The sequence below is a fragment of the Cherax quadricarinatus genome, chromosome 3, assembly GCF_038502225.1.
Source record: "Cherax quadricarinatus isolate ZL_2023a chromosome 3, ASM3850222v1, whole genome shotgun sequence".
NCBI lineage: Eukaryota > Metazoa > Arthropoda > Malacostraca > Decapoda > Parastacidae > Cherax > Cherax quadricarinatus.
In genome coordinates, this window is record NC_091294.1 from 71714624 (window position 1) to 71786712 (window position 72089).

Genomic DNA, 72089 nt, shown 5'->3' on the forward strand with positions numbered 1-72089 from the left:
AAGGTAAGAGCTGTTATCTAACCTCAGTTCGTGTAGAAGGTAAGATCTGTTATCCAAGCTCAGTTCGTTTAGAAGCTAAGAGCTGTTATCTAAGCTCGCCTCGTTTAGCAGGTAAGAGCTGTTATCTAAGCTCGCCTCGTTCAGCAGGTAAGAGCTGTTATCTAAGCTCGCCTCGTTCAACAGGTAAGAGCTGTTATCTAAGCTCGCCTCGTTTAGCAGGTAAGAGCTATTATCTAAGCTCGCCTCGTTTAGCAGGTAAGAGCTGTTATCTAAGCTCGCCTCGTTCAGCAGGTAAGAGCTGTTATCTAAGCTCGCCTCGTTCAGCAGGTAAGAGCTGTTATCTAAGCTCGCCTCGTTCAGCAGGTAAGAGCTGTTATCTAAGCTCGCCTCGTTCAGCAGGTAAGAGCTGTTATCTAAGCTCGCCTCGTTCAGCAGGTAAGAGCTGTTATCTTAGCTCAACTCGTTTAGAAGCTAAGAGCTGTTCAGCTCATTCACAGGCTAATATCTATTGTTTTATTTCATATACCGGTTAAGTTTTCTTTCAGGCTAACAGATGTTATCTTATTTCAGCTCATTTGCAGGTTAGAAAATGTAATCTTTTCTCAGCTCAAAAAAAATAAGAATAAGACCTGTTTTTTCACCTCAGGTCATTTTAGTCAATGCCCGTCCCCAGGGTATCCTACCATACCCTCTCCAGGACGTCACCCACAACAACTGACTAACTCTCGTGACCCAATTTACTGCGAGATGAACATGGATAACAAGTATACACAAATAACCCGCACATAAAAGAGAGAAGCTTACGACGACGTGTGACTTTGTCAATGGTCCAAGTCGGACCGAAACGTCGTCGTAAGCTTCTTTTTTTTATGTGCGGGTTATTTGTGTATCGTTCCAGTCACGGTATTGTGCCTGTTTTGTTATTTATGGATAACAAGTGTAAGGAGATATGCGTTGACGTGTCACCACGGCCAGGATGATGCCCAAATATGTGGTGAGCATTGACAGGAGGTGTAAGGAGACAAGCCCAGGATTCCATCTATAACAAGGACTTATTTACTGTATACCAGTACAAAGACACTTATAACTGAGTAAATTTTATTTAGACTACGTTGCTCTTACAACTGAGTGACACTGATTTAGTGTGCGAGGTGAAGCACTTAACACGAGTGCCATGTGTACGGAGACTTATATGTCTCGCCTGACCAAATTTCTGAGCACTTTCTTCTGTAGCATGAATATCTTTTAAGCAAAGAATCAAGCATATATCCATTTGGTACGATGGCATGGTTTAAGAACAGGAAAAATGACACACAGCTCAAAGAAACGAATCAAATTCTGACAGCAGAAAACTAAAATGACTATTGTAATATGATTTCACCATTCTCTCTCTGTCTCTCTTCTCAGGAAGCATTACACACCTGGATGACATCAACTAAGCGCTGGAACAAGACACCTTATGCACCGGGCTCTTTGCTTACCTTAATGTCATTAGAGCCCAACTCTTAACGGTAATTCCTCCCCCAGCTATATCTTCGATCCCCTGTGCCGAAGTGTTGATCTGTTTACCTTCATTCCTCAGTACCCTGATGACTCCAGCGTGATAGTTTTGATTGTTAGGTAATTATGATGAGTTTTGGTTCTCATTCCGGGGAGAGGACGGTTGTTAGGTTTCTTGTTAGTGTAAACTTGTTTTCATGTGTTTGCATTCGTTTTCCCTCTCATATTGGGCAGATATGATTGAGAGAGTAATACAGTACCTCACTTCAAGTGAACAATCTCTTCAGTAACAAGTTATCTCCTACTACCTCATTCTTTGTTCATCACTCTTACTCTCTCTCTCTCTCTCTCTCTCTCTCCCTTCCTCTTCCCTCCCCCCTTATTCTCTAAATCTCTCCCTCACTTCTCACAGATAAAAGCCGGGGCAGCCTGGTCTTCCCTGTAGTCAAGTAGGTAGCGTCTATTGTAGACCTCGTCAACGGGGACGACCATTGTGTAGCGGTTGTCTGTCGTCTTCTCTGGTCTGCTGGGAGTCCACCTGAAGCGCCCGTACAGCAGACGACAGATGAATTAATGTGTTACATTGATATATTTAGGTTAATTTAGTTTCAATTGATGCTTTGATGTTGATGTTCTAAAGTGATGCATTGATGTCTAGTTGTTCTATACAATGAAAAAATTCTGATAATCTTTCGATTTCATTATTATTTGTTTTGTTACTTTTGTTACGTTATTATTATTATAATTATTGTTCCTGTTATTATTATTATTATTATTATTATTATTATTATTATTATTATTATTATTATTATTATTATTATTATTATTATTATTGTGATTAATGTTATTATTACAGTATTTTTATTATAGTTAATCATAATAATAATAATAATAATAATAATAGTAATAATAATAACAATAATAATATTAATATTATTATTATAATTATTATTATTATTATTATTATTATTATTATTGTGATTATTGTTATTCCTATAGTATTTTTATTATAGTTAATAATAATAATAATAATAATAATAATAATAATAATAATAATATTATTATTATTATTATTATTATTATTATTATTATCATTATTATTATTATTATTATTATTATTACTAGTAGTAGTAGTAGTAGTAGTAGTAGTATTTTTATTATCATCATCATTATCTTCAGTGTCACTATCCTCAACTCCAGACTCTGATACTTACACGTGAGACTTGAGGCTGACCGGCCTACCGTTGGTCCACGTCCAGGGACCTGAGCCGATGCGTTGACCACCCGCCCAGAAGATGAACTTGCTGGCCCAGGCTGCCGGCGCAAGGAAGAATCAGATAGCAAACAACACTTACTGATTAATGTTAATACTCTCGAGAGAATATTCTAATTAGTGAAATTTTGTTATTGTATGTTGTTCCTGCGTGTCTGTCAGGATTGTTTATAAGACTAATAATTTCTGTATGTGTTAAACTTCTCTACTAGGTGGTACCAGTTACTAGGTGGATCTTTCTACTAGGTGGTACCAGTTACTAGGTGGATCTTTCTACTAGGTGGTACCAGTTACTAGGTGGATCTTTCTACTAGGTGGTACCAGTTACTAGGTGGATCTTTCTAGGTGGCACCAGTTACTGGGTGGATCTTTCTACTAGGTGGTACCAGTTACTAGGTGGATCTTTCTACTAGGTGGTACCAGTTACTAGGTGGATCTTTCTAGGTGGTACCAGTTACTGGGTGGATCTTTCTAGGTGGTACCAGTTACTGGGTGGATCTTTCTACTAGATGGTACCAGTCGCTGGGTGGATCTTTCTACTAGGTGGCACCAGTCACTGGATGCACCACTCTACAAGGTGGTATCAGTCAATGGATGGATCACTTTACTAGGTGGTACCAGTCAATGGATGGATCACTCTACTAGGTGGTACCAGTCACTGGATGGACCACTCTACTAGGTGGTACCAGTCACTGGAAGGATCACTTTACTAGGTGGTACCAGTCACTGGAAGGATCACTTTACTAGGTCGTACCAGTCACTGGATGGATCACTTTACTAGGTGGTACCAGTCACTGGAAGGATCACTTTACTAGGTCGTACCAGTCACTGGATGGATCACTTTACTAGGTGGTACCAGTCACTGGATGGATCACTCTACTAGGTGGTACCAGTCACTGGAAGGATCACTTTACTAGGTGGTACCAGTCACTGGATGGATCACTCTACTAGGTGGTACCAGTCACTGGATGGATCATTCTACTAGGTGGTACCAGTCACTGGATGGATCACTCTACTAGGTGGTACCAGTCACTGGGTGAATCACTCTACTAGGTGGTACAAGTCACTAGATGGATCACTCTACTAGGTGGTACGAGTCACTGGATGGATCATTCTACTAGGTGGTACCAGTCACTGGAAGGATCACTCTACTAGGTGGTACCAGTCACTGGGTGAATCACTCTACTAGGTGGTACCAGTCACTAGATGGATCACTCTACTAGGTGGTACCAGTCACAGGGTGGATCACTCTACTAGGTGGTACGAGTCACTGGATGGATCATTCTACTAGGTGGTACCAGTCACTGGAAGGATCACTCTACTAGGTGGTACCAGTCACGGGGTGGATCACTCTACTAGGTGGTACCAGTCACTGGAAGGATCACTCTACTAGGTGGTACCAGTCACTGGATGGATCACTTTACTAGGTGGTACCAGTCACTGGATGGATCACTCTACTAGGTGGTACCAGTCACTGGATGGATCACTCTACTAGGTGGTACCAGCCACTGGATGGATCACTCTACTAGGTGGTACCAGTCACTGGATGGATCACTCTGCTAAGTGGTACCAGTCAATGGAAGGATCACTCTACTAGGTGGTACCAGTCACGGGGTGGATCACTCTACTAGGTGGTACCAGTCACTGGGTGAATCACTCTACTAGGTGGTACCAGTCACTGGATGGATCACTCAACTAGGTGGTACCAGTCACTGGAAGTATCACTTTACTAGGTGGTACCAGTCACTGGATGGATCACTCTACTAGGTGGTACGAGTCACTGGATGGATCACTTTACTAGGTGGTACCAGTCAATGGATGGATCACTCTACTAGGTGGTACCAGTCACTGGATGGATCACTCTACTAGGTGGTACCAGTCACTGGATGGATCACTCTACTAGGTGGTACCAGTCACTAGATGGATCACTCTACTAGGTGGTACCAGTCACTGGATGGATCACTCTACTAGGTGGTACCAGCCACTGGATGGATCACTCTACTAGGTGGTACCAGTCACTGGATGGATCACTCTACTAGGTGGTACCAGTCACTGGATGGATCACTCTACTAGGTGGTACCAGTCACTGGATGGATCACTCTACTAGGTGGTACCAGGCACTAGATGGATCACTCTACTAGGTGGTACCAGTCACTGGATGGATCACTCTACTAGGTGGTAACAGTCACTGGATGAAACAGAGATCAGCTGTATAGTAGCAATAAGAATGTCTTCTGACAGAGCTACAGGCACTAAGAATGTCTTCTGCCAGAGCAACAGGCACTAAGAATGTCTTCTGCCAGAGCAACAGGCACTAAGAATGTCTTCTGGCAAAGGTTACAGGCAGTAAGAATGTCTTCTGACAGAGCTACAGGTACTAAGAATGTCTTCTGGCAGAGCAACAGGCACTAAGAATGTCTTCTGGCAAAGTTACAGGCACTAAGAATGTCTTCTGACAGAGCTACAGGCACTAAGAATGTCTTCTGGCAGAGCAACGGGCACTAAGAATGTCTTCTGGCAGAGCAACGGGCACTATGAATGTCTTCTGGCAGAGCAATAGGCACTAAGAATGTCTTCTGGCAGAGCAACAGGCACTACGAATGTCTTCTGGGAGAGCTACAGGCACTAAGAATGTCTTCTGGCAGCTACAGGCACTAAGAATTTCTTCTGGCAGAGCTACAGGCACTAAAAATGTCTTCTGGCAGAGCTACAGGCACTAAGAATGTCTTCTGGCAGAGCTACAGGCACTAAGTATTTCTTCTGGCAGAGCTACAGGCACTAAGAATGCCTTCTGGCAGAGCTACAGGCACTAAGAATGTCTTCTGGCAAAGTTACAGACACTAAGAATGTCTTCAGACAGAGCTACAAGCACTAAGAATGTCTTTTGGCAGAGCAACAGGCACTAATAATGTCTTCTGGCAGAGCAACAGGCACTAAGAATGTCTTCTGGCAGAGCAACAGGCACTAAGAATGCCTTCTGGCAGAGCTACAGGCACTAAGAATGTCTTCTGGCAGAGCTACAGGCACTAAGAATTTCTTCTGGCAGAGCTAGAGGCACTAAGAATGTCTTCTGACAGAGCAACTGGCACTAAGAATGTCTTCTGGCAAAGTTACAGGCGCTAAGAATTTCTTCTGGCAGAGCTACAGGCACTAAGAATTTCTTCTGGCAGAGCTACAGGCACTAAGAATGTCTTCTGGCAGAGAAACAGGCACTAAGAATGTCTTCTGGCAAAGTTACAGACACTAAGAATGTCTTCTGACAGAGCTACAGGCACTAAGAATGTCTTCTGTCAAAGTTACAGGCACTAAGAATGTCTTCTGACAGAGCAACAGGCACTAAGAATGTCTTCTGGCAGAGCAACAGGCACTAAGAATGTCTTCTGACAGAGCTACAGGCACTAAGAATGTCTTCTGGCAGAGCTACAGGCACTAAGAATGTCTTCTGGTAGAGAAACAGGCACTAAGAATGTCTTCTGGCAAAGTTACAGGCACTAAGAATGTCTTCTGACAGAGCTACAGGCACTAAGAATGTCTTCTGGCAAAGTTACAGGCACTAAGAATGTCTTCTGACAGAGCTACAGGCACTAAGAATGTCTTCTGGCAGAGCAACAGGCACTAAGAATGTCTTCTGACAGAGCAACAGGCACGAAGAATGTCTTCTGACAGAGCAACAGGCACTAAGAATGTCTTCTGGCAGAGTTACAGGCACTAAGAACGTCTTTCCTGTATAGGAAAGAATTGGTTTGGAAATAGAGTAGTTGACGAGTGGAACAGTCTTCCTAGTAAGGTGTTTGAAGCTAAAACCTTTGGCAGCTTCTAATTTAGGTTAGATAAATACGTAACTGAGAGGGATTGGACTTGAGTGGGACTTGCACGTGAGTTGAGAGGGTTATCAAATATTATTGCCTGGGTAACATTGGAAATGGGTTGGGCATATATTTTTATTAGTGGGTTTGGGTTTGAGACAGACTTGCCAAGTGTGGGCCAGTAGGCCTGTCGCAGTGTTCCTCCTTTTTTATGTTCTTATGTTTAATTGTACATCAAGAGTTCAGTCTCAGACTTTTAATCAATATGTGACAGATTTTAATCAATATTGCCAGACTTTTAATCAGTATATGCCAGACTTTTAATCAGTATATGCCAGACTTTTAATCAGTATGTGTCAGACTTTTAATCAATATGTGCCAGACTTTTAATCAGTATGTGTCAGACTTTTAATCAATATGTGCCAGACTTTTAATCAGTATGTGTCAGACTTTTAATCAATATGTGCCAGACTTTTAATCAGTATGTGTCAGACTTTTAATCAATATGTGCCAGACTTTTAATCAGTATGTGTCAGACTTTTAATCAATATGTGCCAGACTTTTAATCAGTATGTGTCAGACTTTTAATCAGTATGTGTCAGACTTTTAATCAGTATGTGTCAGACTTTTAATCAGTATGTGTCAGACTTTTAATCAGTATGTGTCAGACTTTTAATCAGTATGTGTCAGACTTTTAATCAGTATGTGTCAGACTTTTAATCAATATGTGCCAGACTTTTAATCAGTATGTGTCAGACTTTTAATCAATATGTGTCAGACTTTTAATCAATATGTGCCAGACTTTAATCAATATTGCCAGACTTTTAATCAGTATGTGTCAGACTTTTAATCAATATGTGCCAGACTTTTAATCAGTATGTGTCAGACTCTTAATCAGTATGTGTCAGACTTTTAATCAATATGTGCCAAGCTTTTAATCAATATGTGTCAGACTTTTAATCAAATGTGTCAGACTTTTAATCAGTATGTGTCAGACTTTTAATCAGTATGTGTCAGACTTTTAATCAATATGTGCCAGACTTTAATCAATATTGCCAGACTTTTAATCAGTATGTGTCAGACTTTTAATCAATATGTGCCAGACTTTTAATCAGTATGTGTCAGACTTTTAATCAGTATGTGTCAGACTTTTAATCAATATGTGCCAAGCTTTTAATCAATATGTGTCAGACTTTTAATCAAATGTGTCAGACTTTTAATCAATATATGTCAGACTTTTAATCAATATGTGTCAGACTTTTAAACAATATGTACCAAGCTTTTAATCAATATGTGTCAGACTTTTAGTCAATATGTGTCAGACTTTTAATCAATATTTGTCAGACTTTTAACTGCTACGACAAACATATATTTATAAATGTTTGGAGATTACTAATAATTCTATACTACTGAGGCAAAATTGTTCCCAGACAAACTGTGTCATTGTTTTCAACAAATTTAACCAAAAAATAAATAATACCAAGAAAAGAAACAATGAAAGAAGCATATATTACGAGAGGAAGGCTGTATAAGGTCACAACGAATAAAAGAGAGAATAAAGAGAGGCGGTGCGATAGGTGAGAACTGGAAACTGAGAAGATACAATAGGTTCACAGGGAAGTTAGGAAGTATATCTTTAGTGTCAGGGTGATACAGAAGTGGAGTGAGTTCATGAGAAGGTAGTATACCTGGAGTATACCTGGAGAGGGTATAGGGGGTCAACGCCTCTGCGGCCCGGTCTGTGACCAGGCCTCTGAAGAATTCCTGTATCCACAGCGAGCATGTATGATAAAACGCAGGAGGTTAAAATCATATAGATGTAGGCAGGGGTCAGGAGCTGTGTCTCGACCTCGGCAAGCAGATCTTGTCGAGTTAAACATGTTCAAGTTTGACTCACGGGTGAGGCTTGAACTGAAGGCGAGTGAGTCTTATAACTCACAGGTACAGTGGTTAACGCACTGGCCTGCGAGTTTTAGGGACTTGTCGTGGGTTCAACTCCCATTCGTTCCATGGTTTTTATGCACACATTTCCCTACTTGGTTCTTGCACATGTTGTGTCAGTAACTGTTCTCCCTTCCCTATAACCCTTATTCTCCTACATACCTTCACTAGCAACCTACACTCCCTTCCCTAACAACCTACACTCCCTTCCCTAACAGCTTACACTCCCTTCCCTAACAGCTTACACCCCCTTCCCTAACAACCTACACCCCTTTCCTAGACAGCTTACACTCCTTTCCCTAACAGCATACACTCCCTTCCCTAACAACCGAAACTCCTTTCCCTAGGAGCATACACTCCCTTCCCTAACAGCTTACACCCATTTCCCTAATAGCTTACACCCCCTTCCGTAACAGCTTACACTTCCTTAACATCCTACATCCCCATTCCCTAACAGCCTACTCCACCTTCCCTCGACCCACACCACATCCCATTCCGACTCACACTCCCCGTACCTCACTAACACAACCCCCACCACCACCACCACCACTACCACCACTACCACCACCACCACCACCACCACCATCAACCACTCCCTCTCTCCACCACCACCCACTCCCACACTCCACTACCACCCACACCTCACCAAAACTCACCAGGCAGTGACTTGTCAATATAGTAGGAGATGGCTTGAAGCTTCTCAGTGCGACCCACCACTGCCAAGTCTCCGCCCAGCTTGACGCACTCCGCCCTCGCCTCCGCCCACTTCAGCGGCAGCCCACTTCCCTCAGGCGGGGCGGTCACCTTCACATGTATACAAAACTCGTCCTGGAGACGCTCGAACGGCGGCTGACATTCTGGAGGATGAAGGAAGGGTGAGGTTGATGATCTAGGACCAGACCCTCGCTAGGACCTGGTCTATGACCCAACTGCAATAGAAATATGTATAGAAATATGTTCAGACATACAAAAATATATATAGACATATACAAAAATACATATCAATATTTACAATGATCTAAACAGACATGTATAACCAGACCTCAGCCACTGACTGACTCACAGACTGCCATGGTGACTGCACAGACTTTTGCTAATAGCTAATAGCTTAGTGTACACAAATAACCCGCACATAAAAGAGAGAAGCTTACGACGACGTTATTTGTGTATCGTTCCAGTCACGGTATTGTGCCTTTTGGTTATTTAGCTTAGTGTACATCTATGTGACGCCCAGTACCTGCATACACATGTTAGGTACGGAACAAGTGCCTGTAACTACATCATACAACGACGCGTGTATTTTATTGGAGACAAACCAATTCGATCTTTCCTTATATCTTGACACGATTCCGATAGTCACTTGTAACTCAGAACCAGCACGACTAGAAAGATTTGCTTGTTTTCGGCTCCACCTGTGTGCACTTGTCTTCTTGACCTCCGTGTGCACGTGTTCACCATCACCCCCGTGTGCACGTGTTCACCATCATCCCCGTGTGCACGTGTTCACCATCACCCCCGTGTGCACGTGTTCACCATCGCCCCCGTGTGCACGTGTTCACCATCACCCCCGTGTGCACGTGTTCACCATCCTCCCGTGTGCACGTGTTCACCATCACCCCCGTGTGCACGTGTTCACCATCACCCACGTGTGCACGTATTCACCATCACCCCGTGTGCACGTGTTCACCATCACCCCGTGTGCACGTGTTCACCATCACCCCCGTGTGCACGTATTCACCATCACCCCCGTGTGCACGTATTCACCATCACCCCCGTGTGCACGTGTTCACCATCACCCCCGTGTGCACGTGTTCACCATCACCCCCGTGTGCACGTGTTCACCATCACCCCCGTGTGCACGTGTTCACCATCACCCCCGTGTGCACGTGTTCACCATCACCCCCGTGTGCACGTGTTCACCATCACCCCCGTGTGCACGTGTTCACCATCACCCCCGTGTGCACGTGTTCACCATCACCCCCGTGTGCACGTGTTCACCATCACCCCCGTGTGCACGTGTTCATCACCCCCGTGTGCACGTGTTCACCATCACCCCCGTGTGCACGTGTTCACCATCACCCCCGTGTGCACGTGTTCACCATCACCCCCGTGTGCACGTATTCACCATCACCCCCGTGTGCACGTATTCACCATCACCCCGTGTGCACCTGTTCACCATCACCCCCGTGTGCACGTGTTCACCATCACCCCCGTGTGCACGTGTTCACCATCACCCCCGTGTGCACGTGTTCACCATCACCCCCCGTGTTTTCATCAGCCAATCTCGGATTTTTTTTGGGGGGGACAAATAACTAGCCAACAAAATGGAACTTTTAATCCAGTTCACAAACCAAATTGGTTGATTTAAGGTAACTGATGAGCTGGTCAAGAATCTAACCTTGGTTAGTCTCTAGGACGCAATTTTGAAATGTTATTATACAATAATTTGGTTACTGGAGGTTGAGGAATTATTATTATTATTATTATTATTATCAAGGGGGAAGCGCTAAACCCGGAGGATTATACAGCAGGTTGAGGAACCACATGATACACGTTACCTACACAATCAAAGATATTATATTATACAGAGAGATTAAATGTGGTTCATGCAACGACAGAAGCTAATCTCCTTTAAATTTATCAGGTGTACAGTCGTACTGGCCAGGTTGTGGCAGCCACCACCAAAATTCTTTCCACCCCCTCAAGGAAGGTTCCTTGATGTTGTTGAGGGGCTCTTGATTTAGGGAATTGATATCTGTGCTCCAGTTCCCCGAATTAAGCCTGAATGCCTTCCACATCCCCCCCCCAGGCGCTGTATAATCCTCCGGGTTTAGCGCTTCCCCCTTGATTATAATAATAATTTAAATTTATCATATATATGGTACAACACTGAGTTTAGATGTAATTCGAGCGTCCCAAAACTACATAGAAACACTTGTTGTTAAACCACGACTGCAACCATTGTTGGCCAGCGTCATTAATCTAATATTTGTCCCTCTGCAAGTACTGAGACCCACACTTATTGTTGCAATGGCAGTTTTAAATATAAATAAATTTAAAAGATAAGTAAAAATGATCACATGGCGATGGTGCAAGATAATGAGTTTGATGAATAAAAACTCTGGAAGCACCAGCGTGTGGAGGTCACCTTCACTCCGGTTCCTGAATACACACAGCAGGACTGACTGGTGTTAGTTACCTCCCATGTTAACATCACCGCTGCAAGTAAATAATGTTTTTTTTTTAAGTTGTTAGGGAATGGAACTTAAAATCGTTACATTGTGAACTTTGTGAAGTTGTAAGCTACTGCTGGTGAGTGATGTAGAGAACGTAGTGAGGACAGACGGCATGGCGGTGATAATATAGGGAGGTACTAGACGTGGTGGTGATAATATAGGGAGGTACTAGACGTGGTGGTGATAATATAGGGAGGTACTAGACGTGGTGGTGATAATATAGGGAGGTACTAGACGTGGCGGTGATAATATAGGGAGGTACTAGACGTGGTGGTGATAATATAGGGAGGTACTAGACGTGGTGGTGATAATATAGGGAGGTACTAGACGTGGTGGTGATAATATAGGGAGGTACTAGACGTGGCGGTGATAATATAGGGAGGTACTAGACGTGGTGGTGATAATATAGGGAGGTACTAGACGTGGTGGTGATAATATAGGGAGGTACTAGACGTGGTGGTGATAATATAGGGAGGTACTAGACGTGGTGGTGATAATATAGGGAGGTACTAGACGTGGTGGTGATAATATAGGGAGGTACTAGACGTGGTGGTGATAATATAGGGAGGTACTAGACGTGGTGGTGATAATATAGGGAGGTACTAGACGTAGCGGTGATAATATAGGGAGGTACTAGACGTGGCGGTGATAATATAGGGAGGTACTAGACGTGGTGGTGATAATATAGGGAGGTACTAGACGTGGTGGTGATAATATAGGGAGGTACTAGACGTGGTGGTGATAATATAGGGAGGTACTAGACGTGGCGGTGATAATATAGGGAGGTACTAGACGTGGTGGTGATAATATAGGGAGGTACTAGACGTGGTGGTGATAATATAGGGAGGTACTAGACGTGGTGGTGATAATATAGGGAGGTACTAGACGTGGTGGTGATAATATAGGGAGGTACTAGACGTAGCGGTGATAATATAGGGAGGTACTAGACGTGGCGGTGATAATATAGGGAGGTACTAGACGTGGTGGTGATAATATAGGGAGGTACTAGACGTGGTGGTGATAATATAGGGAGGTACTAGACGTGGTGGTGATAATATAGGGAGGTACTAGACGTGGCGGTGATAATATAGGGAGGTACTAGACGTGGTGGTGATAATATAGGGAGGTACTAGACGTGGTGGTGATAATATAGGGAGGTACTAGACGTGGTGGTGATAATATAGGGAGGTACTAGACGTGGTGGTGATAATATAGGGAGGTACTAGACGTAGCGGTGATAATATAGGGAGGTACTAGACGTGGCGGTGATAATATAGGGAGGTACTAGACGTGGTGGTGATAATATAGGGAGGTACTAGACGTGGTGGTGATAATATAGGGAGGTACTAGACGTGGTGGTGATAATATAGGGAGGTACTAGACGTGGCGGTGATAATATAGGGAGGTACTAGACGTGGTGGTGATAATATAGGGAGGTACTAGACGTGGTGGTGATAATATAGGGAGGTACTAGACGTGGTGGTGATAATATAGGGAGGTACTAGACGTGGTGGTGATAATATAGGGAGGTACTAGACGTGGTGGTGATAATATAGGGAGGTACTAGACGTGGTGGTGATAATATAGGGAGGTACTAGACGTGGTGGTGATAATATAGGGAGGTACTAGACGTAGCGGTGATAATATAGGGAGGTACTAGACGTGGCGGTGATAATATAGGGAGGTACTAGACGTGGTGGTGATAATATAGGGAGGTACTAGACGTGGTGGTGATAATGTAGTGAGGTAATGAACGTGGTGGTGATAATGCAGGAGGTAGAGGATGAGCTGAGGTGTACAAGCAAGGAGAGAAATACAAGTCAATCAATTTCTCTTACTGCTGGATGCCCAGGCAGGGGATGTCAATACCCCGAAGAGCAGCAGCAGATGCTGTGGTACCATCTTCACTAGTAGAGCCGAGATAAGTAGCAGCAGCAGTAGCAACAACACCAGCAGCAACAACAACAGCAGAAGCAGCAGCAGCAGCAGGAGCAGCAGACAGATCACCTTCTCACCGTCTAAGACTCTCTGGTAGAACGAGATCCGTCTCACGAGTTATATAGTCCAGCACCCTCGTTGTTGTCAGAGATTTGGGGGACATCGGGAGTGAATAAGAAGTAGAAACGGAGGAGGTGGGGACTGAGCAAGAAGTGGGGATAGAGGAGGGAGGGGACTGAGGGGTGAAAGTGGGGGGCAGGTGAGGTGATGGTGGTTTAGGAAAGAAGAACAAGATTGTTGTGCAACCTTTGGGACTCTTGCACATTGCTTCTCTGTACCGGACTGAAGAAGCTGTTGGCTGGAGACGTAATTAAGATTCTCAAATATTGCACTTGTCGCTTTATTAAATCATTTATATCAAAGATGTAAGAATGAAGGTGTAGTGATGGAAAAGAAGTGGAAATGGAGGAGCTGTGGGGATGGTAATTATGTGGCGCTGAAGGAGGTGTAGGGATGGAAGAGGCGTCGGGGGGATGGAGTTGAGAGGGAGTAGGAATGGAGGTCATCCCCCAACATAAACATCTCTCTGTAAGATGACATCAACACAACACAACACAACACAACACTGGTTGATGTCAACACCACCTTGACGCCACCTACAGGGGAAACAGCTCTCAATAAGGTGACATCAACACAACACTGGTTGATGTCAACACCACCTTGACGCCACCTACAGGGGAAACAGCTCTCAATAAGGTGACATCAACACAACACTGGTTGATGTCAACACCACCTTGACGCCACCTACAGGGGAAACAGCTCTCAATAAGGTGACATCAACACAACACTGGTTGATGTCAGCACCACCTTGACGCCACCTACAGGGGAAACAGCTCTCAATAAGGTGACATCAACACAACACTGGTTGATGTCAACACCACCTTGACGCCACCTACAGGGGAAACAGCTCTCAATAAGGTGACATCAACACAACACTGGTTGATGTCAACACCACCTTGACGCCACCTACAGGGGAAACAGCTCTCAATAAGGTGACATCAACACAACACTGGTTGATGTCAACACCACCTTGACGCCACCTACAGGGGAAACAGCTCTCAATAAGGTGACATCAACACAACACTGGTTGATGTCAACACCACCTTGACGTCACGTTCAGGGGAAACAGTTGATGCAAAAACTAGGAGGACCAGATGTTATATTTTCCTAAAGTGTAAGTCCAAGCACCCCCCCCGTGACCTCGCTGGTCACGCTAGGTCACACAAGGTCACAGGCACTAGTTCAGGTCACGCTAGGTACAGGCACTAGCTCAGGTCACACAAGGTCACAGACACCAGCTCAAGACACACAAGATCACAGACATCAGCTCAGGTCACACAAGGTCACAGGCACTAGTTCAGGTCACGCTAGGTACAGGCACTAGCTCAGGTCACACAAGGTCACAGACACCAGCTCAAGACACACAAGATCACAGACATCAGCTCAGGTCACACAAGGTCACAGGCACTAGTTCAGGTCACGCTAGGTACAGGCACTAGCTCAGGTCACACAAGGTCACAGACACCAGCTCAAGACACACAAGATCACAGACATCAGCTCAGGTCACACAAGGTCACAGGCACTAGTTCAGGTCACGCTAGGTACAGGCACTAGCTCAGGTCACACAAGGTCACAGACACCAGCTCAAGACACACAAGATCACAGACATCAGCTCAGGTCACACAAGGTCACAGGCACTAGTTCAGGTCACGCTAGGTACAGGCACTAGCTCAGGTCACACAAGGTCACAGACACCAGCTCAAGACACACAAGATCACAGACATCAGCTCAGGTCACACAAGGTCACAGGCACTAGTTCAGGTCACACTAGGTACAGGCACTAGCTCAGGTCACACAAGGTCACAGACACCAGCTCAAGACACACAAGATCACAGACATCAGCTCAGGTCACACAAGGTCACAGGCACTAGTTCAGGTCACGCTAGGTACAGGCACTAGCTCAGGTCACACAAGGTCACAGACACCAGCTCAAGACACACAAGATCACAGACATCAGCTCAGGTCACACAAGGTCACAGGCACTAGTTCAGGTCACGCTAGGTACAGGCACTAGCTCAGGTCACACAAGGTCACAGACACCAGCTCAAGACACACAAGATCACAGACATCAGCTCAGGTCATACAAGGTCACAGGCACTAGTTCAGGTCACGCTAGGTACAGGCACTAGCTCAGGTCACACAAGGTCACAGACACCAGCTCAAGACACACAAGATCACAGACATCAGCTCAGGTCATACAAGGTCACAGGCACTAGTTCAGGTCACGCTAGGTACAGGCACTAGCTCAGGTCACACAAGGTCACAGACACCAGCTCAAGACACACAAGATCACAGACATCAGCTCAGGTCACACAAGGTCAATTGCACCAGCTCACACACAAGGTCACAGGTACTAGCTTAGGTCACACAAGGTCACAAGCACCAGCTCAGGTCACACAAGGTTACAAGCACCGGTTCAAGTTACACTAGTCCACAAGCACTAACTCAGGTCAAACTAGGTCACAGACACTAACTCAAGTCACACTAGGTCACGGGCACAAGCTCAAGTCACACTAGGTCACAAACACCAGCTCAAGTCACACTAGGTCACAGACACCTGCTCAAGTTACACTAGGTCACAGACACTAACTCAAGTCACACTAGGTCACAGGAACCAGCTCAAGTCACACTAGGTCACAGGCACCAGCTCAAGTCAAACTCGGTCACAGACACTAACTCAAGTCACACTAGGTCACGGGCACACGCTCAAGTCACACTAAGTCACAAGCACCAGCTCAAGTCCCACTAGGTCACAAACACCAGCTCAAGTCACACTAGGTCACAGACACCTGCTCAAGTTACACTAGGTCACAAACACCAGCTCAAGTGACACTAGGTCACAAACACCAGCTCAAGTCACACTAGGTCACAGACACTAACTCAAGTCACACTAGGTCACAAGCACCAGCTCAAGTTACACTAGGTCACAGGAAACAGCTTAAGTCACGAAAGATCACAGACACCAGCTCAAGTCACACTAGGTCACAAGCACCAGCTCAGGTCATGAGCCCTAGCTGAGATCACATAAGCTCAAAGACTTCAGCTCAGGTCACACTAGGTCACAGGCACCAGCTCAAGTCACACAAGTCCACAAACACCAGCTAAAGGCGTACAAGGTCACATACACCAGCTCAGGTCACACAAGGTCACAGATACCAGTTCAGGTCACACAAGGCCACAGACACAAGTTCAGGTCACACAAGATCAGATACACCAGCTCATGTCGAACAAGGTCACAAGCATTAACTCGTCACAAAAAGTCACAAGCACCAGCTCAGGTCACACTAAGTCACAGACACTAGCTCAGGTCTTACAAAGTCACAGGCATAAATTCAAGTCACACAGGTCAAAGGCACTAGCTCAGGTCACACAAGGTCACAGACACCAACTCAGGTCACACAAGGTCAAAGGCACCAGCTCAGGTCACACAAGGTCACATGGGGTGCTAGATTACTATTTTTATATCAAATTGCTCAGTTAACCCGTACGGTTCATGACAGCGCCTGGGGAATGGAAGGTGACCAGATTTGATTCGAGATAGAGTATTTAGATCCACTTCCTCGCATCAGAAGCCTCTCAGCAGCTTCTACACATCCCCCACCATGAGTCTCTCAGAGGAAGGGAGGCGGGGGAGGTGCAGACCGGTTCCTGTCAACTAATGTATGAGAATTATCAGAGTTTAAGGCAATAACGGGATTCTCGTTACTTAAGAGGGGATACCAAGTCATCCCACGTGATAACAGGCGTCACAAGAACATAATAACATGAACAAGGACCCTTTGGGCCCCCTGAAATATATCTGTCACCTGTGGGATGTCTGGGATGTTCAAAGCACAGGTTGACGCTCTGGAATGTTCACTGAACCAAAGGTGGGGGAGGAGACAAAGGAAGTGAGAGAGAGAGAGAGAGAGAGAGAAAAAAAAAGAGCATCTTGATGAAGTGGGAGAAGGGCAGTATAAAAGTCAGTGTTGGGGATCCTGTGTCTCACACCAGTGTTAAGACTTGGTCACTGTTGTGTCTGTCTCAACCTCCCGTGGGCGGTTCTACAACGTCTACCTGCTGTGGGCGTGGTTAAAGCCACCATCTGTGGACGTGTGTTTGGAGTGGGTTGAGCTGCATTCTGCGGGCGTGGTTTAGAGCTGGTTTAGTTGGTGTGTGTGGCAGTGGTGGAGCTCAAGATGAACCTGCTGTGTGTGTCCCTGCTGGTGCTGGTGGCAGTGATAACTGGTACCCTTGGTGAGTACATTCTGCAATACTCCAGCACCAACAGCCTCATTGGTCACAGACCAGGCTGCCGTCAGCAGACTGAGGATCGAGTCCTCACCACTCAAGATGCGTAATGGCTCACACGGGTTTATCTCTTCACAAAAATAAAAGATTATTTATAAACAGAGACCAGAGGTCCTTATGGTTTTCTGGAGTAAAATCTTGTAGGGCATTTTTGTAAACAATTCCTGTAGATAAGCAGGAGTCAGTCACTCGGCGGCCCGGTTCCAGAACAAGAATTCTAATTAACAGCCTGATCAATCAGGTTGTTGGTGCCAGCAGCAAGCAGCCTAACGTAGGCACCACAGCATGGCTGATCAGGAACTATCGATGAAAACTTTACAGGTTCCCTTTCCGAGTCAGCTAGGGGTCTTTAAAAGTAGGGGTCTTGAAGACGGATACAAATCTTTAAAAAACTAAGGGTCTTAAAAATAGCTAGGGGGTCTTAAAGACAGCTTGGGGTTCTAAAAGAGAGTTTTAAAACACTCTGGGGTTTGAAGACAGCTAGAGTCTTTAGAAAACTAGGGGTTTTGAAGAAAGCTAGGGGGGGGGGTCTTCAAGAAAGTTAGAGGTCGGATCGTAATTTCCTTATGCAGGAAGGGAAGATGTTTAAGAGTTTTGGTTCCTGTACACTTACTGGGTTACCTCTTAGTGTACTAACTGCAACGCTGCTTTTCGTAGGGAGTGACTTCTATAAGTAAATTTGGGACTAAGCTCTCCCAGGTGTAAATTATGATATATCTTTCACAAATACGTTCCTTAAAGTACATTACAAGGGACTCAAATTTAGGTGTTTAACTTAATTATTATGTTGAGAGAAGTTTCCTGTATATTCTCCAGGTACAATACCTGAGTTTTTAGAATGTATTTCATATAAATTTTAAACAATATCCCCACAGTTTCCCTCATATATATTTCGTATTTCTGGTATTTTATAGCAAAAATATGCAAAAGAACCAGTTGTGGTTGGACATTGTTATTGTTGTAGAAATGAACGTCTCCAGCGACTTTTGACGACATTGTTGACGTTGGAGATACGAACGCCTCCAGCGGCCTTCAAAAACAGTGTCCTAATTGGAGATACAAACGTTTCCAGCGACCTCTTATGACTTGACAGTGGAGACACGAATACTTCCATAGATTTTTGACGACTTTGTTAATAATGGAGACATGAACACCAACGACCTTCTGGTGACATTATTAACAGAGGAGCCATGAGCGTCTCCAGCGATCTTCGATAACAAGACTGATACTGAGACATAAACACGTTTAATTACATTTGACGAGAATGTAGACACGAACGTCGTAAGTGATTAAATTGAATCTATCTTTTACCCGTCTCAGGCTGCCCTAGCGACTTCCTGGGGATAAGCAGTTCGTGTGTGAAGGTGGTGATAGCTGCCGGTATTGGTGAGAGACCAGTGTCATGGAAGGTGGCCAGGGAAGGATGCAAGGCACTCGGGGCAGATCTGGCAGTCATGAACGTATCCAGCAAAGTTGAGCATATCTCTGCACACATTGACAAGGTGTTTCCTAGTAAGTAGTGTTCCAGTTATTATTATTATTATTATTATTATTATTATTATTATTATTATTATTATTATTATTATTATTATTATTATTATTATTATTATTATTGTTATTATTATTATTATTAATTTTTACGTAAGTGGTAAACCGGGAGTTTTAGAGTATCTGGGGATTGGGATGTAAACAGGAAGGGAGAAGAGTCAGATGGGTTTACTTTGGCACCATTAAGAACAACTCTTGCCAGTGAAAAGCTCTATATCTTAGAAATATAGAGCCCTTCATCTGCTCTGGCCTCATTACTTCCCATCCCCCAGATGAGGCATAACTTCCTAGAGATTTAAGTACACACACAATATAAATATATATATATATATATATATATATATATATATATATATATATATATATATATATATATATATATATATATATATATATATATAGGTAGGTAGGTAAAACTAGTCAATTAGCAAGAATATTTAAAATTAAGGCCTTTAAGATTTTCTTTCATACGTTTATAGAAATGTTTTATTGGTGTTAATGTAGAAATTAATAATTTTGTACCAAAAGAACCTTAGAAAACTTACCTAACCTTATTATAACAAGCGCAATTTAATTTAGCCTAATCCAACTCTATATATTTTACAATAATTTAATAGTACACAAACACAATCAAATATTTTTTTTTTCGTTAAGTTCAGAATGATTTCTGCGAAATTATTGCATACACAAATTTTCGGTTGCCTTATTCGGCAAGCATAGCGTTGTTATTTGAGCCAAAATCTCAAGTTTACCTTCTCGGCACGATATATATATATATATATATATATATATATATATATATATATATATATATATATATATATATATATATATATATATATATATATATATATATATATATATATATATATATATATATATATATATATATATATATATATATATATATATATATATATACATACATATATATATATATATATATATATATATATATATATATATATATATATATATATATATATATATATATACATACATATATATATATATATATATATATATATATATATATATATATATATATATATATATATATATATATATATATACATACATATATATATATATATATATATATATATATATATATATATATATATATATGTATATATATATATATATATATATATATATACATACATATATATATATATATATATATATATATATATATATATATACATACATATATATATATATATATATATATATATATATATATATATATATATATATATATATATGTATATATATATATATATATATATATATATATATATATATATATATATATATATACATACATATATATATATATATATATATATATATATATATATATATATATATATATATATATATATATATATATATATCCAGCCACATTGAGGATACAGTGAACTAGCTCTAGGCCTTTCGCACTGCAAGCAGTGCGTCGTCAGGAGCTATACAATGTTACAATACGTAAGTAGAGTGATAATGACCGAGTGAGAGAATGACGGACAGGATAGACACGTTCATCTTCACTCAGAGAGATGGACCAGCGCCACCACCCACCTCCACCACCACCTTCTTACCCCTGTGTGTTACCTGGAGGGAGAGACGGAAGAGGGAGTAGTGCAAGTCGTAAGAACTACTAAACATACTGTAAGAACAAGGAATATTGAAGTTACTCCACTTCCATAATATTGATGAACAGTAAATCTAGTGCTCAGGTCCTAAGTGATCAATTACAGTCTCAGACAATCTTGTTCCATTGACACTTACACATTTAAATACGACATAAAATATGCCTAAACTCTTAAGTACAATTATTACAACCCAGGAGTCCCAAAGGCCTGTTATCCTGGGTGAAAAGGGAGCAAAATAAACACAGCAGAAAAACTTTTGACTTGCATTATCCTTCACCAATTTAGAACAGAAGTATGTACACTATATACACTATGTACAACAATAGGTATTAGTGCACTCCACGGTAAGCAAGGCAGAATAGAAGCCACTAGAGAGCAGACCGTGCTTCAACCAGCTCTAGAATGGGAATGACAAGGGCAGACAGGTGAGTGGTACCCACAAACCCACAACACCTCTCAGATTGCCAAAACCATCTTCTCATTGGCTGGAACCTGGGTACTGGTTGAACGACGGGGCCCCATCATCAACCCTTAGTACCTGGTTCGCTGGATGGAGGGAGATAGCCTTTCAATGAGGGTGTGTACATGCGTCGAATAAAGGTTACGTACTGTTTGCATGCCACAACAATAAATCCCAGAAAGTTTTACGGACAGCATTCAACCTCACGGAGATGGAACGTAATCCCCCTCGCACCAGTATTTAAACTACGAAAAACTGAATTAATCCTCATTTCAATAGTTGTAGTGTAGCTATAAGCTGTAGTTGTATAAATCTATATATATCCTATTGCAATATTGCATAGTTCCTGACGAGGCAATGACTGCAATGCAAAACGCTTAAAGCTAGTCCATTTCATATATGCATATATATATATATATATATATATATATATATATATATATATATATATATATATCTATATATATATATATATATATATAGTAGTAGGTTGGTAGACAGCAACCACCCAGGGAAGTACTACCGTCCTGCCAGATGACTGTGAAACAAAAACCTGTAACTGTTTTGCATGATGGTAGGATTGCTGGTTTCTTTTTCTGTCTCATAAACACGCTAAGATAACAGGGATATCTTGCTACTCCTACTTACACTTTGGTCACACTTCACAGACACGCACATGCATATATATATATACATACATCTAGGTTTTTCTCCTTTTTCTAAATAGCTCTTGTTCTTTTTTATTTCTTCTATTGTCCATGGGGAAGTGGAAAAGAATCTTTCCTCCGTAAGCCATGCGTGTCGTATGAGGCGACTAAAATGCCGGGAGCAATGGGCTAGTAACCCCTTCTCCTGTATACAATTACTAAAAAAGAGAAGAAGAAAAACTTTATAAAACTGGGTTGCTTAAATGTGCGTGGATGTAGTGCGGATGACAAGAAACAGATGATTGCTGATGTTATGAATGAAAAGAAGTTGGATGTCCTGGCCCTAAGCGAAACAAAGCTGAAGGGGGTAGGAGAGTTTCAGTGGGGGGAAATAAATGGGATTAAATCTGGAGTATCTGAGAGAGTTAGAGCAAAGGAAGGGGTAGCAGTAATGTTAAATGATCAGTTATGGAAGGAGAAAAGAGAATATGAATGTGTAAATTCAAGAATTATGTGGATTAAAGTAAAGGTTGGATGCGAGAAGTGGGTCATAATAAGCGTGTATGCACCTGGAGAAGAGAGGAATGCAGAGGAGAGAGAGAGATTTTGGGAGATGTTAAGTGAATGTATAGGAGCCTTTGAACCAAGTGAGAGAGTAATTGTGGTAGGGGACTTGAATGCTAAAGTAGGAGAAACTTTTAGAGAGGGTGTGGTAGGTAAGTTTGGGGTGCCAGGTGTAAATGATAATGGGAGCCCTTTGATTGAACTTTGTATAGAAAGGGGTTTAGTTATAGGTAATACATATTTTAAGAAAAAGATGATAAATAAGTATACACGATATGATGTAGGGAGAAATGACAGTAGTTTGTTGGATTATGTATTGGTAGATAAAAGACTGTTGAGTAGACTTCAGGATGTACATGTTTATAGAGGGGCCACAGATATATCAGATCACTTTCTAGTTGTAGCTACACTGAGAGTAAAAGGTAGATGGGATACAAGGAGAATAGAAGCATCAGGGAAGAGAGAGGTGAAGGTTTATAAACTAAAAGAGGAGGCAGTTAGGGTAAGATATAAACAGCTATTGGAGGATAGATGGGCTAATGAGAGCATAGGCAATGGGGTCGAAGAGGTATGGGGTAGGTTTAAAAATGTAGTGTTAGAGTGTTCAGCAGAAGTTTGTGGTTACAGGAAAGTGGGTGCAGGAGGGAAGAGGAGCGATTGGTGGAATGATGATGTAAAGAGAGTAGTAAGGGAGAAAAAGTTAGCATATGAGAAGTTTTTACAAAGTAGAAGTGATGCAAGGAGGGAAGAGTATATGGAGAAAAAGAGAGAAGTTAAGAGAGTGGTGAAGCAATGTAAAAAGAGAGCAAATGAGAGAGTGGGTGAGATGTTATCAACAAATTTTGTTGAAAATAAGAAAAAGTTTTGGAGTGAGATTAACAAGTTAAGAAAGCCTAGAGAACAAATGGATTTGTCAGTTAAAAATAGGAGAGGAGCGTTATTAAATGGAGAGTTAGAGGTATTGGGAAGATGGAAGGAATATTTTGAGGAATTGTTAAATGTTGATGAAGATAGGGAAGCTGTGATTTCGTGTATAGGGCAAGGAGGAATAACATCTTGTAGGAGTGAGGAAGAGCCAGTTGTGAGTGTGGGGGAAGTTCGTGAGGCAGTAGGTAAAATGAAAGGGGGTAAGGCAGCCGGGATTGATGGGATAAAGATAGAAATGTTAAAAGCAGGTGGGGATATAGTTTTGGAGTGGTTGGTGCAATTATTTAATAAATGTATGGAAGAGGGTAAGGTACCTAGGGATTGGCAGAGAGCATGCATAGTTCCTTTGTATAAAGGCAAAGGGGATAAAAGAGAGTGCAAAAATTATAGGGGGATAAGTCTGTTGAGTGTACCTGGTAAAGTGTATGGTAGAGTTATAATTGAAAGAATTAAGAGTAAGACGGAGAATAGGATAGCAGATGAACAAGGAGGCTTTAGGAAAGGTAGGGGGTGTGTGGACCAGGTGTTTACAGTGAAACATATAAGTGAACAGTATTTAGATAAGGCTAAAGAGGTCTTTGTGGCATTTATGGATTTGGAAAAGGCGTATGACAGGGTGGATAGGGGGGCAATGTGGCAGATGTTGCAAGTGTATGGTGTAGGAGGTAGGTTACTGAAAGCAGTGAAGAGTTTTTACGAGGATAGTGAGGCTCAAGTTAGAGTATGTAGGAAAGAGGGAAATTTTTTCCCAGTAAAAGTAGGCCTTAGACAAGGATGTGTGATGTCACCGTGGTTGTTTAATATATTTATAGATGGGGTTGTAAGAGAAGTAAATGCGAGGGTCTTGGCAAGAGGCGTGGAGTTAAAAGATAAAGAATCACACACAAAGTGGGAGTTGTCACAGCTGCTCTTTGCTGATGACACTGTGCTCTTGGGAGATTCTGAAGAGAAGTTGCAGAGATTGGTGGATGAATTTGGTAGGGTGTGCAAAAGAAGAAAATTAAAGGTGAATACAGGAAAGAGTAAGGTTATGAGGATAACAAAAAGATTAGGTGATGAAAGATTGAATATCAGATTGGAGGGAGAGAGTATGGAGGAGGTGAACGTATTCAGATATTTGGGAGTGGACGTGTCAGCGGATGGGTCTATGAAAGATGAGGTGAATCATAGAATTGATGAGGGAAAAAGAGTGAGTGGTGCACTTAGGAGTCTGTGGAGACAAAGAACTTTGTCCTTGGAGGCAAAGAGGGGAATGTATGAGAGTATAGTTTTACCAACGCTCTTATATGGGTGTGAAGCGTGGGTGATGAATGTTGCAGCGAGGAGAAGGCTGGAGGCAGTGGAGATGTCATGTCTGAGGGCAATGTGTGGTGTGAATATAATGCAGAGAATTCGTAGTTTGGAAGTTAGGAGGAGGTGCGGGATTACCAAAACTGTTGTCCAGAGGGCTGAGGAAGGGTTGTTGAGGTGGTTCGGACATGTAGAGAGAATGGAGCGAAACAGAATGACTTCAAGAGTGTATCAGTCTGTAGTGGAAGGAAGGCGGGGTAGGGGTCGGCCTAGGAAGGGTTGGAGGGAGGGGGTAAAGGAGGTTTTGTGTGCGAGGGGCTTGGACTTCCAGCAGGCATGCGTGAGCGTGTTTGATAGGAGTGAATGGAGACAAATGGTTTTTAATACTTGACGTGCTGTTGGAGTGTGAGCAAAGTAACATTTATGAAGGGATTCAGGGAAACCGGCAGGCCGGACTTGAGTCCTGGAGATGGGAAGTACAGTGCCTGCACTCTGAAGGAGGGGTGTTAATGTTGCAGTTTAAAAACTGTAGTGTAAAGCACCCTTCTGGCAAGACAGTGATGGAGTGAATGATGGTGAAAGTTTTTCTTTTTCGGGCCACCCTGCCTTGGTGGGAATCGGCCGGTGTGATAATAAAAAAAAAATAAAATATATATATAATTATTGAAAATAATTATTGCTATTTTCTAGCATTTCGTTGTATTTGGATACTTTTCAGATGAAGCTTCGTACACGTTTTGGGTTGGAGGACACAAGGTCAACGGTCAGTGGAAGTGGGTAACTGACCAGACTATCAACCTCAAGTCAAACCTGTAAGTTTAATATCTCAGGTCACTCGTTTAAGACCTCATAACGCGCGTTTTAGACCTCAGATAACACAATTAAACCTCAGATAACACATTTAAACCTCAGATAGCACATTTAACCTCAGATAACATATTTAAACCTCAGAAAACACATTCAAACCTCAGATCAAACATCCAAGACCTCTGAGGATAAGAGAGCATATATAACGTGTAAGACCTGTCTCAGGGCTGGAAGGAAGACAGGTAAACAGGTCAGCAAAAAACAAAAGGAATCACGTCAACATTTTGGTTAGATTGACCCAGTTGAAGGTAAACTTGGTTGGATGTGGTTAAGCTTGGTTACTAAAAGTTAGGTTAGGTTTGGAAAGCTTAGTTTAAGTTAGGTTTGGAAAGCTTAGTTTAAGTTAGGTTAGGTTTGGAAAGCTTAATTTAAGTTAGGTTAGGTTTGGAAAGCTTAATTTAAGTTAGGTTAGGTTTGGAAAGCTTAGTATAAGTTAGGTTAGGATTGTAAAGCTTAGTTTAAGTTAGGTTAGGTCTGTAAAGCTTAGTTTAAGTTAGGTTAGGTTTGGAAAGCTTAGTTTAAGTTAGGTTAGGTTTGGAAAGCTTAGTTTAAGTTAGGTTAGGTTTGGAAAGCTTAGTTTAAGTTAGGTTAGGTTTGGAAAGCTTAGTTTAAGTTAGATTTTAAAAGCTTAGTTTAAGTTAGGTTAGGTTTGGAAAGCTTAGTTTAAGTTAGGGTTGGAAAGCTTAGTTTAAGTTAGGTTTGAAAAGCTTAGTTTAAGTTAGGTTAGGTTTGGAAAGCTTAGTTTAAGTTAGGCTACGTTTGGAAAGCTTAATTTAAGTTAGGTAAGGTTTGGAAAGCTTAGTTTAAGTTAGGTTAGGTTTGGGAAGCTTAGTTTAAGTTAGGTTAGGTTTGGAAAGCTTAGTTTAAGTTAGGTTAGGTTTGGAAAGCTTAGTTTAAGTTAGGTTTGGAAAGCTTGGTTTAAGTTAGGTTAGGTTTGGAAAGCTTAGTTTAAGTTACGTTTGGAAAGCTTAGTTTAAGTTAGGTTAGGTTTGGAAAACTTAGTTTAAGTTAGGTTAGGTTTGGAAAGCTTAGTTTAAGTTAGGTTAGGTTTGGAAAGCTTAGTTTAAGTTAAGTTAGGTTTGGAAAGCTTAGTTTAAGTTAGGTTAGGTTTGGAAAGCTTAGTTTAAGTTAAGTTAGGTTTGGAAAGCTTAGTTTAAGTTAGGTTAGGTTTGGAAAACTTAGTTTAAGTTAGGTTAGGTTTGGAAAGCTTAGTTTAAGTTAGGTTTGGAAAGCTTAGTTTAAGTTAGGTTAGGATTGGAAAGCTTAGTTTAAGTTAAGATAGGTTTGGAAAGCTTAATTTAAGTTAGGTTAGGATTGGAAAGCTTAGTTTAAGTTAAGTTAGGTTTGGAAAGTTTAGTTTAAGTTAGGTTAGGTTTGGAAAGCTTAGTTTAAGTTAGGTTAGGTTTGGAAAGTTTTGTTTAAGTTAGGTTAGGTTAGGAAAGCTTAGTTTAAGTTTGGAAAGCTTAGTTTAAGTTAGGATGGGTTTGGAAAGCTTAGTTTAAGTTAGCTTAGGTTTGGAAAGCTTAGTTTAAGTTAGGTTAGGTTTGGAAAGCTTAGTTTTAGTTAGGTTAGGTTTGGAAAGCTTAGTTTAAGTTAGGTTAGGTTTGGAAAGCTTAGTTTTAGTTAGGTTAGGTTGTGGAAAGCTTAGTTTAAGTTAGGTTAGGTTTTGAAAGTTTAGTTTATGTTTGGTTGTGGACTGTTTTTTCCTGTGACTTTGTTTTTCTAGATTCCTAGATTTGTAAAAAAAATGTATATATATATGTACACATATATATATATATATATATATATATATATATATATATATATATATATATATATATATATATATATATATATATATATATATATATATATATATATATATATATATATATATATATATATATATAACTAGACGACGTTTGGGTCCGTCCTGAACCATCAGCAGGTTCAAAAAAAAAATCTAAATAACATCCCTCCCGATCTGACAATAGTTCACGATGGATCGAAACGTCGTCCAGATGACTTTTTTCAATGTTGACGAAATGTCAGTCTTTTATTTGCATAAATTTGTTACACAAACTATAATGTAATTTTGGCAGTTATATTATTTTTGAGTTCCGAGGAAGAAAAAACTGGAGATATTTACATACTTTTTTTAAGGGTTTACATTTCTAGTCTGTGATTGTTTGACACCTGTGATTGTTTAACACCTGTGATTGTTTGACACCTGTGATTGTTTGACACCTGTGATTGTTTGACACCTGTGATTGTTTGACACCTGTGATTGTTTGACACCTGTGATTGTTTGACACCTGTGATTGTTTGACACCTGTGATTGTTTGACACCTGTGATTGTTTAACACCTGTGATTGTTTGACACCTGTGATTGTTTGACACCTGTGATTGTTTGACACCTGTGATTGTTTGGTACCTGTGTTTGTTTGGCACCTGTGATTTCTTGACACCTGTGATTGTTTGACACCTGTGATTGTTTGACACCTGTGATTGTTTGACACCTGTCATTGTTTGACACCTGTGATTGTTTGACACCTGTCATTGTTTAACACCTGTCATTGTTTAACACCTGTGATTGTTTGATACCTGTGATTGTTTTAATTCCTTCGATTGTTCGACACCTTGATTGTTTAACACCTGTGATTGACAACTGTGATTGCTTGACACCTGTGATTGCTTAACACCTGAGATTGTTTGACAACTGTGATTGTTTGACACCTGGGATTGTTTAACCCCTGTGGTTGACACCTGTGATTGGTTGACACGTGTGATTGTTTGACACCTGTGATTGTTTGACACCTGTGATTGTTTGACACCTGTGATTGTCTGACACCTGTGATTGTTTAACACCTGTGATTGTTTGACACCTGTGATTGTTTGACACCTGTGATTGTTTGACACCTGTGATTGTTTGACACCTGTGATTGTTTGACACCTGTGATTGTTTGACACATGTGATTGTTTAACACCTCTGATTGTTTGACACCTGTGATTGTTTAACACCTGTGATTGTTTGACACCTGTGATTGTTTGACACCTGTGATTGTTATCACCTGTGATTGTTTGACACCTGTGATTGTTTGACACCTGTGATTGTTTGACACCTGTGATTGTTTGGCACCTGTGATTATTTGACAACTGTGTTTGACACCTGTGATTGACACCTGTGATTGTTTGACACTTGTGATTGTTTAACACCTGTGATTGTTTGACACCTGTGATTGACACCTGTGATTGTTTGACACCTGTGATTGACACCTGTGATTGTTTGACACCTGTGATTGACACCTGTGATTGACACCTGTGATTGTTTGACACCTGTGATTGTTTAACCCCTGTGGTTGACACCTGTGATTGGTTGACACGTGTGATTGTTTGACACCTGTGATTGTTTGACACCTGTGATTGTTTGACACCTGTGATTGTCTGACACCTGTGATTGTTTAACACCTGTGATTGTTTGACACGTGTGATTGTTTGACACCTGTGATTGTTTGACACCTGTGATTGTTTGACACCTGTGATTGTCTGACACCTGTGATTGTTTAACACCTGTGATTGTTTGACACCTGTGATTGTTTGACACCTGTGATTGTTTGACACCTGTGATTGTTTGACACCTGTGATTGTTTGACACCTGTGATTGTTTGACACCTGTGATTGTTTAACACCTGTGATTGTTTGACACCTGTGATTGTTTAACACCTGTGATTGTTTGACACCTGTGATTGTTTGACACCTGTGATTGTTTAACACCTGTGATTGTTTGACACCTGTGATTGTTTGACACCTGTGATTGTTTGACACCTGTGATTGTTTGGCACCTGTGATTATTTGACAACTGTGTTTGACACCTGTGATTGACACCTGTGATTGTTTGACACTTGTGATTGTTTAACACCTGTGATTGTTTGACACCTGTGATTGACACCTGTGATTGTTTGACACCTGTGATTGACACCTGTGATTGATTGACACCTGTGATTGACACCTGTGATTGACACCTGTGATTGTTTGACACCTGTGATTGTTTGACACCTGTGATTGACACCTATGATTGTTTGACAACTGTGATTGTTTGACACCTGTGATTGACACCTGTGATTGTTTGACACCTATGATTGTATGACACCTGTGATTGTTTGACACCTGTGATTGTTTGACACCTGTTATTGTTTGGTACCTGTGTTTGTTTGGCGCATGTGATTTCTTGACACCTGTGATTGTTTGACACCTGTGATTGTTTGACACCTGTCATTGTTTGACACCTGTCATTGTTTGACACCTGTGATTGTTTGACACCTGTCATTGTTTAACACCTGTCATTGTTTAACACCTGTGATTGTTTGATACCTGTGATTGTTTTAATTCCTTCGATTGTTCGACACCTTGATTGTTTAACACCTGTGATTGACAACTGTGATTGCTTGATACCTGTGATTGCTTAACACCTGAGATTGTTTGACAACTGTGATTGACACCTGGGATTGTTTAACCCCTGTGGTTGGCACTGTGATTGGTTGACACGTGTGATTGTTTGACACCTGTGATTGTTTGACACCTGTGATTGTTTGACACCTGTGATTGTTTGACACCTGTGATTGTTTGGTACCTGTGTTTGTTTGGCACCTGTGATTTCTTGACACCTGTGATTGTTTGACACCTGTGATTGTTTGACACCTGTGATTGTTTGACACCTGTCATTGTTTGACACCTGTGATTGTTTGACACCTGTCATTGTTTAACACCTGTCATTGTTTAACACCTGTGATTGTTTGATACCTGTGATTGTTTTAATTCCTTCGATTGTTCGACACCTTGATTGTTTAACACCTGTGATTGACAACTGTGATTGCTTGACACCTGTGATTGCTTAACACCTGAGATTGTTTGACAACTGTGATTGTTTGACACCTGGGATTGTTTAACCCCTGTGGTTGACACCTGTGATTGGTTGACACGTGTGATTGTTTGACACCTGTGATTGTTTGACACCTGTGATTGTTTGACACCTGTGATTGTCTGACACCTGTGATTGTTTAACACCTGTGATTGTTTGACACCTGTGATTGTTTGACACCTGTGATTGTTTGACACCTGTGATTGTTTGACACCTGTGATTGTTTGACACCTGTGATTGTTTGACACATGTGATTGTTTAACACCTCTGATTGTTTGACACCTGTGATTGTTTAACACCTGTGATTGTTTGACACCTGTGATTGTTTGACACCTGTGATTGTTATCACCTGTGATTGTTTGACACCTGTGATTGTTTGACACCTGTGATTGTTTGACACCTGTGATTGTTTGGCACCTGTGATTATTTGACAACTGTGTTTGACACCTGTGATTGACACCTGTGATTGTTTGACACTTGTGATTGTTTAACACCTGTGATTGTTTGACACCTGTGATTGACACCTGTGATTGTTTGACACCTGTGATTGACACCTGTGATTGTTTGACACCTGTGATTGACACCTGTGATTGACACCTGTGATTGTTTGATACCTGTGATTGTTTAACCCCTGTGGTTGACACCTGTGATTGGTTGACACGTGTGATTGTTTGACACCTGTGATTGTTTGACACCTGTGATTGTTTGACACCTGTGATTGTCTGACACCTGTGATTGTTTAACACCTGTGATTGTTTGACACGTGTGATTGTTTGACACCTGTGATTGTTTGACACCTGTGATTTTTTGACACCTGTGATTGTCTGACACCTGTGATTGTTTAACACCTGTGATTGTTTGACACCTGTGATTGTTTGACACCTGTGATTGTTTGACACCTGTGATTGTTTGACACCTGTGATTGTTTGACACCTGTGATTGTTTGACACCTGTGATTGTTTAACACCTGTGATTGTTTGACACCTGTGATTGTTTAACACCTGTGATTGTTTGACACCTGTGATTGTTTGACACCTGTGATTGTTTAACACCTGTGATTGTTTGACACCTGTGATTGTTTGACACCTGTGATTGTTTGACACCTGTGATTGTTTGGCACCTGTGATTATTTGACAACTGTGTTTGACACCTGTGATTGACACCTGTGATTGTTTGACACTTGTGATTGTTTAACACCTGTGATTGTTTGACACCTGTGATTGACACCTGTGATTGTTTGACACCTGTGATTGAGACCTGTGATTGTTTGACACCTGTGATTGACACCTGTGATTGACACCTGTGATTGTTTGACACCTGTGATTGTTTGACACCTGTGATTGACACCTATGATTGTTTGACAACTGTGATTGTTTGACACCTGTGATTGACACCTGTGATTGTTTGACACCTATGATTGTATGACACCTGTGATTGTTTGACACCTGTGATTGTTTGACACCTGTTATTGTTTGGTACCTGTGTTTGTTTGGCGCCTGTGATTTCTTGACACCTGTGATTGTTTGACACCTGTGATTGTTTGACACCTGTCATTGTTTGACACCTGTCATTGTTTGACACCTGTGATTGTTTGACACCTGTCATTGTTTAACACCTGTCATTGTTTAACACCTGTGATTGTTTGATACCTGTGATTGTTTTAATTCCTTCGATTGTTCGACACCTTGATTGTTTAACACCTGTGATTGACAACTGTGATTGCTTGATACCTGTGATTGCTTAACACCTGAGATTGTTTGACAACTGTGATTGTTTGACACCTGGGATTGTTTAACCCCTGTGGTTGACACCTGTGATTGGTTGACACGTGTGATTGTTTGACACCTGTGATTGTTTGACACCTGTGATTGTTTGACACCTGTGATTGTCTGACACTTGTGATTGTTTGACACTTGTAACTGTCTGACACATGTGATTGTTTGACACCTGGGATTGTTTAACCCCTGTGGTTGACACCTGTGATTGGTTGACACGTGTGATTGTTTGACACCTGTGATTGTTTGACACCTGTGATTGTTTGACACCTGTGATTGTCTGACACTTGTGATTGTTTGACACTTGTAACTGTCTGACACATGTGATTGTTTAACACCTGTGGTTGTCTAACACATGTGATTGCTTAACACCTGTGATTGCTTAACACCTGTGATTGTCTAACTCCTGTGATTGATGAACACCTGTAATTTCATAACACCTATAATTACATAACACTTGCAATTGCATAACACCTGAAATTACATAACACCTGTAATTACATAATACCTGCAATTGCATAACACCTGTAATTACATAACACCTGTAATTACATAATACCTGCAATTGCATAACACCTGTAATTACATAACACCTGTAATTGCTTCATTCCTGTAATTTTTAATTCTTGTAATTACTCTATATCATTATTAATTCATTTATTATCATTAGGCCAACATTTATGTCTTACCTTCATCATCATTATTATTATTATTATTATTATTATTATTATTATTATTATTATTATTATTATTATTATTATTATTATTATTATTATTATTATTATTATCAAAAAGAAGCGCTAAACCCACTAGAGCGTGTTACTTTCAGGTGTTATCGTAGGCCTAAACGTACAAATCCTCCATTTTCCTTCTAGTGTTCTGCCTTGGAGCTACTGAAGGGCTCTTGTTCCAAGGGAGTGAAACCCTCTTCTACTTTCTCTAAGTCAAACTGATTGTCACCCATTCCCAGGCGCTGTCTGTCCCCTTCTTATGAATATATATATTAAACGTAGTGACCTGCGCTGACCTCCTAAACACTGACCTCTGAGGAGTTACGCCCACCTTTCTTCCTCCTGCAGGTGGGTGCCCAACACACCCAAGAAGGATGACAGAATCTCCTTCGCTCTGCTAGTTCCGGCTGACTCGCTACACGGTCGACGGTACCTCAATGAGAATGGTGAGGGAGGCTGGGCGCCTGGCTACATCTGTGAGATCTGAGAGAGAGAGTGAGAGAGAGAGAGAGAGAGAGAGAGAGAGAGAGAGAGAGAGAGAGAGAGAGAGAGAGAGAGAGAGAGAGAGAGAGAGAGAGAGAGAGAGAGAGAGAATAAAGCCAGCTGACTGATTGATCTTCTGAGAGAGAGAGAGAGAGAGAGAGAGAGAGAGAGAGAGAGAGAGAGAATAAAGTCAGCTGACTGATTGATCTTCTGAGAGAGAGAGAGAGAGAGAGAGAGAGAGAGAGAGAGAGAGAGAGAGAGAGAGAGAGAGAGAGAGAGAGAGAGAGAATAAAGTCAGCTGACTAATTGAACTCGCTGGCACAGATGGCTCCAACTTAATCCTGTTCCCTACTTATTTGTCTCATAACAATAAAAAGGCTTTTGATGAACTGATGTAGGTAAGAGCTCTTAGCTGGTAAATAAAGTTAGGAACCTTAACGTAACTTTGTAAACCCGTGTGTAAAGACACAGAGAATAATTATTAAAATTCTCTTGATAATCGGCAATAAAATTTTTTAATAAAATTGTATATCTTCAATAATAATGTTTTGAACAATATAAATTTTGATGACACACTTCATGTTGTGTTAGTAACCCCTTGACGGAGGTGGAGGTGGAGGTGGTGGAGGAGGTGGGGGTGGAGGAGGAGGTGGTGGAGGAGGTGGGGGTGGAGGACTGTAGAAGTTTGACAACTCCTACTAGTGACAATGGCTGCATTCTAGTTATACTTTATTAAAGTAATTTATTGTTTTCTGCTTATTCTTGCTTTCTATTTTTGTTTCTGTTTGTAATTAAGTTCTGTATTTTTATTCTATATTTCTGTCCTCTTTATCTTCATGCCTTATTTATTTTGGATTTTCCTGAGCAGGGAAGGTTGAACCTCCTCCTTCTTTTCCCAAATATTGTATTCTTCAGTCATATTCCCGCTAATTCTACACCTTTCCAGTGTGTAGATTCGGTATCCTAGTCCATCCTTCTAGAAAAGATTTTTGATACTAGGGATCAACTTCGTCATCTTTCTCTGTTTTAGCGCATTTATTTATATTGTATAAAATGGAGACCAAAACTGCACAATATAAACTAAATGAGGCCTTAAAAAGGTTATGTAAACATTAAATATGACCCGTTGGTTATACTTGCAGTGTTCCACTCTTGTTACGTTTTATATTCTAAATAGAGCTCCCATCCCTCTAGAAGTCATGGGTTCCGGGAAAACAACCTCCCCTTCCATCTAGAAGTCATGGGTTCCGGGAAAACAACCTCCCCTTCCATCTAGAAGTCATGGGTTCCGGGAAAATAACCTCCCCTTCCCTCTAGAAGTCATGGGTTCCGGGAAAATAACCTCCCCTTCCCTCTAGAAGTCATGGGTTCCGGGAAAATAACCTCCCCTTCCCTCTAGAAGTCATGGGTTCCGGGAAAATAACCTCCCCTTCCCTCTAGAAGTCATGGGTTCCGGGAAAATAACCTCCCCTTCCCTCTAGAAGTCATGGGTTCCGGGAAAACAACCTCCCCTTCCATCTAGAAGTCATGGGTTCCGGGAAAACAACCTCCCCTTCCATATAGAAGTCATGGGTTCCGGGAAAACAACCTCCCCTTCCCTCTAGAAGTCATGGGTTCCGGGAAAACAACCTCCCCTTCCATCTAGAAGTCATGGGTTCCGGGAAAACAACCTCCCCTTCCATCTAGAAGTCATGGGTTCCGGGAAAACAACCTCCCCTTCCATCTAGAAGTCATGGGTTCCGGGAAAACAACCTCCCCTTCCATATAGAAGTCATGGGTTCCGGGAAAACAACCTCCCCTTCCATATAGAAGTCATGGGTTCCGGGAAAACAACCTCCCCTTCCATCTAGAAGTCATGGGTTCCGGGAAAACAACCTCCCCTTCCATCTAGAAGTCATGGGTTCCGGGAAAACAACCTCCCCTTCCATCTAGAAGTCATGGGTTCCGGGAAAACAACCTCCCCTTCCATATAGAAGTCATGGGTTCCGGGAAAACAACCTCCCCTTCCATCTAGAAGTCATGGGTTCCGGGAAAACAAACCTCCCATCCCTCGACTACTTCCTGAATGCTCGGCAACATTGTCAAACACCTCTGCCCTTAGCTGGTCCACAGGGACGTGCATGCTCTACGCTAATCCATCTTCCAGGGAAATGGTACCGAGATAACTAATTTCAGGAAGGACGTTGGGCAGAGAGAGAGAAACAGACAGACAGAGATTAATTTTCAGTTTCCAAAGTAGTCCACCTCAGCTCTCACTCTCACTGTTTCTGCACACCAACTGTTAAACAGTCATCAAGTTTCACATCAGTGCCTCCAGTAATAATATCTTATAATTTTCTACTTTAAAAACATCCGCATGCTAGAGTATGTCAACTGTTTTAAATGTCTCAGAGGTTTGTCTGAGGTCACATCGTAGATTCCAATTTCTGAGTGAGACTGGCTTCAGTATCCCTGGCATCCAATAACCCAGGCTTTATGTATCCCAATACACGCACCTAACTGTAGTATATAAGCCACTTCTCCGCGCATATGTTGTACTTTTCTCAAGATTGATGGACTGGACACACAAGCTGAGTGACTGATCACCTCAAACTCCTCATTTTCGACTGCTCTTCTCTATACTGGACTGAAGAAACCATTGGCTGGTGGATCGTTTCCACAATAAAGATTCCTAAGTGTTGCACAAGTGTCTCATTCTTCAACATAGTATCTGCACTCAAAAACCCTCAATAAAAGGGAAATGGTACAGAATACAGACACGACGGATAGACACGCAAATGCAATGTAATGCGATAATTTACTAACAACGCTTCGCCCACACAGTGGGCTTTATCAAGTCACCAGCTGATCTAACTTTATAAAGCCCACTGTGTGGGCGAAACATTGTCTGTAAAAGATCGCATTACTCTGCGTTTGTGTCTTTATCAGTTTCTCAATAAAGCCAAAAAGCTATAACTCATCTCTCCCAAGAGGACCAGGAGCTAAAGACCAACATTCTTATGCGACTGGGTGCAACGTACACAGAGTATGTTGCATTCTATTCAACGTTCGTCACACAACCATTCGGCATGTCCTTTCAACCAGTGAACTAGCAATTCAGGATGTTTACCTGGAGTTTACCTGGAGAGAGTTCCGGGGGTCAACGCCCCCGCGGCCCGATCTGTGACCAGGCCTCCTTAGGTCAGTGTCCCAGGATGCGACCCACACCAGTCGACTAACACCCAGGTACCCATTTTACTGATGGGGAACATAGACAACAGGTGGAAAGAAACACGTCCAATGTTTCTACTCTGGCTGGGAATCGAACCCAGGCCCTCACCGTGTGAAGCGAGAGCGTTAACCACCAGGCCACCAGAGTTCTGGGGCCCCACTGTCGAACGTATTGCTCAATTCATCCCATTAGTCACGTGAAAGCCGGCTACTTCAGCCAAGGTGACGTCACTTCAGCTTACCTAGCTGAGTGGCAGACTTCCGCAGACACTGGTCGTTACCACTCCTGCTTTGTGTGGCTCTGAAATATACCATTTCAGTCTGACTTCTTCTCTAGTCATTAATATTGTACATAGTGTATAAATATATATTGGTGACGGAATGCATAGGTAAAGAAATCTAGTCTTGCTTGTTTGTCTTGCCCTTCCTCTGTCCTGCTGAATGTTTTATTTGTTGACTTAGCTACGACTAGGTGCTACAAGTCTTTAGACTACCACCCTAGTACGCTCGGATGTGAGCACTGGTAAACACAGCTTGCAGTCCTAAATGCTAACGGTTGTTATTGCTCAACGGGAGGCCTTTGTACCCATGTACATTCTGTGCATGCGTGCTACATATGAGTCCCAAGATGCTAAACCTCCCGAGTCAGTACCATTGGAGACACCTAGTTGGCCGGACATGCAAATTCCCGTATTACTCTACGATATAACCCCAGCCGTACAATGTCGAATATTCATTTCCTGGATTACCTCACCGCTGACAAATTGTGATAGCGCCGTGGGCGCCCTTCAGCAAGCAAGGTGACATTTTTTGGGAAAATAGCTGTGTGTGGGATCACTTTGTGTGAACGCCTTGTTGTAATGTCTGTCCTAACCGCCTTGGAAAAGTCTTTATCCCTAGAAGCACCTCAAGTTTAAGTACTTGAAGATAGCCAATGTTTCAGGATGACTGAAGCCTTCCAAGACGGCTGCTTACTTCCAAGATGGCTACTTCCTTCCAAGATGGCTACCTCCTTTCAAGATGGCTACTTCCTTCCAAGATGGCTACTTCCTTCCAAGATGGCTACTTCCTTTCAAGATGGCTACTTCCTTCCAAGATGGCTACTTCCTTCCAAGATGGCTACTTCCTTCCAAGATGGCTACTTCCTTCCAAGATGGCTACTTTCTTCCATGATGGCGGATCTCAACAAAAACTTTTTGAGATACAACCTACCAAACATTCTCAGCGGTCCCTTACAGGTCCGTCTAATATCCAACCTCCCCAGGATTCTCCACTTGGCTCCCCATCCTATAAATACTCACGTACTATTCATCCAGGTTTGTGAAACCTGGGCGAAACGTTGTCAATAACGGATCACATTATACCGCTTTAGTGTTTATTTTTCAAAAAAACATTCTTACTGGCTGGCTGATGTATCGACCGCAGTATCGATGCAGTGACATTTACGGGTATGTTTTCCGTTAAGAACATGGACAGCAGGTGTCTGAGGAAACACGTCCTGATGTTTCCACAGACTTCGATGTAGTGCACCCTCACATAATGATACTGGAATGTCTCATGCTTTTATGTATTTATTGTTCTCGGGTTATATCATATGTAACCTGGTATGTCACCGGTAGGCTTGATAATGGATGTAAGCAATCTAAGTAAATAAATGTTTAGAGGTAGAGGCTGAGTAAATGTTTAGAGGTAGAGGCTGAGTAAATGTTTAGAGGTATAGAGGGTGAGTAAATGTTTAGAGGTAGAGGGTGAACAAATGATAAATAAAAAGTGGGGCGAGGTGAGTGTGGTTAAATTGTGTGCTAAAAACAAGTGAACAAATGTTTCCTAGTGAGCGTCCGCAGCCAGCAGATCCCCTTAGTAGCAAAAAAGAGGAAAGTAATAACGGACCCCCCTTATGTTCTTAGGAAGGAACACTGCAGTAGGCCTACTGGCCCATGAGAGGCAGGTCCAAGTAAAACTCCAGAAATATTAAACTATGTTGAACTGAACGATGATAAGTTATGCACGATCCAAGTCAGGTGGTCAGTCCCTCAGCCTGGAGAAGAGTTTTGCTTCATAGTCTGGAACACCTCAAAACTATCTCTTCAAGGGTGACGGACTGATTACATCTTCACATCTCTATTGCTTCTCTTTTGTACTTGAATGAAGAAGCCTAGTAGGTGGGCGAAACATTTCGGAATAAAGATACCTAACTGTTGCATATGTATCTTATCCCATGTATCAGAAATCTTTCCTAAGAGGACAGACTGAGAGCCCTGAATCTGCACTCTCTAGAAACAAAGACACTTCTAACAAGGACAATTGTTAATGACACATCGAAGCCAGCCAGTGAGGACATGTCAGTGAAGATCATCTCTACTAAAACCGTCGAGAACGTCATGAGCACCGCCAGTCGAGGTAAGAACAGTGTTTTATGTTAGGTAAAAAGACAGGTGCAACTAATGTGACATTTTACTTGCACTTGTGTCCTTTCACTTAACATATTGTCGGAAATTCTACCAACATTAATACAACGTTTTTTTAGATGGGGACAGTCAGGTTATGTTTATAGATAGGGTATTTTGCTTTAGAGATAGGAAGAGGAGGCAGAGGGTGTGTTTCCAGAGACTGGAATGAAGGATGTTGTCAACCATCTGGATGACATCATGAGAGGTAATAGGAGCAATCCTATTATTTGTCTTAGTACGGGAGGCAACGATGTTGGCAGACGTAGGAGTGAGGACCTGATTAGCAGGTATAGGTAAGTGATAAACATAATTAGGAAGACAGGTGGGAGCCCTGTGATAAGTAGAATTTTGCTGAGGAGAGGAGTTGGAAATGAATGGTTATCCAGGGTAACTGGTGTTAATTGCTGGCTGGACAAATACTGTAAGGAAAATGCAGTAACATTCATAGACAACTGGGCAGGAATGACTTGTGTGCCAGAGATAGGGTTCACTTATCTAGGTCTGGGGTAGGGGCACTTGCCAATGCAGTGGAGGTAGCTGTTAGATCTTTAAGCTAGAAATAGTTAGTAATAGATAGAAATTGTTAGAAACTTTCACCTGTTCTTCAAATAACATCAATTTTGCTCTGAATGCCTTGGCATGAGCGAATAGATCACAAATCAAATTTGTTTCACTTTGCAACTTCAGATTCAATTGATTCATATGGCTTGTCACGTCTGTAAAAAAAATGAAATACCAATTTCCAAATCCAGTCAAAGTTTGATAAAAGTGGTTCGGATCGTTTCTTCTCTCTGTGAGAAATACATCAGTTTCCTTTCTGAGCTGAAAGAACCGCGGATAGAATTTTTCCACAACTAAGCCATCGAACTTCTGTATAAAAAGGCAAGTCAACGAACTCAGAAACAGCGTCTTTCAGAAAATCACGAAGCTGGCTAGGTAGGCAGGGGCAGCAGGCTAGGTAGGCAGGGGCAGCAGGCTAGGTAGGCAGGGGCAGCAGGCTAGGTAGGCAGGGGTAGCAGGCTAGGTAGGCAGGGACAGCAGGCTAGGTAGGCAGGGGGCAGCAGGCTAGGTAGGCAGGGGGCAGCAGGCTTGGTCGGCTGGGGCAGCAGGCTAGGTAGGCAGGGGGCAGCAGGCTAGGGAGGCAGGGGGCAGCAGGCTAGGTAGGCAGGGGCAGCAGGCTAGGTAGGCAGGGGTAGCAGGCTAGGTAGGCAGGGGCAGCAGGCTAGGCAGGCAGGGGGCAGCAGGCTAGGTAGGTAGGGACAGCAGGCTAGGTAGGCAGGGGGCAGAAGGCTAGGTAGGCAGGGGGCAGCAGGCTAGGTAGGCAGGGGCAGCAGGCTAGGTAGGCAGGGGGCAGAAGGCTAGGTAGGCAGGGGCAGCAGGCTAGGTAGGCAGGGGCAGCAGGCTAGGTAGGCAGGGGCAGCAGGCTAGGTAGGCAGGGGGCAGAAGGCTAGGTAGGCAGGGGGCAGCAGGCTAGGTAGGCAGGGGGCAGCAGGCTAGGTAGGCAGGGGCAGCAGGCTAGGTAGGCAGGGGGCAGCAGGCTAGGTAGGCAGGGGCAGCAGGCTAGGTAGGCAGGGGGCAGCAGGCTAGGTAGGCAGGGGCAGCAGGCTAGGTAGGCAGGGACAGCAGGCTAGGTAGACAGGGGCAGCAGGCTAGGTAGGCAGGGGGCAGCAGGTTAGGTAGGCAGGGGGCAGCAGGCTAGGTAGGCAGGGGCAGCAGGCTAGGTAGGCAGGGGCAGCAGGCTAGGTAGGCAGGGGGCAGCAGGTTAGGTAGGCAGGGGGCAGCAGGCTAGGTAGGCAGGGGGCAGCAGGCTAGGTAGGCAGGGGCAGCAGACTAGGTAGGCAGGGGGCAGCAGACTAGGTAGGCAGGGGGCAGCAGGCTAGGTAGGCAGGGGCAGCAGACTAGGTAGGCAGGGACAGCAGGCTAGGTAGGCAGGGGCAGCAGGCTAGGTAGGCAGGGGGCAGAAGGCTAGGTAGGCATGGACAGCAGGCTAGGTAGGCAGGGGGCAGCAGGCTAGGTAGGCAGGGGCAGCAGACTAGGTAGGCAGGGGCAGCAGGCTAGGTAAGCAGGGGTGTAGGTAAACCAGCCATCTGTTTCTCACTCTGTACAGAAGGCAAAAAAGGGGATAGGAAGGGATGGGAGAGGATGAAGGAAGGGTGAGAAGGGATGGAAGGAGGGGGAAAGGGATGATAGGAGTGGATGGAAAATAGCCAAACCTTTCCTACTTTCGCAACTGGTAAGTTGGTATATCGGGGGTTAGGGCTGGGGGTGGGTGCTGGGGGAGGGTGCTGGGGGGGGGAAGATCCTGTCAGGTGAAGCTGGGGGAGGCGGATGGTGTTCTTTTCAAGACTGATGGACTGATTACATCGACTCAAAGTTGAGGGACTGATTACCTTAAACTCCTTCTGATCTTCACCATTCTTCTTTGTATAGGACTGATGAAGCCATTGTGTGGCGAAACGTTTCCTCAATAAAGATACCCAAGTGTTTCATATGTGTCTAATTTATCTACTGGCAAATGTAAAGCAGGTTCAAGGAAGAACGAGGTAGATAAAAGTCTTGGAAATACGCATGAAATAATGCCCAGTTGATCTGGCGACCTTTCACAGAGTCAGCTGCGTTTTGACTAAAACGGTGAAGACGTCACAGCTGACCCTCGAACTCTTATCAGAACTGCGTACATAAAGGTGTTTATAATAGAAACATAAACTTGCCAACCAATTCGTTTACCTGTCCGTTTTATACGAAGCATCTGCATGCTTGATTATTTACAAGTTAGGAAATGGTCTTCGGTGGGTTGTAACGAAGTTAGCCCCAGAGTTGGTCTCTTCAAGTGAACTGCACAGGAGCAGTCAGGAGACCAGAGGACACGTTTTCTGAGAATGTTTACCTCAGGTTAACGGGATAGTGAGTGTAGCTGCAGAGAACACAGAGATGGAAATGAGATGAAATACCTTTTCTGTAATGAATCAAAAGAGGATCAGGAAAAGAGGTATAGTCTGTAAAGAGTGTCCAGTTTACTCGTTCGTAAGTAAGACACATGAGCAACAGTTAGGTGTCTTTATTCCGAAACATTTCACCTACACAGTAGGATTCTTCAGTCGAGTACAGAAGAGTGAGCAGAAGCAGTAGAGATGTAAAGACGATGCCATTAGCCCATCACCAATGAAGACGTAGTGTTGAGGTGGTCAGTCCCTCAGCCTGGAGAAGATTTTTGCTCCATAGTCTGGAATAATGTGAAGTTGAAGCAACAGTATGGAGACGCAGTCCACTTGTTGAAGAAAAATATAATCATTGAGAGGTCAGGTTCCTCTCAAATCCAACCATTCTCACTTGAAAATGATTACATTCTTTCTTCTACTAGTGGTCTGCGCCTCACCTCTTGACTGTATATAAGTCCCAGTACAGTTGCTTCAACTTCACAATGTTCCAGACTATGAAGCAAAACTCTTCTCCAGGCTGAGGGACTGACCACCTGTGTGGGCGAAACGTTTGGGAATAAAGATACCTAACTGCTGTCCGTGTGTCTTACCAACCTGTCGGTAGGGTATACCATTTTAATATTCAGTTTACTCGTGTTGCCACTGAGAGGACGGCGGGTGAGTAAAAAGAAGTAAGAAAATAAGACCATTTATTACTGTCCAATCAGTTTCTAGAGCAAAGAATTGTGTGCACGAGTGCATGAGTTTGTGGATCTAGATATGTTGGAACTCTGGTGCTCAAAACAAGGAGAGAAACTGAGGTGACGAAAGACTAACTGTTCTCTACGAGAGTCACATTCTGACCATCCGTAGAACAAATGATGAGAGTAAACAAGTAATGGTGGAATCAGAGATTCTATATTAGATACCTGCTGCAGTATAATAAATTTGCGAATGTAGGACATAGTTAAGTAGGAGCCCGTGCAGGCTGGTCCGACTTATGTTTATGAGATGTGGGAGTGTGAGCATGTGAGGGAAGGGAGAGAGGGGGTTAAGGGGAGTCTTTGATCTAACTACCTGGAGAGTGTTCAGAGGATCAACACCCCCGCGGCCTGATCAGTGATCGGGTCGCTGGTTTGCCAAGGAATGGTTGTGCTTTTGCAAGGTCTATAAGAGGCGAGTTTTAGAAGTCTATGGAGTGGAAGTGCGAGTGTCGAAGGTATATTAGAACAGGTGCTAATGGTGGTCCCTTTCTCTCCGTCTGGGACCTGTATTACACAGCAGGTCCTTTCCTTCGATAAGGAATCACATAAAGGGAAGAACAAGTGTCATGGAAATCGTCGTAGAAGAGAGGAAAGGATACCTACCTGGAGTCTACCTGGAGTGTATTCCAGGGACCAACGCCCCCGCGGCCCGGTCCACGACCAGGCCTCCCGGTGGATCAGGGCTGTTACTGTTGGCGGCACATAGTCCAACGTACGAATCACAGCCCGGTTGATCCGGCACCGACTTCAAATATCTGTCCAACTCCCTCTTGAAGGCAGCCATGGGTCTATTGGTAATTCCCCTCATGCATGGTGGGAGGCTGTTGAACAGTCTTGGGCCCCAGACATTTATTGTGTTTTTCCTTAGTGTACCAATGGCGCCCCTACTTTTCATTGGGAACATTTTGCACCGCCTGCCCAGTCTTTTGCTTTCGTAGGCAGTGATTTCGGTGTGCAGATTCGGGACCATTCCTTCTAGAATTTTCCAGGTGTAGATTATGGTATATATCTCTCGCCTGCGTTCCATCGAGTACCAGTCAAGTGCTTCCAAGTGTTCCCAGTAGTTAAGGTGCTTGATGGAACTCATACGTTTAGTAAAGGTTCTCTGTAAATTCTCTAGATCTGTAATTTCACCTGTCTTGAACTGAGATGTTAATGTACAGCAGTGTTCCAAACCTAGAGAGAATAAGTGTTTTAAAAAGGATCATTGGCTTGGCATCTCTTATTTTGAACGTTCTCACTATCCATCCTATCATTTTCTTCGCAGTTGTGATCGTGGCACTGTTGTGAACCTTGAAAGTGAGATCCTCAGACATTACCACTCCCAGGTCCCTCACATTATTATTTTTTTAGCTCTATTGTATGATCAGAGTTTGTAGTATACTCAGTTCTAATTATTATCTCCCACAGTTTTCCATAACGGAGTAGTTGGAATTTGTCTTCATTGAATATCATATTGTTTTCTGTTGCCCATTGGAAAACTTGGTGTATATTATTTTGGAGGTTAACCGTGTCCTCAATAGATGAGTCTCATGCAGATCCAAGTATCCTCTGCAAAGGATGACACGGTGCTGTGAATTACATCCCTGTCTGTCTGATATGAGGATGAGGAGCAGGATAGGGGCCAGTACTGTGCCTTGTGGAACAGAGCTTTTCACTATAGCACCTTCCGATTTAACTCTGTTGACCACTACTCTTTGTGTTCGAATTGTTAGAAAGTTGACGATCCATCTCCTCACTTTGCCAGTTATCCCTTTATCACACATTTTGTGGCTTTTACACCATGATCGCACATGTAAAAGGATTTTCCAAAGTCTGTGTAGATTACATCTGCATTGCTTTTTCAGTACATTCAAGACTATATTTTTTTACAGGTGAGACTCAGTAGTGAGATGAACAGATTTCCAATAATTGTATTAGTGTTCACATAAAGGAATTGCCATTTGTGTATATGCAATACTTTAATAAAGTTGAAATTCTTAAGAAACAAAATTATCTGAGAAGAGAAAATAAATAATCCACGTCTTGAAAGAAATCTCAAATAAACAAAGTCGATCACGGGCTATAGATGTCCAGCCGCCGTACCTAATTCCAAATGTCAGGTCCTTAGTTCGAATTCCTCCTGCCACTCCCACATTTCCAACCAGCACCTAACTTGCATTAGGTCAATTTACCTTCAGATTGGTTGTGATTCAGCAAAGCAGGTCAGCTGTTAAAACAATTTACCCAGCGGCCTTTGATGTTCCTCCCTGCTGGAGGACAGACAGTGCTACGCTCAGCCTTGATGGCGTTAATTTAATGTTCTATTAGCTTTATCATGCAATTTTTATCAGTCCTTTCGCTCTTCCTCTTCCCCATTTAACCGTTCCCTTCTCTCTTTCTCTCTTTCTCTCTTTCTCTTTTCCATCCCTTCCTCTTCCCAGTGTTTATCTCACCTTGTGTCAAAAACATCCACAAACTTCCCAAGAGAAAAAACCTACAGAAAAACAAGTGTTTCTGGTCAGCTAGCGACCGGCCAGGAGAGACTTGTTGTAGCAGCACATGTGGAAAAATATTTTGTTGTAGAGGACCAGCAGGTGTTTGGTGAGTTGTTGTGCTGGAGCCTTCATAATAGCAGTAATAGTAGTAGTAGTAGTAGTAGTAGTAGTAGTAGTAGTAGTAGTAGTAGTAGTAGTAGTAGTAGTAGTAGTAGTAGTAATAATAATAATAATAATAATAATAATAATAATAATAATAATAATAATAACAATAGTAATAATAATAATAATAATAATAATAATAATAATAATAATAATAATAATAATAATAATAATAATAATAATAATAATAATAATAATAATAACAATAGTAATAATAATAATAATAATAATAATAATAATAATAATAATAATAATAATAATAATAATAATAATAATAACAATAGTAAAAATAATAATAATAATAATAATAATAATAATAATAATAATAATAATAATAATAATAATAATAATAATAATAATAATAATGATAATAATAGTAATAATAATAATAATAATAATAATAATAATAATAATAATAATAATAATAATGATAATAATAATAGTAATAATAATAACTTTTATTTCTATAAGTACATGATACAATTTCTACAGACCATAGCTGACACCAATGGCATACTACCATATAGAAAGCTTCTGATTATGCAGAGCACATCGGGCAAATTAGGTCAGTTTTGTCCTCAGCTTCATCAACTGGTTTTCCTCAAGGGAACCTTTCTTATGATTTTTAGATTATGTAAGTTTTAATATAGCAGTTTACTTATCAATTTGGTTTCTGACATAGACAGTGATGTAAGCCACTGCTCCGTGTCCCCCTTTGCTGACGAGACCAGAATTTGCATGACAGTGTCATCCACTGAGGACACTGCAACTCTCCAATTGGACATTAAGTCTTTAAAATCGACCTCGGAAAACAATATGAAGTTCAATGAAGACATATTTCAATTACCGCACTATGGAAAACTCGAGGATAGGAGTATATAACAAATTCTAACCACACAGTGAGAAGAACCTGGGAGTAATAATGTCAGAGAATCTCACTTTCAAAGATCACAACAATGTTTCGACCACATCTGCTAGAAAAATGATAGGATGGATAATGAGAACATTTTAGAACTAGGGATGCCAGGCCACTGATGACTCTCTTCAAAGTGTCTGTTCTCTCTAGGCTGGGGTACTGCTGTACACTAACATTACGAGAAATTGCAGACCTGGAGAATATACAAAGAACTTTCACTACACCTGTAAGTACAATAAAGCATCTCAGTTACTGGGAATGGTTGAAGTCCCTTGACCTGTACTCCTTGGAACGCAGGCGAGAAAGATACATTATAATATATATATATAGAAAATACGAGAGGAAAAAGTCCCAAATCTGCACACGGAAATCACGACCAACGAAAACAAAAGATTCGGCAGGAGGGCAACATCCCCCCATTGAAAAGCAGGGGCGCCATGAGCACACTAAGAACCAACACAGTAAGTGTCAGGGGCCCAAGATTGTCTGTCCAAGTGCCTCCCAGCATACATAAGGGGGATTACCAATAGACTCCTGGCTGTCTTCAAGAGGGAGCTGGACAGGCACTTAAAGTCAGTACCTGACCAGCCGGGCTGTGGTTCGTACGTCAGTTTACGTGCGGCCAGTAATAACAGTCTGGTTGATCAAGCCCTGGTCCACCACGAGTCCTGGTCATACATCGGGCTGCGAGGGCGTTGACCCCCGTAACACCCTCCAGGTATACTCCAAGTATGTCTCTCTCTGAGCAGAAATAAGACACGATGTTTGACTTTATTGGGCTGATCCACCGGGAGGCCTGGCCATAGACCGGGCCGCGGGGGCGTTGATCCCCTGAATATCCACCAGGTAGGTAGGTAGGTAGGTGAAAAACCCCTCAGGTATCCCAGGTTAACTGTGCACCATTTGTGTACCCTCAAGATCATTGTAAAAATACTGTGCTGAATTCTCAAAACCTAACCTCAGCCACCTATACCTCAATGCGACTGGAACAGTGCAGAGTGCGGCATAAGCTTATAATGCAATTTTATATTAGCGTTGAAAATTTGAAATGAATTAGAAAGGGCCTTTAACAATATTAGAGATACACAGCCCAAATCAAATTCAATTTGTTTACTATGTAACATAAGCTTTGAAGATAAATTAAAAGCGTATTTTCTTTGTAGCTTCGAGAGGCTAATATCCTAAAATCCAGCAGCACGTTAGGTTGAAACCGCTCGGAACATGCATTACCATGTTGTCAGCATTGAAAGGTTGACGCTAATGGGACGTGTCACTCGGAAATTATCGGATGGAAACAAGATTTCAATTTTCCTTATTTCTTCCAAGAAAAAGAAAAGAGGATCAACACAGGTCAAAATCAATCCAAAGTTTTCTCTAAGTAAAACTGACCAATAAAGTGAATAATAAAGTTTTATGCAAACTTTAAGTGTTAGGTAAAAGGTCACTTTTTTGTAACTTTTTTGTTGATAAAGTTTCTGGAGAGCGAAACGTTGCCACAATAAAATGTCACATTAGTTGCACTTGTGTCCTTTTACCTAACACAGTTTCTTTTACAAAGGTGTTGAGGATACAGAGGTGTTGAAGACACATGGAAGTGTTACGTAGATTTAGTGACGGATAACCCAATACACTCAAACACTGTGAATTATTTCTGATCACGAGAGACATTCTCCAGTTAGACAAACTGACATGATTAATAAAATTAGCGCAGTGAAGCTTAAACAACATATAATCAAGAGAAAGCTTCCATCGAGCAAAACACATCAGCACTAAAAGTTTAAAGCTGACCAGAAGATGCATTCTTTAGCTATTGCACAGAATGCAACAAAATTTGCACTTACGCAGTCTAAATCCACGACACGTTCCATCCATTTCTAGCGATACGTCGGGTATTAAGAGACACGTAAGGTCCCCCGTCTTCTAAGAACATGTTCATTTTTCCACTATAACCTACCTTGTACATAATTACTGTCGTATTCGTTTTGTTTCGTGAAGTATAAGATATTTCCTTAATTCATGGTGTAACAATTGCGTTGCGTCGCTCACACCTCTGCAACACAATCGTCCTCAAAGATTTGTTAAGTTATACCACGAATTAAGGAAATAACTTACACCTCACAATTACGAAACAAAGCAAATGCGACAGTAATTATGGACAAGGTAGATTATAGCGGTTATTCATAATTGTTTTATTTTAATCTGGGAAAACACTGAGCCTGTAGGAATGGGTGGCATTCAGTGTTGATCCAGGAGAGGAGAGGATAGGTCCACCTCCTTTGATCAAAAGCCCTTTACCAGCGTCAAGGTAACCCATTCAGGAAGCATAACAAAATTATGTAATGCAAAATATTACTGTACCATTAACTATTTCAACCTTCTTATAAGTGTGCCGCCAGTGTTGAAATTCTCAAGCCTATCTTGTGGATATCAGTTTTAGGAACGATCTTCATAAAACTGAGCAGAGAGAACCTGCAACCATCACTTGCTACGTGAACCTTCACCTGAGTTTCACTGTCCTATGTGCGAATTATTTGTGTATTGTTCCAGGCACGGTATCGTTCTTTTTATTTCATTCTTTAATACCCACTTACAAGTAGTTGCAAAGATATTTTTTCTCTGTATCCAAACATTACCATAAATACTAGTGAGAACACCTTCAACAGCTAATCATTTCTCCATAAATTTCATACTTGGGACATAACTAATTCACGTGAGGGTATTTGCTCCACTCCTGTCGTGAGAGGACTGTCTATAGCTTCAGCTTTCATGCGTAAGAGTTTCACTGTTAGTAATCGTCAGAGCGTGTTAGACCCGCTCCAAGACTACATTCAGATTGCATCTTGATTGTACTCCCTCTTAAATTTGGTCTTGGTATAATTTTCACTTGGTAGCTTAAGTTCCTTCGATCAATAGCCAAGTCTGACAGCAATCTTTATTCAAATGGTATCCTAGCCTGGCTACACTCTTTCCAAATTTATATTACAGCCTGGTCGCTACTCCAGCAGATCCTTCCAACAGACACAAACAAGAATGGCCACTAACTGCAACTGCTCTACGAAACAAAGTAGAAACTTCCCGAAATCACTTCTCAAAAGACTGTCCAGAACTCCAACTGTGCAAAAGTCTTACACCCAAAAATCTAGGAACCACGGCTGTGTATAAGTTCTCCCAAGTAGAGAGTTGTAGAGACGTTACTTGACGGCAGAGGGTGAGCACCTGGCATGATGATTGTAACCCATGCACTAATGAGGGCGTATTTGCTTTCTTAATACAATTTTTTATATTTAAAGTACAGCATAGTAAATTTCTGATAATAATAATAATAATAATAATAATAATTAAGAAAGAGCAAGGTAATAAGAGTAAAATATAACTATAGGAAATAAAGATTGGAGTTTGGAAAAAGTGAGTATGGAAGGAGAAAATGCGTTGAGATGTTTAGGAGTGGACTTGTCGGCAGAGGTTCTGTGAGAGAGACGATGTGAACCACAGAACTGGCGAGGAAAAGAAAGTGGGCGGTGCACCTAACCATCTGTGGAGACCAAAAACTTGATCCATGCTGGCAAGAAGAGGAACGTACCAGAAAACAGTGTACCTACACTGTTATGTGAATGTGAAACATGGGTTTTGAACGTTGTAGCGAGGAGAGAGGTTGGAGGCAGTGGAGATGTTATGGTTGAAGGCAAAGTATTGGCATGAATATTATGTAAAGAATTCGTATCTTAGAGATTAGGAGGTGTGGGGTTACTAAAAACATCATTCATAGAGTTAAGAAGAGGTTATTGATGTAGTTTGGACAGAGAGAGTTTGGAGCAAAATTGGATAACCAGGATGACAATAGACACACTGATTAATGTAGTGATCATTCTAAGAGATGACTCGCTCACTGGGGTAGACAAAAAGTCGTCAGGTAACAACCATTGTTCCTTAACACTTACATTATATTACAACATATCCACAATGTCATAATATATCTCAAACTTTGTAAAACCTTTAGGAAAGAACTCAAACAAGGAAAAAATTCTTAATGTCTGTGTAGGAAAACACAAATCTAATATATATATATATATATATATATATATATATATATATATATATATATATATATATATATATATATATATATATATATATATATATATATGTGTGTGTGTGTGTGTGTGTGTGTGTGTGTGTGTGTGTGTGTGTGTGTGTGTGTGTCGTGCCGAATATGTAAAACTGGTCAATTAGCAAGAACTCATTTAAAATTAAGTCTTTTCTGAAATTTTCTTTTATACGTTTAAAGATATATTTTTTCATTAATGTTAATGTAATTTTTTTTAAATTTGCACCAAAAGAATCTTAGAAAACTTACCTAACCTTATTATAACAAGAACAATTTATTTTAGCCTAACCCAACTAAATATATTTTAGATTTGTTTACAGTAATTTAATACTAAACAAACACAGTGAAATATATTTTTTTCGTTAAGTTCAGAATGATTTTGGCGAAATTATTGCATACACAAATTTTCACTTGTCCTATATGGCAAGATGAGCGTTGCTATTTAAGCCAAGATCGCAAGTTCTGCCTATTCGGCACGACATATATATATATATATATATATATATATATATATATATATATATATATATATATATATATATATATATATATATATATATATATATATGTCGTGCCGAATATGTAAAACTGGTCAACTAGCAAGAACTCATTTAAAATTAAGTCCTTTCTAAAATTTTCTCTTATACGTTTAAAGATATATTTTTTTCATTAATGTTAATGTCAAAATTTATAATTTTGCATCAAAAGAATTTTAGAAAACCTACCTAACCTTATTATAACAAGAACAATTTGTTTTAGCCTATCCCAACTAAATATATTTTAGATTTGTTTACAATAATTTAATACTAAACAAGCACAGTGAAATACATTTTTTTCGATAGCTTCAGAATGATTTTGGCTAAATTATTGCATTCACAAATTTTCGCTTGTCCTATATGGCAAGATGAGTGTTGCTATTTAAGCCAAGATTGCAAGTTCCGCCTATTCGGCACCACATATATATATATATATATATATATATATATATATATATATATATATATATATATATATATATATATATATATATATATATATATACATATGGCACCTCTGCCAGAGAGGCTGTGGACATCCTGCTCTGTGATTTTGGCACAATATCGTCCAATCAAGAACACCTACCAGGATTATCATCAACAGGCTGGTGTGTGAATATCTGCTGCTCGTGTTTGAAAGGGCCAGAAGACTCTGCATTTCGTCTCTTTCTTCAGAATCAAGAAAAGTGTTGTGTATGTGAATTCAGTGAGGGAACATAACGGTCACCATGGGTAGGAGAGGTCGGTGATGGGAGGCCTCATGGAAGAGGAGGAGGCGGTGGTTGAGGGGTAAAACTGTCCCCCCCCGTCCCCCCTTCCCCCCTTCCCCCCTTCCCCCCTTCCCCCCTTCCCCCCTTCCCCCCTTCCCCCCTTCCCCCCTTCCTCAAACAGGCGCGCATACACGATGTGCTCGTGTTACAACAATGGAGTGTTTGTTCACCGTGTGTTTAGTGTATAGTGCGTAGTATGTGCATGGTATGTGCATAGCATGTGTAGTGTATAGCGGTGTGTCGTTTATAGTGGGGGCTGTGCACAGAGCATAGTGGTGTATAGTAACAGGTGCACAGAGCATTGTGGTGTATAGTGACTTGTCCTGGGAGGGAGTGAGTGCCCTACTCCGCCTCATCACACATCTTCCACTCCTCCCTTTCCTCCACCGCCGAGCACAAGGACAGGAGACCCCTCTCCTCCCCCCACCACCACCATGACCCACATGGGGTATGTGCCATGCGCCATTTTCCCTTCAGCCTGGGCTTACCACACAGTTTGAGGTATGGCAGATGATGAAGCCAGCCAGCCACAAAGCCAGGGAAACAGTGCACCCAACAATGAAAGAAGAGGCACATGTCAGGTGTGTGAAGAGTTTCGAGCACGCAACAGGGATGGTCGCATTCGTGCACACAATGGGTGTGCCGGATCACATATGCCCCCAGAAGAGAGCAGCCCACAGCCTCTACAGGCAGATGACAATTCCAATGGCAACCTCCTCACTTGCGATAACCTTCTGTTGGCATTCAAGTTCACTGTTAGCAGTACCCCATCCCACATCCCTAAAGCGGCTCGCCCATATGCAGCAGGGAAATTCACAGACCTTCTTAAGCAGGTGAATGGAGGTTCCACCAACTAAGAAGCCCGAGGCACCATTCAAGCATGGCGCAACCTATTCCTGTTTGGCAATGTCTGTCTTGCAGTTCCTGAGAGACGAAACAAACTGCTAACCACGTCAGTTATCAAGGCAGTGCGCAACTACCCAAGAACGGATAATTGTGTCCCTCTGCCCCATCATCGTAGGAATCACAAGAAAAGCCCCACTGAAAACGAGAAAATTTGCGCACAGGTTAGCCAAATAATCGAAGAAGGTAACACAGTGGGAGCAATCCGAATAATTACAAGTGACGACACTGTAGCTCCCAAAGATGAGACCACAGCCCAAGCACTAAGAGACAAGCATCCAACCAGGGACACCATAGCCATCAACAACAACCCTGGGGAAGACCCTATCACTGAACAATTAATTTTGCTAGAATCGGAAGTCTATAAGGCGATTGTGTCATTTCCAGCAGGATCTGCAGTAGGTTACACTGAAATTCGACCTCAGCACCTCAAAGAGATGGTAAATCCAGTACTCGGTGCATTTGCATCAATTCTTCTCACCGAGTTAACAACTTTCGTCAACAACTGCCTGGCTGGGCGAATACCAGAAGAAATTAAACCTTTCTTTTTTGGAGCCTCACTATGTACTTTGAAGAAGAAGGATGGGGGAATCAGACCGATTGTTGTTGGAAACACTCTTGGCCGTCTCGTTGCCAAAGCAGCAGTAAGAAGCATTCGCCTAGAAGCTGCCAGTTTACTCCAGCCACACCAACTGGGCTTTGGGGTCTCTCAAGGCAGTGAAGCCGCAGCTCATGCAGCAAGGGCCTACATCAGGGATGTACCAGAAGACAAGGCTGTAGTCAAACTTGATTTTAGAAATGCCTTTAATATGGTGAAGAGAGATGCTGTCTTGCAAGCTGTTTGGGATCGGTTCCCCTGTCTTTTTCCTTTCATTTCAGCCAGCTACAGCAAACCCTCAATTCTTTTGTTTGGAGAACATGAAATTCTCTCATCAGAGGGTGTTCAACAGGGTGACCCACTAGCTCCACTTCTCTTCTGCTTGGCAGTAAGAGAACTAACTTCCAGCCTACACAGCGAGCTCAACATCTGGTACCTGGATGAGTGCCCTCTGGTAGGTACTGAAGAGTCCCTGGTAGGGGACCTACAACTGGTGAAAAAACAGGAAGACTTGGGACTCATCCTCAATAACTCCAAGTGTGAAATCGTCACAGCGAACCAGGAAATAATCAATGCTCTGCGAAGAATCCTCCCAGAAGTCTCTACTACCACTCCGTCCAACAGTACCCTCTTGGGAGCACCGCTGGGTCACCAGGCCATCGACACAGTCCTCAAGGACAAATTGAATGACCTGATGAGAATGGAGGAAAGAATAAGTGATCTTGATGCCCATGATGATCTGTATCTCCTCACAAGGTGCCTTACTATTCCAAGACTCACTTCCTGAGGTGTGCCCCCTCTTTTGACAACCCAACACTCGACGAATACGACGCACGCCTGAGATCAACCTTCAAGAAGGCACTGAACCTGTCACTAGAGGATCAGCAATGGGATCAGACAACCCTCCCAGTGCGACTGGGAGGTATACGGGTGCGCAAAGCAACGCATGTTGCTTTACCTGCTTTTCTGTCTTCGTGTTTGGCTTCCAGTGCATTAGTCAAGAAGATTGTTCTCGAACGCTTGAGAGACGTGGTAGGAGCTCAAGACCCCAGGTTTACTGAGGCAGCGATTCGGTGGGACACCCTTACAGATTCCTCCAGTAGACCAGCTCCTCCCAAAGAACACAAACAGTCCCACTGGGACAAACTGATCATGGAAAAAATCACCAACACAATGCTCTCCAATGCCTCAGGAAAGGACAAAGCTCGTCTCCTGGCAGTGAAGGCACCACAGTCAGGAGATTTCCTGTTAGCTGTTCCCAATTCCTCCTTGGGCACTCGACTAGACCCACAGACCATTCGGATTGGTGTTGCTCTTCGCCTACCCGCCCCCATCCTCAGTGAACATAGGTGTATTTGCGGCAGGGCGACAGTTGATCAATTCGGACTTCATGGTCTCGTGTGTCACACAGCGGAAGGGAAGTATGCCAGACATGAGGAGGTCAATGACATCATAAAGAGGAGCCTCGCCACAGCCCGTTGCCCAGCTCAACGGGAACCCCAAGTGCAGAGGTCTGACGGAAGTCAAAAGCGTTCTGATGGAGCCACTATGCTACCTTGGAAGGATGGAAAGCAGATTGCCTGGTACTACACCTGTGCCACCACATTGGCAGACACCTACTTGCCATACTCCGTAGTGGAAGGGGGTGGAGCTGCCAGCCACAGGGAGACCCAGAAGATCTGCAAATATGAAGACCTTCCCCCTTGCTATAACTTCATCCCAATAGGGTCGGAGACCCTTGGAGCATGGGGCAAGTGTGCTCTAAAGTTCCTCAAAGAGCTGGGTGAAAAGCTCATCATAGAAACCAAGGACCACAGGGAGACCAACTTCCTTTTTCAGAGACTCAGTGTTGTGATCCAGAGAGGAAATGCGTGAAGAATTCTGGGCACGCGGCCCACCGCCGGGGAGCTGGACGAAGTATTCGAGATGTAGCTCTGAGTTACCTATGTTGTTTTACTTTCTGTTGTATCTTTGTGAATGTTTTGTTAACGTATTTTGTCTTTAAATAAAATATATATTAAATATAGGGGGTGGTAGGAAAATCTCAAACAGCTTCAGGGAGAACTTTGAGTTTTCCCTGAAGCAAGTTTATTCTTTTCTCTGAGGATGAGGGTCTCCAGGACAGTTCTAGAGGTATATATATATATATATATATATATATATATATATATATATATATATATATATATATATATATATATATATATATATATATATATATATATATATATTCGGCACGATGTATATATGATGGAATGAAACAAGAGATAACTTACAAGGCTGCAATAGTTTTTGTTACTACTTCCTTAGATGAGGATCTTAGCAACCTTGTGGAACTTGGCATAAAAGTTAACAATTACCTTTCAGCAATACAAACTGAATTATTTGTTAAAATTACAATATACGCAACCTTAGTCTATCAGTGTCATTATTAATAATACTATGAATAAAGTAAATGATGAATCTGAGTGTCATAGTAATGTAGTTGATAGATAAGTACATTAACCGTGTTAATTGCATTCATAACAAAGTGTTGACTGTTGTGGCAGCCAGACTTAGGTATAGTTACACTTACTGTTGACTGGAATAACAACAAACAATGATCAAACTACACAAACAGTACACAGTTAACTTTGTAGTCACTGATGAACACTCTACTTGACTGTCTACATATTAGCGAAATGAGAAGCCAGAAAAATAGATCTGGTATTATAAATTTACTTGAAACAGATAAATATTAATTTATAAATATACCCAGATGTTCTAATGTTAACCCTTTCTACCCTAGACTCTAGCTGTTTTGTTTATCCAGGTGGTTTGTGCTCCCTTCACAGGATGGATATAGAGTATATAATAAGCTAGACGCTTTTGGTAGCAAAATCTGAATAGGTAATTGTACTATTATATTATATTTTTCATTTGCAGTCTCTGTAATGTGTAGTTAATATTAAAAAAAAGAAATTCGTGAAAATAGTAAGCATGCCACTCATATGTAGTAATGTTATCATGCACTGTACATTTTCTTTTGTATGTTGACAGGTGTTTACACTTGTATAATTCAGGGATGTGTGATGATTCAAGGTCTTTAGAATACACTAACTGAGAAAAATGTTTATCAATAACAGATATATATTCTCTCATACCAGACCTGGGAGTAGAACATATGTCATGCTACAGGCAGGGCGCAGGGAGGTGATAATGGGAGTGTATGTGTGTCAGAAGTGAGATAATATGAAGAGGAAAGCGGAGATAAGGTTTGTCCCAAGATAATAACCTACCAGCTGGGTATAAATACTGCTTCACTCCGCCACCAGCCAGACAACACAACCTGTCACCATGATAAACTTCTTGTTCTTGTTGTTGCTCCTGGTTAAGTAAAGACTATGGTCATTATTGCTTACAAATGAAATTGGGGCTTCAACTTCATGTGTCACTGCTTGTCAATATACTGGTAGTGGTCTGATCCTTGTTGGACACTATTTAAGTGTAAGTTAGTGGCGGCCTCTACCACGGTGTCACTGTCTCTTAATACTGCGGTGATGCTCTGATCTTTGGATGTTGTGGAGAAAATTTCTCCAGGAGGGAGGTATCGGCCCCCCTTCAGCCCTTTTCAGCCCTGAGGGGCCCAGCCCTCTCAGAAGGGGCAATGATATCTTGCTTACTTCCACATCAAGTAATTGCAAACAGATGCTTAACCAGCGTGTACTAGTCACAGGTCACGTCACCTCCTTGCAAGAGGCCAGTGTTGCAACCAGTGTGAGTTAAATCCTTTATATGAGGGCAAGTCAGGCCAGCGAGGGGCGCTGTGGGGTGGATTCCTTTCAGACTTAGTCGAGACAACTGCGTTACACTGTAATAACAAAGACAATAGCGATCGCTCGTTTTGTTAATAAAATAATCTCAAAGAACACAGCAGAACAATTACAGAGAAGTGTGATCAGCTTCTTTTGTGATATGACTGTGAACCATAGACAAATTTTGATGAACAGTGTAACAGCAAGTGTTGCGAATTTCCAGACTGGACGACGTGTACACTCAAAAACACAATTCTTCAATCAAGACAACGATATCCAAGTAAACATACGGGTCCGATACACATACCCAGGTAAGTCTACTACGACGTATTGTAGTTCACTTGACTGCGCAGTTGAGAACCAAGGTACGATCTAGTAGCTTACATAAACCTGGTGAGTATAAGGATCCAGTCAGTATTCAGTTATTCAATGAGATACTGACACAACACCCCCTAGGCGTAATTATACTTATACCTCCAATCCCTTACAGCCCATGTGCGGTTACTGTTGTATCGACAACTCCTAGAACTTTCTGGCAGTGGCTGCGGAACAGTGTAGTCATCATCAAGCAGATGTCACTGCTTTTAGTAGTTTGGTGTCTTTTAATGGTGGTCTTGTACATGTGAGTCAGATGCTTGTTGGTGGTCTGTTCTCTGCGGGTAAACACTTGTTGGTCTGGTGTTTTGTTCTTCCTAACTTGTGTTACTGCTAGCTGGTATACTGGTGGTAGTTCAGTGCTATTGAATTGTGGGTAACTGCTTGATGGCATATTGGTGGTTTTCTGGTCATAGGGGATCAGCGCATGTTGATGTTCTTCTGGGGGATTCTGGTCCCTCCAACCGTGTGATTCATTTTGTTGATACACTAATGGTAGTGTCTCCCTTTTGGATTACTGCTTGTTCATGTACTGATGTTAACGTAAGCAGCTGTTCTCAAAATCACCGACCACGCTCAAGGGTTCACTCTGGCCACTAATGCCCAACAAACTAACACTGGTACCATTTCGTCGCAAGAAACTAGTGGCAAGCAACAACCAACAGCTAATATTAGCAGAATTCTTACAAAGCCGAGAAAACGATCTTGGTTCCTGAGTAAGAAGTAGTAGTTGTGCCTGAGAAATTAATATACCAGTATCTCAGTAGTAGTACCAGTTCCTAGTAACCAGTTACCAGTAACCAGTGTACCAGTAGATGACTCACTACCAACCGTCTCTGCGTGAATCACTGACTGTATTCATATTGCTGCTGACCATAGCAGGATTTCAAACACCCCCTCACCCATAAGCACTCATGGGTCAGTCATAGTTAGGCAGCAGAGAGAGACAGGATGGCTGTTGGCGCTTTCCACACTTTCCGTTATATTATACGTACTACCAGCCTACGTGAGTATTTTTACCCTATCCACGTTTTCGAAACCCACATGACAAATGGTGGCAGCGGTGGGATAGCGGAACGAACCAATAAGAAAGTACTTGATGTCTTGAGAACCACTATCAATCCCAACAGTGAAACTTGGGATGAAGTTATACCTGATGTGCAGTGTGCTATAAATTCTGCTAACAATGTTTCTATAGGTGACACTCCACATTATGTATTGTACGGTGTAGATAAACGTTTGCCTTATGAGTTGCTATATTCTAATCCGAAACCAAATTACAACCCTGATGATTTCATAGCAACTCGTACCAGTTTAGCTCAAAGTGTCTTTAGAAGAATCCGTGAAACACTTCATAAATCAACAGCAGAATTTACAAGAGTCGCAAACACTCGAGCAAAGCCATCCAAAATCAAAGTAGGTTCGAGAATTATGCTGACTAACTTTAACAAAACGTCTGCAATGCCTAAGCTTGATCAAAAGTTTGTTGGTCCTTATCGAGTAGTTGAACATATCACTGGTAATAAGTATAAGGTTAGAGAAATTAGTACTGGTCAGTATAAAGAATTGCATTTAGATCATATGAAGTTAGTATGTGATGATAATGATGTTCCAACCCAGACTAATGTGACAGACTCTGAAAATCCTCCTGATCCTGTACTCTCTTCCTCTGATACTCAGTCAGACGATCAACCTGAATGTCGTTATTCCCTACGTACACGACAGGTATTGAGAAATCCTCAAGTATCATTTGCAACTACCAATTCAGATTTGCCTCAAATACAGCATGAGTTAGCCAGTGCAACAGAGTTTGATCCTCCCAGAGATGACACCCATTCTGCATATATCAATCTCACCCTAGCAGAGTTAGGGTTAAATGTAAATAACCTGTATAGATGAATAATTACAGTATCAACTTATCAGTATTCAAGAACTTTTTTTTGTGTTCACGTTCTCTCCGAATTCTGAGAGTTAACAGTCTAGATTTGAGTGCACCGAATCTGCCTTTCTGTTAAACACTTCTTTCTTTGTATATATTCCTTCCTCAGAATCCGTAGATCACATGAATACAGATCGATCGATCAAATTTTTTTTTTACCACTTCTATTGTGTAATCTCAACGTTGAGTTTCATTCGATGAGTTGTGCTATATTATACCTTGTATTGCATTACAGTTTCATTACAGTTTCAGTTATGTAAGCTTCCATTCCAATATTCTACTTATGTATGTTATAATGTTCAATTGTTGTGTACTTTGACATTGTATAGAATCAGCCCAAGCCATACACCTGCCGTCTCTAGTTTGTATTAGTTGTATGTCGGGACGACATACGTTAGCGTCGCCGAGCTCTCAGTAGTAGTACCAGTTCCTAGTAACCAGTTACCAGTAACCAGTGTACCAGTAGATGACTCACTACCAACCGTCTCTGCGTGAATCACTGACTGTATTCATATTGCTGCTGACCATAGCAGGATTTCAAACACCCCCTCGCCCATAAGCACTCATGGGTCAGTCATAGTTAGGCAGCAGAGAGAGACAGGATGGCTGTTGGCGCTCTCCACACTTTCCGTTATATTATATGTACTACCAGCCTACGTGAGTATTTTTACCCTATCCACGTTTTCGAAACCCACATGACAAGTATCCCACCAGGAGTCACATAAATCTCCTGCTTTTTGCAAATAGCCTTTCAATACAACATATCTCTTCCTTTAAATAATTTCAACCCCGGAATTCTGAATGTTCGTAAACAAAACGTTGCCTAGGCGCTGTCGTGGTATATCACTTCTGTTAGTACTAACCAATCTTCTCTGCTTAGGATCAAGAGAGAATCCAATAATGAGAGCCGATGTGGTCACCTGTCATCAGGTTGTTGACTAAAGGGGATGATAACCTGCAGATAGAACCGCCAGTACTTGTGAATGACTGTAATTAACCAGGTGCTGCTGTGCTGAGATGCCAGACTAGTGAATCCTTGTTGTATCGTTCCCCAAGTAGTTATCTCTAGTGCCTTAGTACCTGCGGCCATGATACTGATCAATAATTTTCCAAGAAAAGATCACAGTGTCGAACAAGCTTGACTGAAATACTTCCGGCCCAAGATGGCAAACTAGATTTTAGAATGTTTACAAACAAAAAAAAATGCGTTGTTTGCCTCTAGCACAAAAGTGTTGCAAACAATCCTTACCCAATCTTCAAGAATCCTATCACAACCCTAGGAAGGAGTTTTCATTGACAAGCTACAAATTTTACGCCCACGTGTGAAGGTTATTATCGTGATTCTTATTCCCGACAAATCGTCGAGACCGTAGCCTAGGGATTTAATTAGTGAATTATATTTTATCACACTTGTCCTCGAGTCATGTCTGAAAACAGCTCTGAAATCATTAATCTACTCTTAAATTTAAAAAATGTTTTCTTTTGGTCACTAGTCCATTCAAAGTGAAGTTGCGATAGGTGAAAGTTAGCAGTGAACCAATGATAAAAAAGAAAGCGGCTAAGAAACGAGATAAATTTCTGAATCACAACAAATTTCGACTTACCTGACATAATACAGTCTTGGTTCATTAAATCAAAAGCCTGATTAAATTCTTAAGGCATTAACATTTGGACAACTTTATCGTAAGTTTAGCCTCAGTCTAACTTAGTAACCTCTCCAGTGTTTCCAGATGTATACGTATGTTTTGAAACATTACAATGAGATCCTCCTGGGATACCATGAATATCTGGAGTTTATCTGGAGAGAGTTCCGGGGGTCAACGCCCCCGCGGCCCGGTCTGTGACCAGGCCTCCTTAGGTCAGTGTCCCAGGATGCGACCCACACCAGTCGACTAACACCCAGGTACCCATTTTACTGATGGGGAACATAGACAACAGGTGGAAAGAAACACGTCCAATGTTTCTACTCTGGCTGGGAATCGAACCCAGGCCCTCACCGTGTGAAGCGAGAGCGTTAACCACCAGGCCACCAGAGCCCCGCTCTGGTTATTGTAATAACACGATTGCAAGTCAACCACGGAATGGGAGGTGTTTGAACTCATGGCGAGTTAGTTGTAAAATTCCTAGCCATGAGTTCAAGTTTCACCCGCTTCGTGGTCTGCTTGCAATTGTGTTATTACGATTTCGCGAGTCATGATGGCAGCTATGAGGGGACTAGAGATAGATAAATCTCCCACGGCCACTCTTGTGGGAGATTCATCTGCAAGCACTTACATTTGTGGTCACAGTGGTGGCCCATGCTAACCTCCCTATGGTGTATAAACATACCTAGCTGGATGAATCTTAATGTAGCCAGCTGGTCCAGTGGCTTACACACTGGCTTGGAGTTTTACGACTCACTCCCTCGCCATGGACTCAAATCCCACCCGTTCCGTGGTTTAACATCATGATAATGAGAATACAGAATGTAATGGAACTTCTGCAATAAACGACGGGCATTCTACAGAACTGTTAATGATCGATGAGGGTCAAGAATGCTGTCGATTTCTTGCTCTGTTTATCTGGCAGAATTTACCTGCTTGAAGTAGTAAGTCAAGTGTAGAAAGGATGTTAAATTTTCTGACAATGTGCAACAAATGAGTTTACCTGGAGAGGGTTTCGGGTGTCGACGCCCCCGAGGCCCGGTCTGTGACCAGGCCTCATGGTGGATCAGGGCCTGATCAACCAGGCTGTTACTGTTGGCCGCACGCAACCCGACGTACCAACCACACCCTGGCTGGTCAGGTACTGACTTTAGGTGACTGTCAAGAGCCTTCTTGAAGACAGCCAGGGGTCTATTGGTAACCCCCTTTATGTATGCTGGGAGGCAGCTGAACAGTCTTGTGCCCCTGACACTTACTGTGTCGTCTCTTATCGTGCTAGTGGAGCCCCTGCTTTAACTGGGGGAATGTTACATCATCTGCCGAGTCTTTTGTATAAGCCATGATCATCGAGCTTTGCACTTCTAGTTAAGATAATTCGGCTAGAGTTTCATAGTTAGGGTCATCTAGATAGGGTCTTCCACCTAAGGTTATGCAGTTAAGGTATTCCAGCTAGATTCATCTATATAAGGAATTCCAGCTAAGATCTTCCAGGTAGGGTCATCCAACTAGGGCTATTAAGCTAGGATTCTTCAGTTAAGATCATCCAGCTAAGAACATCCAACTAGGATAATCCGTCAGTCATTAACCAGTCAGAATCAATAATATTTTCTTCACTAAATTGCTGATTATTTTTTCAGGAATGTCTGCTACTTGCTTCACACTGGCCGATTCCCACCAAGGCAGGGTGGCCCGAAAAAGAAAAACTTTCACCATCATTCACTCCATCACTGTCTTGCCAGAAGGGTGCTTTACACTACAGTTTTTAAACTGCAACATTAACACCCCTCCTTCAGAGTGCAGGCACTGTACTTCCCATCTCCAGGACTCAAGTCCGGCCTGCCGGTTTCCCTGAACCCCTTCATAAATGTTACTTTGCTCACACTCCAACAGCACGTCAAGTATTATAAAACATTTGTCTCCATTCACTCCTATCAAACACGCTCACGCATGCCTGCTGAAGGTCCAAGCCCCTCGCACACAAAACCTCCTTTACCCCCTCTCTCCAACCTTTCCTAGGCCGACCCCTACCCCGCCTTCCTTCCACTACAGACTGATACACTCTTGAAGTCATTCTGTTTCGCTCCATTCTCTCTACATGTCCGAACCACCTCAACAACCCTTCCTCAGCCCTCTGGACAACAGTTTTGGTAATCCCGCACCTCCTCCTAACTTCCAAACTACGAATTCTCTGCATTATATTCACACCACACATTGCCCTCAGACATGACATCTCCACTGCCTCCAGCCTTCTCCTCGCTGCAACATTCATCACCCATGCCTCACACCCATATAAGAGCGTTGGTAAAACTATACTCTCATACATTCCCCTCTTTGCCTCCAAGGACAAAGTTCTTTGTCTCCACAGACTCCTAAGTGCACCACTCACTCTTTTCCCCTCATCAATTCTATGATTCACCTCATCTTTCATAGACCCATCCACTGACACGTCCACTCCCAAATATCTGAATACATTCACCTCCTCCATACTCTCTCCCTCCAATCTGATATTCAATCTTTCATCACCTAATATTTTTGTTATCCTCATAACCTTACTCTTTCCTGTATTCACCTTTAATTTTCTTCTTTTGCACACCCTACCAAATTCATCCACCAATCTCTGCAACTTCTCTTCAGAATCTCCCAAGAGCACAGTGTCATCAGCAAAGAGCAGCTGTGACAACTCCCACTTTGTGTGTGATTCTTTATCTTTTAACTCCACGCCTCTTGCCAAGACCCTCGCATTTACTTCTCTTACAACCCCATCTATAAATATATTAAACAACCACGGTGACATCACACATCCTTGTCTAAGGCCTACTTTTACTGGGAAAAAATTTCCCTCTTTCCTACATACTCTAACTTGAGCCTCACTATCCTCGTAAAAACTCTTCACTGCTTTCAGTAACCTACCTCCTACACTTGCAACATCTGCCACATTGCCCCCCTATCCACCCTTTTCCAAATCCATAAATGCCACAAAGACCTCTTTAGCCTTATCTAAATACTGTTCACTTATATGTTTCACTGTAAACACCTGGTCCACACATCCCCTACCTTTCCTAAAGCCTCCTTGTTCATCTGCTATCCTATTCTCCGTCTTACTCTTAATTCTTTCAATAATAACTCTACCATACACTTTACCAGGTATACTCAACAGACTTATCCCCCTATAATTTTTGCACTCTCTTTTATCCCCTTTGCCTTTATACAAAGGAACTATGCATGCTTTCTGCCAATCCCTAGGTACCTTACCCTCTTCCATACATTTATTAAATAATAGCACCAACCACTCCAAAACTATATCCCCACCTGCTTTTAACATTTCTATCTTTATCCCATTAATCCCAGCTGCCTTACCCCCTTTCATTTTACCTACTGCCTCACGAACTTCCCCCACACTCACAACTGGCTCTTCCTCACTCCTACAAGATGTTATTCCTCCTTGCCCTATACACGAAATCACAGCTTCCCTATCTTCATCAACATTTAACAATTCCTCAAAATATTCCCTCCATCTTCCCAATACCTCTAACTCTCCATTTAATAACTCTCCTCTCCTATTTTTAACTGACAAATCCATTTGTTCTCTAGGCTTCCTCAACTTGTTAATCTCACTCCAAAACTTTTTCTTATTTTCAACAAAATTTGTTGATAACATCTCACCCACTCTCTCATATATATATATATATATATATATATATATATATATATATATATATATATATATATATATATATATACATATATATACAAGGAATTCGCAAGAGCAGGCGAAATATACACAAGCTGGACTCCAAGGTATTGCCCAGTGTGGGTAGATTGGTAAAGCACTGCGTACCTTGTTCCAAGGTTCGCAGGTTCGAGTCTCCTTCAGCCAGAGATCAGTGTTCATATATATATATATATATATATATATATATATATATATATATATATATATATATATATATATATATATATATATATATATATATATATATATATGTGTGTGTGTCTGTGTGTGTGTGTGTACTCACCTAGTTACTCACCTAGTTGAGGTTGCGGGGGTCGAGTCCGAGCTCCTGGCCCCGCCTCTTCACTGATCGCTACTAGGTCACTCTCCCTGAGCCGTGAGCTTTATCATACCTCTGCTTAAAGCTATATATGGATCCTGCCTCCACTACATCGCTTCCCAAACTATTCCACTTACTGACTACTCTGTGGCTGAAGAAATACTTCCTAACATCCCTGTGATTCATCTGTGTCTTCAGCTTCCAACTGTGTCCCCTTGTTACTGTGTCCAATCTCTGGAACATCCTGTCTTTGTCCACCTTGTCAATTCCTCTCAGTATTTTGTATGTCGTTATCATGTCCCCCCTATCTCTCCTGTCCTCCAGTGTCGTCAGGTTGATTTCCCTTAACCTCTCCTCGTAGGACATACCTCTTAGCTCTGGGACTAGTCTTGTTGCAAACCTTTGCACTTTCTCTAGTTTCTTCACGTGCTTGGCTAGGTGTGGGTTCCAAACTGGTGCCACATACTCCAATATGGGCCTAACGTACACGGTGTACAGGGTCCTGAATGATTCCTTATTAAGATGTGTGTGTGTGTGTGTGTGTGTATGTGTAGGGTGACCCCGAAAAACAAAAACTTTCGCCATTATTAACTCCATCACTGTCTTGCCAGAGGAATGCTTACACTACAGTTTATAAAACTGCAACATTAACACCCCTCCTTCAGAGTGCAGGCACTGTACTTCCCATCTCCAGGACTCAAGTCCGGCCTGCCGGTTTCCCTGAATCCCTTCATAAATGTTCCTTTGCTCACACTCCAACAGCACGTCAAGTCCTGAAAACTATTTGTTTCCATTCACTCCTATCTCACATGCTCATGTATGCTTGCTGAAGATCCAAGCCCCTCGCACACAAAACCTCCTTTACCCCCTCCCTCCAACCTTTCCTAGGCTGACCCCTACCCCGCCTTCCCTCCACTACAGATTTATACACTCTCGAAGTCATTTTATTTCGTTCCATCCCCTCCATATGTCCGAACCACCTCAACAACCCCTCCTCAGCACTGTGGATAATAGTTTTGACAATCCCACACCTCCTCCTAGTTTCCAAACTACGAATTCTTTGCATTTCATTCACACCACACATTGCCCTCAGACATGACATCTCCACTGCCTCCAGCCTTCTACTTGTTGCAACATTCATCACCCATGCTTCACACCCATATAAGACTGTTGGTATAATTATACTCTTATACATTCCCCTCTTTGCTTCCATGGACAAAGTTCTTTGTCTCCACAGACTCCTAAGTGCACCACTCACCTTTTTCTCCTCGTGAATTCTATGACTCACCTCATCTTTCATAGACCCATCCGCTGACACGTCCACTCTCAAATATCTGAATACATTCACTTCCTCCATACTCTCTCCCTCCAATTTGATATCCAATCTTTCGTTACTAATTTTTTTGTTATCCTCATCACCTTACTTTTTCCTATATTCACTTTGAATTTCCTTCTTTTACATACCCTACCAAACTCATCCACCAACCTCTGCAACTTCTCTTCAGAATTTCTCAAAAGCACAGTGTCATCAGCAAAGAGCAACTGTGACAACTCCCACTTTGTGTTAGATTCTTTATCTTTTAACCCCACTCCTCTTGCCAACACCCAAGTATTCACTTCTCTTACAACCCCATCTATAAATATATTGAACAAACACGGTGACATCACACATCCTTGTCAATGCCTACTTTTACTGGGAAATAATCTCCCCCTTTCCTACATACTCTAACCTGAGCCTCACTATCCTCGTAAAAACTCTTCACTGCTTTCAGTAACCTACCTCCTATTCCATTTATTTGCAACATCTGCAATTTGTCCCCCTATCTAGCCTCTCACACGCCTTTTCCAAATCCATAGATACTACAAAAACCTCTTTACCTTTATCTAAATACTGCTTACCTATATGTTTCACTGTAAATACTTGCTCCACAGACCCCCTACCCTTCCTAAAGCCTCCTTGTTCATCTGCTGTCCTACTCTCCATCTTACTCTTAATTCTTTCAATAATAACTCTACCATACACTTTATTAGGTATACTCAGCAGACTTATTCCCCGAAAATTTTTGCACTCTCTTTTGTCCCCTTTGCCTTTATACAAAGGAACTATGCATGCTCTCTGCCAGTCCCTAGGTACCCTCTTCCATACATTTATTAAATAATAGCACCAACCACTCCCAAACTATATTCCCACCTGCTTTTAACATTTCTATCTTTATCCTACTAATCCCAGCTGCCTTACCCCCTTTCATTCTACCCACTACCTCACAAACTTACCCCACACTCACAACTGGCTCTTCCTCACCCCTACAAGATAAGATTACAGCAATTTAAATATAAACAAACACAATGAAATATGTTTTTGTTCGTTTGGTTCAGAATGATTTTTTGCGAAATTATTGCATTCACAAATTTTCTCTTGCCTTATTCAGCAAGAAGTGCACTGCCATTTAAGCCCAAATCGAAAGTTTTACCTATTCGGAACTATAAATAAATAAATAAATATATATATATATATATATATATATATATATATATATATATATATATATATATATATATATATATATGTATATATATATATATATATATATATATATATATATATATATATATATATATATATATATATATATATATATATATATATATATATATATATATATATATATATACATATATATATATATATATATATATATATATATATATATATATATATATATATATATATATATATATATATATATATATATATATATATATATATGTCGTGCCGAATAGGCAGAACTTGCGATCTTGGCTTAAATAGCAACGCTCATCTTGTCATATAGGACAAGTGAAAATTTGTGTATGCAATAATTTCGCCAAAATCATTCTGAACCTAACGAAAAAAATATATTTCATTGTGTTTGTTTAGCATTAAATTACTGTAAACAAATCTAAAATATATTTAGTTGGATTAGGCTAAAATAAATTGCTCTTGTTATAACAAGGTTAGGTAAGTTTTCTAAGTTTCTTTTGGTGCAATTTAAAAAAAAATTACATAAACATTAATGAAAAAAATATATATTTAAACGTATAAGGGAAAATTTTGGAAATGACTTAATTTTAAATGAGTTCTTGCTAATTGACCAGTTTTACATATTCGGCACGACATATATATATATATATATATATATATATATATATATATATATATATATATATATATATATATATATATATATATATATATATATATATATATATATATATATATATATATATATATATATATATATATATATATATATATATATTAAATATAGGGAGGTACTACCTCTAGAACTTTACTGGGGACCCTCATCCTCAGAGAAGACAATAAACGTACCTCAGGGAAAACTCAAGGTTCTCCCCGGAGCTGTTTGAATATTTTCTTCTCCTACCACCCCCTATATTCTATATTATAGATGAACTTTATTAATGGACAGAATACATTGACAGAAAAGACAAGCATGAATACATTGGTACAATATATCAAAGATTATGAATTTCCTCCAGCTCCTTTAAAGCCGGACGCGAGCCCAGTATGCAGCAAGCATTTCCCCTCTTGATGGCCATGCTGAGGCACTGGAACATGAAAGTAGCTGTCCTTGGGTCCCTGGTGGTGTCGATGAGTCTGGAACCCAGTTCTTTAAGGAAACGTGTGGCATTTTTTCCCCATGATTCCAAGGTCTCTGATCCCACTGGGACAAATTGATGCTTTTGGCTTATGTCCCTGTACTTGCTGATCTTTTACTCCTCCCTGTGGTCAGCAGCTCCTCCCTGCCCGACGCTGTGATGGATATAGGTGTCAGCCAGTGTGGACACACAGGTATAGTCCCATGCTAAGAGCTTGCCATTCTTCCAAGGATAGATGGTGATCCCGTCGGGGCGGATTGCTGGGTTGTGGGTATTGTTGGCTGCTGGTGATCGGGAATCTCTCTCGGCTGGGCATCCAGATGTAGCAAGAGTTCTCTTTATAATATCTTTGACTTCATTGTGTTAGGCATGCCAGCCCTTGGTTTTGGAACAGTTAAGACCATGTAGATCATATTGGATGGTTTTAGCATATCCGTAAATACACGTATATTCCATGTGAATTGGGGCAGCGAGGCGGAGAGTCACTTCAATACGGAGGGTTTTAGGGTCGAAGCGTGTTCCCATTGCCGAAATGGGAACTGTTTAGAGGAAGTTCCCGGAGTGATGTGCACTCACAGCCTGGAGACCGGCGGTCTCCCTGTCTGATGTTACAGCAATATGCATGTTGGCAGACACCTTTTCAGCAATGAGGCCATCCTAGCTTGACTATTTGTAAGCCAGTGCTGCACTAGGTTTTGGTGCTGGAGCAGCAAGAATCTCCCATTCAGTCCATACCCCCGGCCGGGATTGAACCCGCGGTCATAGTTAGGGTCCTGTATTCCTGCTGAGTCACTGAAGTTATCAGGAAGAATTTGTCTTATTAACTCGTTTGATGCTATGGAAGAGGATCGGAAAGCTGGTAAAGTAATCTGGGAGGATCTGCGTACTCCCAACCCCCCAAACCTGACCGGTAGTGAGGCTTGCAACCACTGTCCATCTTCAAGGGAAAGATTCAATACACTTTCTAGCATGGTCTTATGGAGAGAGTCATATTCCTTGAGTTTCGGACTGCTGAAGGCTGAGGAGCATCTCGGGAAGTAGGTAAGTTTTGGGATTGACAGGGACCTGGTGAGAAAGTAAAAGGCATCATGTGTATCGATGTCTTTCACTCTGCATTCTACCGTCCTGAGGTCTGAGACTTTTTTTTTCTAGGATCAGATCGATGGCATTGGACCCAAGAGGAGCACCAAGGAGAGTGCTGTTGGCTGGATCAATGGCTCGTGCTCGTGGTAAAACAACACTAATATTCTGGATCATCTGTCGATTGGTAGAAACTATTTCACATTTGGTGGGGTTTAAAGATAGGCCCAGGCTCTCTCCCATGTCTTTAATTTTACTGATGTCCTCTAGGAGAGATTCTGTTGTGCCAGCTAGGGTACCATCATCCAAGAACCAGATATTGAGCTTACTGGAGAGCGCTTCTGTGACTTCCTTGATGACCAAACAGAATAAAAAGGAGGCGAGAGGGTCCCCTTGTTGCACGCCCTCACACGAGTCAATTTCATGGTTCCCAAACAATACTTTAGAAGTCACACTATAACACGATTCTATGAAGGGATAAAGGGAAGTTTCTAGAAACTGGTTGGAGAGCAGCATCCCTTCTGAATAAGTTGAAAGCGTTGGCAAACGTTTCAATATATATATATATATATATATATATATATATATATATATATATATATATATATATATATATATATATATATATATATATATATATATATATATATATATATATATAAATATATATACATATATACATATACATATATATATATATATATATTTTTTTTTTATTATCACACTGGCCGATTCCCACCAAGGCAGGGTGGCCCGAAAAAGAAAAACTTTCACCATCATTCACTCCATCACTGTCTTGCCAGAAGGGTGCTTTACACTACAGTTTTTAAACTGCAACATTAACACCCCTCCTTCAGAGTGCAGGCACTGTACTTCCCATCTCCAGGACTCAAGTCCGGCCTGCCGGTTTCCCTGAATCCCTTCATAAATGTTACTTTGCTCACACTCCAACAGCACGTCAAGTATTAAAAACCATTTGTCTCCATTCACTCCTATCAAACACGCTCACGCATGCCTGCTGGAAGTTAAAGCCCCTCGCACACAAAACCTCCTTTACCCCCTCCCTCCAACCATTCCTAGGCCGACCCCTACCCCGCCTTCCTTCCACTACAGACTGATACACTCTTGAAGTCATTCTGTTTCGCTCCATTCTCTCTACATGTCCGAACCACCTCAACAACCCTTCCTCAGCCCTCTGGACAACAGTTTTGGTAATCCCGCACCTCCTCCTAACTTCCAAACTACGAATTCTCTGCATTATATTCACACCACACATTGCCCTCAGACATGACATCTCAACTGCCTCCAGCCTTCTCCTCGCTGCAACATTCATCACCCACGCTTCACACCCATATAAGAGCGTTGGTAAAACTATACTCTCATACATTCCCCTCTTTGCCTCCAAGGACAAAGTTCTTTGTCTCCACAGACTCCTAAGTGCACCACTAACTCTTTTTCCCTCATCAATTCTATGATTCACCTCATCTTTCATAGACCCATCCGCTGACACGTCCACTCCCAAATATCTGAATACGTTCACCTCCTCCATACTCTCTCCCTCCAATCTGATATTCAATCTTTCATCATCTAATCTTTTTGTTATCCTCATAACCTTACTCTTTCCTGTATTCACCTTTAATTTTCTTCTTTTGCACACCCTACCAAATTCATCCACCAATCTCTGCAACTTCTCTTCAGAATCTCCCAAGAGCACAGTGTCATCAGCAAAGAGCAGCTGTGACAACTCCCACTTTGTGTGTGATTCTTTATCTTTTAACTCCACGCC

General features: G+C 41.7%; 2 protein-coding genes across 4 annotated transcripts; one reads left to right on the forward strand and one right to left on the reverse strand.

The window, feature by feature from the left end:
• Positions 1-1698: 1698 nt before the first annotated feature.
• LOC128705802 (type-2 ice-structuring protein) lies at positions 1699-13800 on the reverse strand. Its single transcript, XM_053800939.2, has 4 exons — positions 13595-13800; positions 9177-9377; positions 2715-2814; positions 1699-2038 (listed from the first exon to the last, which is right to left on the reverse strand). Exons 1-4 carry the CDS (start codon positions 13656-13658, stop codon positions 1900-1902), a joined length of 504 nt encoding a protein of 167 aa, XP_053656914.1. The 5' UTR covers positions 13659-13800; the 3' UTR covers positions 1699-1899.
• Positions 13801-17787: 3987 nt separating this feature from the next.
• On the forward strand, positions 17788-34529 carry LOC128706637 (uncharacterized). Of its 3 annotated transcripts, none has more exons than XR_011392923.1 (6): positions 17788-18050; positions 19425-19616; positions 25914-26007; positions 33817-33953; positions 34020-34078; positions 34257-34529. XR_011392923.1 is itself a non-coding variant. In XM_070092413.1 (4 exons), exons 1-4 carry the CDS (start codon positions 17993-17995, stop codon positions 33953-33955), a joined length of 483 nt encoding a protein of 160 aa, XP_069948514.1. In that variant the 5' UTR covers positions 17788-17992; the 3' UTR covers positions 33956-33995. The 3 variants fall into 3 exon arrangements, 1 of the variants encoding a protein (XP_069948514.1); XR_011392924.1 differs by having other exon boundaries at positions 34024-34078; XM_070092413.1 differs by lacking the exons at positions 34020-34078; positions 34257-34529 and having other exon boundaries at positions 33817-33995.
• Positions 34530-72089: the final 37560 nt, after the last annotated feature.

Coding starts and splice junctions, on each gene's coding strand:
- LOC128706637 (XM_070092413.1), top strand. CDS start 17,993: ATGAACCTGCTGTGTGTGTCCCTGCTGGTGCTGGTGGCAGTGATAACT. Junction 18,051..19,424: donor AGTGATAACTGGTACCCTTG/GTGAGTACATTC, acceptor TACCCGTCTCAG/GCTGCCCTAGCGACTTCCTG. Junction 26,008..33,816: donor ATCAACCTCAAGTCAAACCT/GTAAGTTTAATA, acceptor TTCCTCCTGCAG/GTGGGTGCCCAACACACCCA.
- LOC128705802 (XM_053800939.2), bottom strand. CDS start 13,658: ATGGTACCACAGCATCTGCTGCTGCTCTTCGGGGTATTGACATCCCCT. Junction 9,378..13,594: donor CCCTGCCTGGGCATCCAGCA/GTAAGAGAAATT, acceptor TTCATCCTCCAG/AATGTCAGCCGCCGTTCGAG. Junction 2,039..2,714: donor GTCAGCCTCAAGTCTCACGT/GTAAGTATCAGA, acceptor CGGGCGCTTCAG/GTGGACTCCCAGCAGACCAG.